This window comes from Trachypithecus francoisi, unplaced genomic scaffold (genome assembly GCF_009764315.1).
Source record: "Trachypithecus francoisi isolate TF-2019V2 unplaced genomic scaffold, Tfra_2.0 Lachesis_group6, whole genome shotgun sequence".
NCBI classification, from domain to species: domain Eukaryota; kingdom Metazoa; phylum Chordata; class Mammalia; order Primates; family Cercopithecidae; genus Trachypithecus; species Trachypithecus francoisi.
In genome coordinates, this window is record NW_022681471.1 from 46,817,290 (window position 1) to 46,889,378 (window position 72,089).

At 37.5% G+C, this 72,089-nt stretch overlaps 1 protein-coding gene across 1 annotated transcript; it reads right to left on the reverse strand.

The window, feature by feature from the left end:
- Positions 1-689: 689 nt before the first annotated feature.
- IL1RAPL2 (interleukin 1 receptor accessory protein like 2) lies at positions 690-59,543 on the reverse strand. Its single transcript, XM_033201374.1, has 6 exons — positions 59,429-59,543; positions 56,794-56,923; positions 34,291-34,436; positions 25,898-26,041; positions 13,392-13,562; positions 690-1,387 (listed from the first exon to the last, which is right to left on the reverse strand). Exons 1-6 carry the CDS (start codon positions 59,541-59,543, stop codon positions 690-692), a joined length of 1,404 nt encoding a protein of 467 aa, XP_033057265.1.
- Positions 59,544-72,089: the final 12,546 nt, after the last annotated feature.

The following is a 72,089-nucleotide window of genomic DNA, read 5'->3' on the forward strand; positions in this document are numbered from 1 at the left end:
CTGTCTGTTCATTTGCTTAAATGCACATTGTTTACCTATCTACCAATTTGCCTACAGAAGATGTGATTCCCTAATAAAACTAAAAGCTGTTATTATGAGCTGTTGATTTAGTCTATAGAAAGTGTCCATTATGTTGAAGAAGTTTTAAACATTTCAATCACATTTTTTCTCAACTGATCTTCCTCCACAAACAATCTTCCAACTGGAGTGCATCAACATTTCTTTCTTGATAATTCCTGAATTTTCAGAACTCTATAGAAGTTATTTTTCCCCTTAAACTTGGTTCAGAATTTTCAAATTCAATTAAAAATCTTTAAATTTTCTTTATTTCAAATACCATGTGAATACTGAAATCTTTTTAAATATGGGCAAGACAGCTCACCTACTAAGCATGCAGTCCATGTGCTATCATAAAACCTACTCTAAGACAACAGGATTTTAAAATTTTTGTTTTCAGGAAGAAATCAAAACTATACATTAGAACAAGGCACCATACTACAAAAGCAGGTCCTTCTTTCCCCCCACTATTCTGGAAATGTAAACAAAAATATTTAAGTATAAAAGCCATTTTTGTACCTTTTTCTTCAAACACTTTTTTAACACCTCAACGTTATTAGGTGTACTTTATGCTTGGTATAGCAGAAATTCTCTATGCTCATCTAGCTGTTCAGAGGAATTCCTATATTTCACTACCAAATATCACTGGTAAAGCTAAGCTCTTTGGAGGATAAAGGCAGCAAAGAACTGTTCCTATGAAATTCCTGGGTATCTTTCAGGGTGTTATTAAGGGGTAGCTGTCCGTTGAGTAGCGTCAGAGGCAGGTTACAATAAGTATGGTGGTTGCCTAAGGAAGGTACTGGCAAGGTCGTGGTTGGTATCTCATGTTTATAACCTCTGCAACAGTGCCTCATTTGCATTGAATCTGAATGGTGGAATTCAGGAAGACCAGCTTGAGATGACACCAGAGTGGCTGAAGTAGTGGTCATGGCAATAGAGGGTATAGGCTGGAGTTCTCCAAAAAGTCCTTGTTCTGCGGAGTCTAGAACATGGCACCGAGATAGCATTTCTTTTTTCTTGATGGGCATTTCATATACCAAGTGCTTCCAAAACTTAGAATTTAATTTGCTGCTTTTGGGTCCCTTCCACTTGATCAAGGACAGAAGTTTGATGCTGCGCTTTAGTGATTCCACTTCCTGGCAATTCACTTTCCCTTTTAATCCTGTACACTCAATCAAAATCACTTTGATTTCTCCACTGACTAGCATGTTATGGAGTCTGCTTTCCAGTTCAAAAATACTCCATCCCCGTCTGAGAATATAGTCTGGAGTTAGCACAATAATAAGTCTTCTGCTTTGTTCAACATATCTTGTGAGATCTTCCATGTATGCTACAAATCACAGAAAGAGAGAAAGAGTAAAACAAAGACATTGCCAGTCTTTAAAGCACCAGGTTTGCACACTAGTATAGCAAAGATCCAGTCTCTCACTAAAGTCCATCACATTTTCTTTTCTTGTATTGCACATTTCCTTCCCTAAAACTGAAAAATAAACTGCTTATAATCGTTATTTTCTTTCCCTTACCATTACTTACAGTGTTTTTTTGGCTAACATAAACTCTGACTTCTTCAGAGCTTATGTGTATTTCAGTGATTTCTATTAATGTATTCATTAATTAATACATTCTATTAATGTATTCATTTAATTCAAGTCAGGCTTCCAAGTTAGTGAACAACTAAAAGGACCCGATGAAAAGAGAAATGGAGCCTTTTAATAAATGCAAAGTTACCGTATTTATGGGGTTCGTTTGCTTTTCTTCTCTAATTTTCTTTATTTTTATTACTATTATTTATTGTAATTGACAAATACTAACTGTATGTATGGCCCCTAGTTCTCAACTACTAAACAAGGAGGGGGCTATGGATACTAACTACTTGAGAGATAACTGTGATATAGAGATGGTGGAAAATCTCTTCTAGAATCATAGCTTGTTTCTCCGATTATTTCTGTCATTTGCAAACTTAGGTTCGCCATTATGCCCTTCAAACCCAGAGACAGGGAAGTGGTTTGTGCCCATGACTTTAATTGGAACTAGCTGCTTTTGTTCCAAGGAAGAGTGAAGAGTAGAGTCGGAGGTGGGGGGTGGTGTGAAATGAACAGTGAAGGAGTCTACCAACTGAAAAGTAAGTATTTGCCCTACTTTGTGGAGCAATTCTGAAAGTGAGATGAATATGTTGTCTATGGCTTTTACATGGTAGAAAAACACTCAACTAACTCCGGATTTATTTATCACATGAAATCATCCCTTTGGAATCATGCTTCCCAAGTCTTATCTGCCAAAAGGGGAAACACACACGTTTTAACAAATGGAGACTTAGACACAGGTGCTACACCAGAGAGCTGTCTTTCTGAAGCAGAACACAAGGCCTTGTCTAATGTACAGTGCCCTCTAGCAGAAGCAGTGCTTAGAGAAAGAAGCATAGCAACATTTGTCACCACAAATCTGCCCAAGGTTACAGACTGCTTTCAAGGAGTCACATTCAGCACATATCGTGGGGCCACCAAACAGCTCAGTACAAGCAATTTGAAAAGAGAAACCTATTTTACAGATGCGTATTTTACAGATGATCTCTCTTTTCTAAAGTTTTATTTTCACTACTTGGCAGCAAGAAAACTTTTGCAAGTGAAAATGAACAAACTTTCTATATACCCTACAGATAAATAAGAAACTTTTAAGAATTACACATAGAATTGCCTATTTAACAATTTGTTGTTACTGTTCTTTGGGTTTTGACTTAATACATTTCAGGATCTTTCTCATGCAGTAGTTACAATGACTGTATCTGTCGGGATAAGGCAGTGTCTAAGTAGAGAGGGAACTTTTAAGAATTTTGAGTGCTTTATTTTAGCGATTATGCATTCAGGGGAAAAAATAAGCAGTGAAATCTGTAAAAACAAAATGAAACAAAAAAAACCACCACACAAATAGTAACTGGGGAGTTATCACTCTGTAATTATCACTTAGAGAACTGGTGAAATAGAAGGGAAGGAAAGGTAGAAAGTTTCAATAGAGTGGAAAAATATTTTCCCAATGTATCAACAGCTCTGACTCTTCATTTTCTTCCTTTCTTTCTGCTCCCAAAAAGAAAGAAGTTATGTGGGAAGCTTCATCATTAGAAGTTGGATCTGTAAGATACAGTAAAATAAACTATCATGCATTTTTCTCATTATTCTTTTCACCTTTTCTCCAAAACAAAACAGAACAAAATCCAAACCCAGAATCATGATATCAATGCAGGAGTCAATGAAGATACAGTTTTACCAGGTGAATTATGAATTCATAATTAATTTTATAGAATCATTCTTCACAAAATAATTTACCAAGGGGTTACTTTGAGTAGTATTGTTCCTTAATTAATTACAGCTTGTAATTTCATTTTAAAAAATTAAACCTTGTACAAACCTTGTCAGTAGCACTCTGTCACATAAAGTGTACCTCTAGGAACAACAGAATTTGTATGTGTTAGTTTGTAGTCTAAATGTACTTTTCTTTCTTTCTTCTTTCTTTCTTTCTTTCTTCTTCTTTCTTTCTTTCTTTCTTTCTTTCTCTTTCTTTCGAGATAGAGTCTTGCTGTGTTGCCTAGGCTGGAATGCAGTGGCACAAACACAGCTCTCTGCAACCTCGACCTCTTGATCTCAAGCAATCCTCCTGCCTCAGACTCCTGAGCAGCTAGGACTACAGGTGCCAGCCCCCACGCTTGGTTAATTTATTATTATTATTTTTTATAGAGGTCGTGTCTCACTATGTTGCTCAGGCTGGTCTCAAATTCCTGGCCTTAAGCAATCCTCTGTTCTCAGTCTTAAATGCACTTTTAAACTATGCTTTTAGAAACTAAAACTATATCTATACATGAGTCTGTTAACTTAAAGAAAAATAATTACAACCCAGGTATCTAAACTTATAAGAGAAACTGTATGCACATGTACTAATTGATTTGATTGGGATGTCATGGGCTTTGGCTTTGCTAGCTTCTTTTTGGGATGAGGAAAGGAACAGGGTGACATTTTCCCTCCATTAGTATGGTTCTCCCCTTTCATCCATCTATTATATTTTGCCATCTGACAGTTAAGCAGTATGCAATATTTAGGGTTCTTGGGGCTTCTTAGAGACTTACTAGACAGAATTTACATTTGCCCCCAGAAGGAATGCCTGTCAGTACAGGTCCCACTATGCTCAGCTGCACAGGGTGTGGGAGTTAAAGGGAACCTTGGAGAGAGGGAGTGGTCCCTGTCTCCTGCATACTCCACTGGCTGTGCTTATTCTGGCAAAGCCTAGTGGAGAGTTGAGGCAACCATCCAGATAATTCCGGCTGAAAACCTCCTGTAGAAGAAAAAAGGTCTGAATTATCCTGGTTTGTCCTACATATACATTAATCATATGCACTAGAGTCAGTCAGTCAGTACATCAAAATTTTCCCTGGGCAGACACAGCCCTAGTGTCCCAAAGAAAACATAAGCCATTTGCTTGGGCCTTGAATCTCGTGTTCCATTTCACTTGGTGAAAAACCAAGTGGAAGTTTTCAGATGTGAAGCCCACATTTCACTTCTTGGGATGATGATCAGTGGCTGGGCAGCAACCTCAGTGTTTGAAAGCAGCTGGGGAGGTGCCTCTAAGAGCTGACTGGCTCTAAGGAAAAGAAGGAGAGACTGTGCCCTAGCTTCCATATTCTGGCTTGCTTTCTGTTTTTCTCTCTTTTTCTCCCCCATTTCCCTCTTTCTACCACTGTCTTTATCCTTTTCTTTTTCTGTCCTTTTATCGTCTTTTCTTTTTACTTCCCTCTTTGTTTTCTTTCTTGCTCTTTCTTTTTACCTATCCCATTCTTCCTCTCTCTCGTACCTCCCTCTGCCTCCTTCTTCCTTCTCTTCTTAAGTTTTCTTTTGTTGTCTTTGAGAAAAGATAAGAACCTAGCCATCAAGGAAAATAAAAGTAAATGAGGAAGAAACCAAATAGGTAGAGTTCATAGTTTTTACTTGCTAATCTTTAGCCAGGGAATTGTTGCTGGCTTCTATGAAGCAAGTGCCCCAGTTTCCCCTTCACCTCAGAGTTGTATGTCTGCATCCAATGACTGTGATCTGCAGACTGATACATTAGGCCCATGTCCTGTTTTTGTATGGCTTGTGAGCTAAAAATGATATATATATATATATATATATATATATATATATATATATATTTTAAAGAGTTGTAAAAGAGAAGAATAAGAAGAATATGATGCAACAGAGACCATATGTAATCTACAAAACCTAAAATATTTACTATCTGGACCTTTACAAAGAAGTTTTGCAACCCCTGAATTAAAGATCAAGGAGAGCGGTTGGGTTTGGAAAAGTTCCAAATAATATAAGCAGAAACAGGTATCAAGTTAAGACATTGCCAGTCCATAGTTAGTAGTAGTCCCTGACAGGCAGTGGGGTTTGCCCTCATAGGGTTGTGGGTTTTTGGGAAGACATTTTAGAAACCTTCAAAAACCGTTTTTAAAAGTGTGTTACCACGAAGAGATAATAAAGCAATGTTTCTCATAAAAAAAAAAAAAAATCCCTAAATCCACAGCACATATGAATACTCACTAAATCTTGCCCTGACTTGTTCTGGCAAATTTAGCAACTGAGTAGCAGGAATCCCTTAAAAGACTTTCTCCGCATAAAAATATGAGATATCCCTTAAATAAAAGGTCACTAATTCATTTCTTTGCAAGTTGTGGTTTGATGTAACTACTGATGACAGCAAAGACCAAAAGGGGCTGTGTCTGATAGCCTTCTGTTTCTCTAGACAAGTCTGCGAAACCACAGCAGATTATCAGACATGAAACAAAGCCAAGTACATTTAACCTATTTATAATCTTCAACAATTAGAGAAAGAAAAAAGTGTCCTTGAACATAGTTTTGATAGGGTGCTTAAATTGATATAAATTCATTTTTTCACATTATAAGTACAAATGAAAGAAAACTTTTCCTTTTGTCTCTGCTGGGAGTTGACAGAGAGTTAGGAAAATATTCAGGAATAAAATGCCTTGCCACTAGACTCCTTGGGATATGTACTTATTAGAGAGATGAAAAAATATCTTTCCAGTAGCACCATTATTTGCAAAAAGCAAAGAAAGTTGCTACCTAAAGCCTTATTAAAAACAAAGCAAATTCAATTTTAAAATCTCTTTCAAGGGCCATTGTATAAAATAAAATTCTAGTGCATTTAGAGGAGAAATAGAATTAGATCTAGAAAAGTGACTTAAAAGCAAATTATGCCATTCATTAACAAAGGAAAAAGGCAAACTGAAGGAGGAAATAGAAGCAGGAAGAATGGCAGCCCCAAAAGAAATTGCTTCTAATGGGAGACATACACTTTTCCAAAAGAACTCAGTACTTTCTTAATTCTCAGGCCACAGAGTCTACTGCAGATGTAGACAAAAAGGACATGGGAGAAAAAACTCTATATTCATGAATTTTATGTGGTCTTACTATTGCTTACTAACCATCTGATTTCTCAAACTAATCAATTAGCTTCTTATAAATTATTTTTGTGTTGACACCTCCACTAATGTCAAGGTCATTATCAGCAGCATATAGGATATATTTTTTAAGAAGTTAAAATAAAAATACTTAGCCTGTAAACAAAAGCATAAGTTCTTACTTTCCAGATTCAAAAAATAGTAATTTGATATGCTTAAATTCACAGCTATGCACAGCAGCTATTATTAGTTAAAAAGACACATCATTAGGCTGAGACAAGATGCATCAGAAGAGATAATACTCCACTAATTTTTGGTGAACATTAGCTAATTTATAGCTATCAGCAATATTTATAAAACCTATAGGTTAATATATCAAGACCTAAAATCAAGCCTACATATGTTTCCTATATATCAAAGAAAACCATATTATTCACCACTACATAGTTGGGGAAAATATCTCACATTTGCTATAACTAGAGGCTTACAGTGGGTTACTTTATAATGTAGTCTTATTAAAAATACTATCTGAGTTTTATATAATGATGCTAAATACTAACCTATTGGCATACTTGTTGAGTCTATCTTGGCTGATGTTGCTAAAGATTTTAGGTCTTGATTCTGTCTCTGACAGATGTAAGATTCTGTGTCTGTTGTTTGCCGTGGAGATTGAGGTTATATAACGTTAATTTAGCCATGTGTCTCTGTGTGTGTGTGTGTGTGTGTGTATAGGAAACCTTTCTTATTTCTATTTTATTTTTATTTTTTGAGACGGAGTCTCACTCTGTTGCCCAAGCTGGAGTGCAGTGGCGTGATCTTGGCTCATTGCAACCTTTGTCTCCTGGGTTCAAGCAATTCTCCTACCTCAGCATCCCAAGTAGCTGGGATTACAGGCACCTGCCACCATGCCCAGTTAGTTTTTGCATTTTTAGAAGAGATGGAGTTTCACCACATTGGCCTGGCTGGTCTCGAGCTCCTGACCTTGGGCAATCCGCCCACCTCAGCCTCCCAAAGTGCTGGGATTACAGGCATGAGCCACCGTGCCTGGCTGGGAGCCTTTCTAAATACGTGTGATATTACTTGTCCTACAAAAACCTTTCCCGCCCTCTCCCCTTCCAAATTCTTGGCTTGATAATTTACAGTTAGCTGAGCTAAATTTCTTAGGCGGGAGTTTTGTTCTTTATAGTATGAGGGTCTTAATTAATTTTGATTAGTCATTGACTCAGCAGCTAACATGAATTTGCTGAGACCTGATGACTACCGGGAATTGTGTGTATTTACAGTTCTGAGTTTGGAGGCTATATTTCTAGTAATGAACCCTTTACTTTCACATTTCACCTGTGGGTGAGTGGGGAAGCATGGCAGTGTGAAGAATCCACCCTGAATGCTGTCCACATTTCTCTTTTTTTATCTTCTCTCTTCACCTCTTCACAGAGAGTAGAGGTAGGGAATGGGACACATTTAGAGACGATTGAAAGAAACATAAAGTGGAGAGTAGCAAAGAAAGCAAACCTGCAAAATACCCTTCACCTCTTTCTTTCTCCCTTCTGAAGCTCTAAAAGCTTGTAGTGTAACTATTTCTCACTGGTGCAGACTTAATGAATATGGAACAAAGCCACTTACTACTTACAGTCTTTTCTGTGTTTCCTTCAGTACTTAAGACAATCTTTTTTTTTTTTTTTTTTGAGACGGAGTCTCGCTCTGTCGCCCGGGCCCGGGCTGGAGTGCAGTGGCCGGATCTCAGCTCACTGCAAGCTCCGCCTCCCAGGTTTATGCCATTCTCCTACCTCAGCCTCCCGAGTAGCTGGGACTACAAGCACCAGCCACCTCGCCCGGCTAGCTTTTTGTATTTTTTTTAGTAGAGACGGGGTTTCACCGTGTTAGCCAGGATGGTCTCAAACGCCTGACCTCGTGATCCGCCCGTCTCGGCCTCCCAAAGTGCTGGGATTACAGGCTTGAGCCACCGCGCCCGACCCTTAAGACAATCTTATCCTGGTTTTATACTATTTTTTTTTTTTTGAGATGCCTTTTCTTTGTGCCACCCAAACAGCAGATTTCCTGAATGAAATTCTACATAATCAACTCTAACCTCTACCTCAAACTTTGATGAGAAACATTATTCTGTTGACCTCAGTACACTGCTGGACATATTGAAGTACAATTCTTTCTCTCTTGACTCTAACATGAAAGGGATGGTGGACACGTACAATTTTATTCCATGTGAGTAAAGTTCACACAATATGTTAAATTTCCATGGTTGTTCATGTCACCCCTGCCTCAAACGTTTTAGGTCACAGACATCAGATTGTCTGGAAAACGATTTTATTACTCCCCAAGGACAACTTAATTAAATGGTGTCCAATCTGTTCGGCTATCAGAGGAACTAGTGGCAATGAATACTTACAGATCCATGTACAAAAATTTTTTTTTTGCATGCCTCACTTCAGAAGTGACTAGGGATCATCTGACACCAGATGTATTCTCCAATCATTTGTCATTTCATTGTCAGCACAATCACATGGCTAGTACTAAGCATTAAAGAATTGAAGATTAGATTAGTGAGGAAAGTCTACCAAATGCAAGAATGTAATCAGACATTATACTTTTTCCCTTAAATTACTGAAAATCTTAGGATTCCTTCATGGAAAATTGAGCATAAAGACAAATGAAAAGATAATTTGACATGTGAGGCTAAATTCATAAATATAATCTTAGTAGATGTGGCCGATAAACCATAAGCATGATAATATTTTTAGTTTTCTAGTGTATTTCTTGAATGCAATCATGCATGAACAACTCACATAGGGATCCTCATAGTCTTTCTATAAATAGAAAGGGAACTTGAGGTAACAGCCTTCCATGGATTTATTTTTTCCTCTTCAAAGTCCGCTTAGACATCTGTAGCTTTTTCTAAAGCTTCATCCAAAGCTGGTTTAATTTATAATTGTTAATAAATATTGCATATGCACCTTTCAGCACCTTACCTTCTTACTTTTAAAGGGAAACACAGAGTACAGGATTGGGTTGTTTCTACTTTTAGTTTTAGAATGCTATTTTCTCCATCTGACCAGTGGCCCTCAGCCTGATTCAATAACTTTTTACATTTTTGGTTTTTATTTAATCTCTACAGAAACACTGAGATAAGATAGGCCCAAGAGCCTAAACGGTACTCATCCAAAAATGTTCCCAATCTCAGGATCTCAATTGCACAGCTGGGTTCTGTTGGTCACATGTCAGCTTCAGAGCACATCTGTTCATTCCTCAAGGATCCTCTAGGCCCCATGAACACAATGTGCTCTGTGTAGAGTAGTTTATACCACAAAACCCAGCAGCTGCATGGGTGAGAAAAATCTCTACTTCTCAAGTTTGTGTCTCTAGGCAGTTTGAATAGGGTGTTTTCTATCTGGCTTTCTTCTGGTTGCCTGTCACTTCTGACATTCAGATGCCTGTTGGCAACAAAGTTGCTTTCGCTATTCTCAGGGACAGATGTTTCTAGTCTGGGAAAAGACAGACCAAACTTTTACTGGAAAGTAAGAATTCTTGCCATATTTAGGCACCCAACCTGAGAAAACATAAGGAAGATCCTGGCCACAGGCTCAAGAATGGAAAGGTAGTCACTGCCAGGAAAATAATGTCCAGATTGGAACACTCAGTTTCAGCATTTAGGAAAAATATTTGCATCAAATCTCCCCATCTCTGCTGGTTCATAATGGCCAAAGGACAACATATCCCTGGTAGAGCATGGATGGTTCAGACACCCCCAGTTCACCTTGGAAAGTGACATCTTTGAAACCAAGATTTCTGAGAATTCTTGGTTATGTGTGTGTGTGTGTGTGTGCGTGTGTGTGTGTGTATGTGTGTGTGAGAGAGAGAGAGAGAGAGATTTTCATGTACTTTTGAAACTGTGTACATTGGAAAGGTTTGTGTGTTGATAAGGTTGAGTTGGAATACCGTGAGAGTAGTACAAAAAGACTGAAGATATATCAAAAGTGAAGACATTAAATATGAATGGATTTATGTCATAGATGTCATTAATTTGATTCATAAAAAATTATTGTTGTGGATCAAGAATGATTTTATGAAGTCTGCTTTCATAGTCCTCAAAGGCCTCATTGCTAGTTTTCAGAGGAAGGAGTAGTCTTAGGTCAACATGTTTTAAATGAGATGTGAGGGACAAACACAGCTTATAATACCGTAACTAGGTTTCCCTCCCCCCCCCACAGGAATGTGTCTATATTTATATAGTATAAGCTGTTAAATCTGTACCAATGGTTGAAAATACAGACCACAGAAGCTTCTTTAATAACACATATACACCAAGTCAAAACGTTCTACTCTGTCATTCATGTGTAAATCAAGTATATTATTCATATACTTCATTGACTTCCTGAATGCGTGCTAAAAATGCTAAGGAAAAACTCGTTAATCCTGACATGGTGACTGCTCAGCTAACTCTAAAATGTTGATGGAAAAGAAAAATTGTCAAAGGGCCTTTTTAAGAGCCTCTGCAGGTTACACTCGCAAATCGGAATTCAGAGAACATGAATTTCCTCGTTCAGGAAGGAAGGATTAAAATCAAACACCCTCCAGTGGTTGCATCTAAAAACTGCATAGTTGTCCCAAATGGTTTACTTGTAAAGGGAGTCTTCCTGAGCACCATTTAGAACCTAAGATCCAAGCCCCTACTCAGTCTGATTTTAAAACATTAAAAGAATTTTCTGTGGACTATAAAATCTCTGCCCATCCTGATGACATTTTTTCAAACAAAATCAATAAACATCTATGAAGCATGTAATGAGCTCAAGTCTTCTGCTAGATGACTATAAGGATACAAAAATAAATGAGATATAGTCCTTGTCCTCATGGAGTTTATAATCTTGCTGGCTAGAAAAGACATAAATAGATGAAAAGCTAATAAAATTATTTTAAAATGCAAAATGTCACAGGAGAACAAATTTACTGTCCAATAAGTGATTATACACCATAAATTCTAGGGCTGGAGAGATTATTATGAACCTTTCACAGAGGCAGTGATATGGAGAAGGATAAGTAGGATTTGCAAAGTCATAAAGGACTAACATTAACAAATGCATTACAGGGACATATAATGTATATTAAAGGCACAGTTTGGCTAGAGTGGAAAGTATGAGTAGAGGAAGTGGTAGGAGACAAATTTAGGAGATAAATCTGGGTTGGCAAAAGATTGTAGAAGTGTTTAGCTAAGGGTTATAAATTTTATCCTGTAATAAATAGTGAATGATTCACTTGTTGAACGCGGAAGTGACATGATCAAGGAGATGTACATGATATTAGTGGGGCTGAATGGATGGGAGGAAAGATAAGGAAGGTAGAGGGATAATTAACATTGAAGGAGTTAGATAATTAGGGCCTACACTAAGATGGAAAAGTGAGAATGAAAAAAATGCAAGGGACATTGGATTTGGGAGAAAGACACAGAAGAATGAAAAATGACTCTGAGGTACCAGGATGTTCCTTGGAGAAACAATAAATATAGGGTAGTATAGGGAAAACTGCAGAAAGAAATGAATGAAGGACCATGATAAGAAGCTTGCGGAATTCTTTCTTACATTTGTGGAGTAGGAAAAATTAAACCAGTAAATATTGCCTTCTTTATTCCTTTCTATGCATGTCTAAATGTGCATACTAATGTGCACATATCAACATATACAGACATAAATGAACCTTAAGAAAAGAGATGAACAATCAAAACCCATTTGTTTCCATTTGTCTTCTGTCAGCTTAGTGACCAAGGTAGCCTGCTGGTAATCTGAATAAATGTTATTGAGGAGCAGCATGATCTAGCAGAGTGAGAACCAAAGTCAAATAAATCTAGGTTCCACTGCCACCTCTACCATTTGCCAACTGTTTATCTTGGACGATTTGGGGGTTTTGCTTCCTCAGCATAAGGACATAAGTACCTACTCTCTCACAACACAGGGTTACTGTAAAAATGAAATGCAGTAATGTATGTGAAATTATTTTATACACTGTCAAGTACTGGAATATAAACTTTTTATTTTGTTATTATCATATGTTGAAATTAACATGTTATGATTTGTAGTTACCAGTTCAATCTTCCCTTCTCAAGGATATCAGTACTTATATGCAAATGAGTTCTAGCACTTATATTTTCCTCAATGGCATTTTAAGTTCTTCAAAAGCAGGGACAATGTCTTAGATTTCTCTGTTTTCCTTACACTTTACTGTGTATGTGTATGCACTCTGGACATTAAAGGGAGAAAAGTACATATTTTGACTTGAAACTGAATTTATTCTGAAAGCCTCAATATGGCTTTCAATGTGTAGCACAATTTAAAATGGTATTCAAGCCTAGCATACAAGTGTCTTGAAAATAATTTAAATACACAGTGAGAGTGCTGTACCCAATGGCCTAATATACCTTTTTAAGTGGATTTTTCCATAAATCTGGAAATAAGTGACAAGGCGTAATGAATAACAAGGTTGAAAGGCATAGATTCAAAGCCATTAGTGACAATAATTGTAGGTATAAGTAGAAACACAGTGACAGAAGACTAGCTTTGGAACTGAAACATATTGAAAAGGCTTTAACTAACTTTTACAGATTTTTTTTTTAAAGATCATAATGCTTTTCAGGATACTAAGGCAATATAATAAAAATGACCATTATGGCACAATTTAGAAATCATATTCAAAATATTAGTAAGAGTGCCTTTAAAAATATTCAGATGCTAGAAATTCAGAACACAGGCATATGGGAAAAATTTGGATTTAAGAAACTCTACTATGAGAAACAACTGTCTAAATACTTGGCTCTGATGTTTGAAGCCTTCACATAACATCCTAAAAGAAACAGAACGTTTTAAATACAAAATTTGAAAGTACTTACTTCCACTTGGAATCAGATCTCTTTCTGGGATGAAGAGTTTATATCCATAGTGTTTTTCCAGGACATCTGGCAGTACTTCAAGAGCAAACTGCTCTTCCTCAGGATTGTCACAGTCTAAAGTATCTTGGTCCACTTTTGTGTAAGAGAGATAGGCATCATATTCCTTGTTGTCTTAAACATAAAGAACAACAAAAGGGTTGTAACTATTAGCAGGTTCTCTTTGAATACTAAGAGGCAGGGATAGCACAATAATTAGTGACTGTCTTTAATGATTGGAAAAAAGTAAGTCACATGCCATGTTATAGGAAATCTAATCCCTTTCAAAATAACCTAGTCATATGATATGAATTGAAACTTATGCAATGGGCCACCTATAGTCTGAACAGAATAAAACAGAGAATTATTATTTGTGACTTTCAGTGACTATACGCATTTGTAATACTCAATGATGTGTGAATGATTAGCTCAGTGTGTTTGAATGCAGGACTAAGTAGACCAAAGTCATGGATTTAACCCCTTTATTTTCCAGTTGGCTTGGCTCTGTTACTTGGGCACAGACTATACCTTGTTTGCACAAATATGTGCAAAAGATCCAACAGGGGCTGGGCCCTAGAGTGTGGAAAATTGAAATAATCCAGCCTCACTCCTGGAGACACTGTTCACAGCACATGCCATAGTTCCAGTTGGTTAGTATCGTCATCTTCATATACAAAAAGCAGTTCATTACCAAATATTAGAGACAGCAGCTGGGTTTTATACAAGTGCATTGCCTGTTATTCTTGTTCAGTTCATGGCCAACTAATATGACACACGCTTCCAAAAGAAGCCTTTGTTTCAAAATATACATCCTTCCAGTATTGCCAAATTAGATTTTTCCTCCACACATTTAGTCAGGGAGTTAACTGTGCTTTGCAAGTGTATTTTTTCCTCTTTTGCTGTATTGGCTCAGAACCAGTCTCTCCAGAGAGAAAATGTGCATGTATGCATAAAGTTTTTTTCCTGCAAAATGTTAATGAGCATAGCTACTTGAGGCATTAGTTTCTGAAGGTTTTAGATGGGCCACATCCATACTGAAAAAGTTATAGTGAGATTTTCAAAATTTCCTTATTAAAAAAAGTTTTTAAGTTAATATAGTGAACACAGACTCATGTGGAACTATTAGTAAACTCAGTTACTTACAAATAATAACTGCAAAAGACCGGTAAGAATTTCAGGATTTGTTTCTCAAACACATCAATATTTTCTATTAAAACATGCCTAATTAGAACATACCTAAAACCTAACCAAAATGTAATTTATAAAATGAAGCAGCCACTCATTTACTTCCACCATAACCCACACCATGACTTCATTCTACATGCTGAAGGAGGAATAAACTATAGACATATGATGAGCTGTAGATACCCTCTTTTAGGAGTAGATGAGACCTCCCTATCTCTGAAGTAGGATTATGTTGTTCTAATTTTAGTAAGATTTTAGCCTTCACCACTCCCAAACAAAAGAAATTCTGGTTATTTATATTAAGATGGTGCCTGAAAGAAAGAGAAAGAGTTAATACTCTTTAGCATCTTTTTTGGCTGCAAAAGGCTTCCATAAACCTTGTTGGATTACTTGATTGCCTGGAAGCAGATGTACATGAAGGACTGCCCTGGGTAGTTGAAGAGATCATTTCGCTTACAAGTTGGGTGCATTCCACTGTCGTGCATAAAATTCTGCTTGGAAGTGAGAATGTTCATAAGCAATGCTAATGTAAGAACCTCCTGGTAATCCTAGCACCTCTGCCCTTGTTCCAATCACGTGCAGGATACACCTGCAGGCCCCTGACTTTCTCCAGCTATAATTACTCACCTGGGACTCAGAGCTGCCGATGACACACAGCTGGAAGAATAAAACAGGCCAAAGGACAAATAGCTCCATTCATATGAACAGAATATATTTCATTGTTCTTGATAGATAGTGTTGCTGCCTCAAACTCCATAATGTCAGACCAGACTCTGTTACTCCCTCTGACTTTGATAGCTTTCCTATTTCACAAACCTCCCTAAATTCAACCACTTATTAATTCATTCAACAATTATTTGTTGAGCATCTGCAATGGCTACTTGACTTCTTTACCCATCTGACCAGACCTTCTAGACTCCTCTCCTATTGCTTGTACTGACTATGGTTATTTGTCTTCCAAACATGCTAAACTCACATATTCTTGGTTCTGTCCTTACTGCTTCCACCTATATTCTGATATTGCAGTTCAATGCTACAAACACCCCTAGAAAGTACTTCTATACTTACATTTTCTAAGTTGTGGCAAAGAGCATGGATGTCTTTGGTACGTCTTAACACCCAACACATTGGGATTATAAATTTTACCTCGCATTCTAGAAGCACACCGTTCACTGAAAAAATGAATGCTTCTGGTGTCATTCATGTCTCTTTAAGATGAACTAAAGGTGAAGAGCTTATGGTGGCTGGCCAGAGCAGGAAGAAAGCTTTCAAAGCCACCATGTCAGATGTCCCAGACGCTCTAGGATACCAGCTAGTGAGCCAGCAGTGACACAGATGCTACAGTTTAAATAATGCACTCAACCTTATGTAGACAGCCAAGAAAACCTCATGAATAGCTGCAGCTGTTGCTCACAAAGAGGAGCAAGATAGATAAACCAAAATCAACAGCATGATGCAAATAAGGTTAACAGCAAGGCCTAAAAATTGTTTCTAAACCAAAAGGCTGTTCAGCAGCACCACTTTTCTAGGCAAGGCTAATGAGCCTTCCTCTGTGCTAAATCATGCTGACTAAGCTCATCTGAGGAACCAGAAAATAGAGCACAATGCAGACAGAACAGTGTAAGGAAGAGGGCTGGCACAGTGGTTACCATAGGTATGCTGTTCCTAATAAAGAGAGAAGTTATAAGGAAGAGAACAAATGTTTTGTAGAAGAATTTTCCTGTTGTCACTTCTGTTTTTCTGTTTTAAAATCTAATTTGAATCCTGCTCCCTATCAAGAAGCCATCCATGTTTATAACTCAGTTGTTCTGCAGCTGTGCTAAACAGAGTGCTAAACTCCTAGTTTCTACAGAGTAAAGACTGTGTAATCTTGTTGATTATTATTTTTTTTTTTTTTAATTTTTTATTTTTTATTATACTTTAAGTTCTAGGGTACATGTGCATAACGTTTATATCATGTATAACTCCCCAATGCAATCCCTCCCTCCTCCCCCCTCCCCATGATAGGCCCCAGTGTGTGATGTTCCCCTTCCCGAGTCCAAGTGATCTCATTGTTCAGTTCCCACCTATGAGTGAGAACATGCGGTGTTTGGTTTTCTCTTCTTGTGATAGTTTGCTAAGAATGATGGTTTCCAGCTGCATCCATGTCCCTACAAAGGACGCAAACTCATCCTTTTTTATGGCTGCATAGTATTCCATGGTGTATATGTGCCACATTTTCTTAATCCAGTCTGTCACAGATGGACATTTGGGTTGATTCCAACTCTTTGCTATTGTGAATAGTGCCGCAATAAACATACGTGTGCATGTGTCTTTGTAGTAGAGTAATTTATAATCCTTTGGGTATATACCCAGTAGTGGGATGGCTGGGTCATATGGTACATCTAGTTCTAGATCCTTGAGGAATCGCCATACTGTTTTCCATAATGGTTGAACTAGTTTACAATCCCACCAACAGTGTAAAAGTGTTCCTATTTCTCCACATCCTCTCCAACATCTATTGTTTCCTGACTTCTTAATGATTGCCATTCTAACTGGTGTGAGATGGTATCTCATTGTGGTTTTGATTTGCATCTCTCTGATGGCGAGTGATGACGAGCATTTTTTCATGTGTCTGTTGGCTGTATGGATGTCTTCTTTTGAGAAATGTCTGTTCATATCCTTTCCCCACTTTTGATGGGGTTGTTTTTTTCTTGTATATTTGTTTGAGTTCTTGGTAGATTCTGGATATTAGCCCTTTGTCAGATGAGTAGGTTGCAAAAATTTTCTCCCATTCTGTAGGTTGCCTGTTCACTCTGATGGTAGTTTCTTTTGCTGTGCAAAAGCTCTTTAGTTTAATGAGATCCCATTTGTCATTTTGGCTTTTGCTGCCATTGCTTTTGGTGTTTTAGACATGAAGTCCTTGCCCATGCCTATGTCCTGAATGGTACTACCTAGATTTTCTTGTAGGGTTTTTATGGTATTAGGTCTAACATTTAAGTCTCTAATCCATCTTGAATTAATTTTCGTATAAGGGGTAAGGAAAGGATCCAGTTTCAGCTTTCTACTTATGGCTAGCCAATTTTCCCAGCACCATTTATTAAATAGGGAATCCTTTCCCCATTTCTTGTTTCTCTCAGGTTGTCAAAGATCAGATGGCTGTAGATGTGTGGTATTATTTCTGAGGACTCTGTTCTGTTCCACTGGTCTATATCTCTGTTGTGGTACCAGTACCATGCTGTTTTGGTTACTGTAGCCTTGTAGTATAGTTTGAAGTCAGGTAGCGTGACGCCTCCAGCTTTGTCCTTTTGACTTAGGATTGTCTTGGCAATGCGGGCTCTTTTTTGGTTCCATATGAACTTTAAAGCAGTTTTTTCCGATTCTGTGAAGAAAATCATTGGTAGCTTGATGGGGATGGCATTGAATCTATAAATCACCTTGGCAGTATGGCCATTTTCACGATATTGATTCTTCCTATCCATGAGCATGGTATGTTCTTCCATTTGTTTGTGTCCTCTTTGATTTCACTGAGCAGTGGTTTGTAGTTCTCCTTGAAGAGGTCCTTTACACCCCTTGTAAGCTGGATTCCTAGGTATTTTATTCTCTTTGAAGCAATTGTGAATGGAAGTTGATTCCTGATTTGGCTCTCTGCTTGTCTGTTACTGGTGTATAAGAATGCTTGTGATTTTGCACATTAATTTTGTATCCTGAGACTTTGCTGAAGTTGCTTATCAGCTTAAGGAGATTTTGGGCTGAGACGATGGGGTTTTCTAAATATACAATCATGTCATCTGCAAACAGGGACAATTTGACTTCTTCTTTTCCTAACTGGATACCCTTGATTTCTTTCTCTTGCCTGATTGCCCTAGCCAGAACTTCCAAGACTATGTTGAATAGGAGTGGTGAGAGAGGGCATCCCTGTCTTGTGCCAGTTTTCAAAGGGAATTTTCCAGTTTTTGCCCATTCAGTATGATATTAGCTGTGGGTTTGTCATAAATAGCTCTTATTATTTTGAGGTACGTTCCATCAATACCGAATTTATTGAGCGTTTTTAGCATAAAGGGCTGTTGAATTTGTCAAAAGCCTTTTCTGCATCTATTGAGATAATCATGTGGTTCTTGTCTTTGGTTCTGTTTATATGCTGGATTACGTTATTGATTTGCGAATGTTGAACCAGCCTTGCATCCCAGGGATGAAGCCCACTTGATCATGGTGGATAAGCTTTTTGATGTGCTGCTGAATCCGGTTTGCCAGTATTTTATTGAGAATTTTGCATCGATGTTCATCAGGGATATTGGTCTAAAATTCTCTTTTGTTGTGTCTCTGCCAGGCTTTGGTATCAGGATGATGTTGGCCTCATAAAATGAGTTAGGGAGGATTCCCTCTTTTTCTATTGATTGGAATAGTTTCAGAAGGAATGGTACCAGCTCCTCCTTGTACCTCTGGTAGAATTCAGCTGTGAATCCATCTGGTCCTGGACTTTTTTTGGTGGGTAGGCTATTAATTGTTGCCTCAATTTCAGAGCCTGTTATTGGTCTATTCAGGGATTCAACTTCTTCCTGGTTCAGTCTTGGGAGAGTGTAAGTGTCCAGGAAATTATCCATTTCTTCTAGATTTTCTAGTTGATTTGCGTAGAGGCATTTATAGTATTCTCTGATGGTTGTTTGTATTTCTGTGGGGTCGGTGGTGATATCCCCTTTATCATTTTTTATTGCGTCTATTTGATTCCTCTCTCTTTTCTTCTTTATTAGTCTTGCAAGCGGTCTGTCAATTTTGTTGATCTTTTCAAAAAACCAACTCCTGGATTCACTGATTTTTTGGAGGGTTTTTTGTGACTCTATCTCTTCAGTTCTGCTCTGATCTTAGTTATTTCTTGCCTTCTGCTAGCTTTTGAATGTGTTTGCTCTTGCCTCTCTAGTTCTTTTAATTGTGATGTTAAAGGGTCAATTTTAGATCTTTCCTGCTTTCTCTTGTGGGCATTTAGTGCTATAAATTTCTTCTACACACTGCTTTAAATGTGTCCCAGAGATTCTGGTATGTTGTATCTTTGTTCTCATTGGTTTCAAAGAACATCTTTGATTGCGCTGTGGTCTGAGAGACAGTTTGTGATAATTTCTGTTCTTGTACATTTGCTGAGGAGTGCTTTACTTCCAATTATGTGGTCAATTTTGGAATAAGTGCGATGTGGTGCTGAGAAGAATGTATATTCTGTTGATTTGGGGTGGAGAGTTATAAGATGTCTATTAGGTCCGCTTGGTGCAGAGATGAGTTCAATTCCTGGATATCCTTGTTAACTTTCTGTCTCGTTGATCTGTCTAATGTTGACAGTGGAGTGTTGAAATCTCCCATTATATTGTATGGGAGTCTAAGTCTCTTTGTAGGTCTCTAAGGACTTGCTTGATGAATCTGGGTGCTCCTGTATTGGGTGCATATATATTTAGGAGAGTTAGCTCTTCCTGTTGAATTGATCCCTTTACCATTATGTAATGGCCTTCTTTGTCTTTTGATCTTTGATGGTTTAAAGTCTGTTTTATCAGAGACTAGGATTGCAACCCCTGCTTTTTTTGTTCTCCATTTGCTTGGTAGATCTTTCTCCATCCCTTATTTTGAGCCTATGTATGTCTCTGCATGTGAGATGGGTCTCCTGAATACAGCAGACTGATGGGTCTTGACTCTTATCCAGTTTGCCAGTCTGTGTCTTTTAATTGGACCATTTAGTCCATTTACATTTAAGGTTAATATTGTTATGTGTGAACTTGATCCTGTCATTATGATGTTAACTGGTTATTTTGCTCGTTAGTTGATGCAGTTTCTTCCTAGCCTTGATGGTCTTTACATTTTGGCATGTTTTTGCAATGGCTGGTACCGGTTGTTCCTTTCCATGTTTAGGGCTTCCTTCAGGGTCTCTTGTAAGGCAGGCCTGGTGGTGACAAAATCTCTAAGCATTTGCTTATCTGTAAAGGATTTTATTTCTCCTTCACTGATGAAACTTAGTTGGCTGGATATGAAATTCTGGGTTTAAAATTCCTTTCTTTAAGAACGTTGAATATTGGCCCCCACTCTCTTCTGGCTTGTAGAGTTTCTGCCGAGAGATCTGCTGTTAGTCTGATGGGCTTCCCTTTGTGGGTAACCCGACCTTTCTCTCTGGCTGCCCTTAAGATTTTTTCCTTCATTTCAACTTTGGTGAATCTGGCAATTATGGTCTTGGAGTTGCTCTTCTGGAGGAGTATCTTTGTGGCGTTCTCTGTATTTCCTGAATTTGAATGTTGGCCTGCCCTACTAGGTTGGGGAAGTTCTCCTGGATGATATCCTGAAGAGTGTTTTCCAACTTGGTTCCATTTTCCCTCTCACTTTCAGGCACCCCAATCAGACGTAGATTTGGTCTTTTTACATAATCCCATACTTCTTGCAGGCTTTGTTCATTTCTTTTTCTTCTTTTTTCTTTTGGTTTCTCTTCTCGCTTCATTCATTCATTTGATCCTCAATCGCTGATACTCTTTCTTCCAGTTGATCGAGTCGGTTACTGAAGCTTGTGCATTTGTCACGTATTTCTCGTGTCAGGTTTTCATCTCTGTCATTTCGTTTATGATCTTCTCTGCATTAATTAGTCTAGCTGTCAATTCTTCCACTTTTTTTCAAGATTTTTAGTTTCTTTGCGCTGGGTACGTAATTCCTCCTTTAGCTCTGAGAAGTTTGATGGACTGAAGCCTTCTTCTCTCATCTCGTCAAAGTCATTCTCTGACCAGCTTTGATCCGTTGCTGGCGATGGGCTGCGCTCCTTTGCAGGGGAGATGCGCTCTTATTTTTTGAATTTCCAGCTTTTCTGCCCTGCTTTTTCCCATCTTTGTGGTTTTATCTGTCTCTGGTCTTTGATGATGGTGACGTACTGATGGGGTTTTGGTATAGGTGTCCTTCCTGTTTGATAGTTTTCCGTCTGACAGTCAGAAGGACTGTCTGTTGGTCTGTTGGAGATTGCTTGAGGTCCACTCCAGACCCTGTTTGCTGGGTATCAGCAGCAGAGGTTGCCAAAGATAGAATATTGCTGAGCAGCGAGTGTACCTGTCTGATTCTTCCTTTGGAAGTTTTCTCTCAGGGATGACTCCACCCTGTGAGGTGTAGGGTGTCAGACTGCCCCTAGTGGGGGATGTCTCTCCAGCTAGGCTACTCAGGGGTCAGGGACCCACCTGAGCAGGCAGTCTGTCCGTTCTCGGATCTCAACCTCCGCGTTGGGAGATCCACGGCTCTCCCAAAGCTGTCAGACAGAGTCGTTCGCCTCTGCACCGCCCCCGCTGCTTTCCTATTGGACCTCAGCTGTGGGCTGTCCCCAGAGGTGGAGTCTACAGAGACAGGCAGGTTTCCTTGAGCTGCTGTGAGCTCCACCCAGTTGGAGCTTCCCAGCGGCTTGTTTACCTACTTAAGCCTCAGCAATGGCGGGCGCCCCTCCCCCAGCCTCGCTGCTACCTTGAGGATAGATCGCGGCAGACTGCTGTGTTAGCAGTGAGGGAGGCTCCGGGGCGTGGGACCCTCCCGGCCAGGTGTGGGATATATTCTCCTGGTGTGCCTGTTTCCTTAAAGCGCAGTATTGGGGTGGGAGTTACGCGATTTTCCAGGTGTTATGTGTCTCAGTTCCCCTGGCTAGGAAAACGGATTTCCTTCCCCCTTGCGCTTCCAGGTGAGGCGATGCCTCGCCCTGCTTCAGCTCACGCTGGTCAGGCTGCAGCAGCTGACCCGCACCGATTGTCCGGCACTCCCTAGTGAGATGACCCCAGTACCTCAGTTGAAAATGCAGAAATCACCGGTCTTCTGTGTTACTCGCGCTGGGAGTTGGAGACTGGAGCTGTTCCTATTCGGCCATCTTGCTCCGCCCCCGCAATCTTGTTGATTATTATATACCTACTACCTACTATAGTATATGTGTGTGTGTGTGTGTGTGTGACTGTAGTGTTGATCCAGATGAAGAATATAAGTAAATGCATCATGCATAGTCCCTGCCACTTAGTAGACACTTAAATATTTAATGACTGAAAAATTGAAAGGTTAAATAAATGAAGCAATCATTGGTGGGTTGAATTAAAATGAATTAAATTTTAAACATGGCTAAGAAGTTAAAGTTTGTTGGATGGATTTTATTTTATACAAAATCAGGCATTTTTATAAGAACTTTTAGGAAATACCATTATAGATATTGTCAGAGAGAGCATGAAGAAAAAGCATATGGTTAAAATTAAGTTATGTCTATGATATGTCAAAATATTTAAATGGTGAAATGAAAAATTTGATAGATTATCTGGCTGACATTTCACATTCTGTAACTGTAGATTTCTAAAAGGCAGTTAAAATTCATTTATTCATTTTTACCATATACATATTGACTTTTTAGTATTCCACTGAAGCTAATATAGAGGTTATATACTTAAGGTCCAAGGTTCTATGCAGAAATATAAAATATTTTAACCATCATTCCTAACGAAAACACTTGAAGTACCCTCTCCCCATATTGCATTTTCCCCCCAACACTGAATTTGGAATCAATACATACAATTATGTAATCAAAATGTTCTATATTACTGGACACCTTTGAACACATGAACCACATTGCAGATAAAGATGCAAAGTGGAATATTTAATTCCTGAAAAATTCTATCATATCAGCATAAAATTAATCTTACAAATATGTACTACAACTGAGCAGTTAGTCTAGGTTATTGGGTATCAGTGATGAAGGTAATTAATTATTGTAGATTAACATAATAAATTGTATAATCTCAGAGATTAACAAATTGCATATTATCAGGACTCAAAACATATTAATCACAGAAGCCTCTCTTTCATATTTTTATTTATTTTATTCATTTTTTTTAGAGACAGGGTCTTACTCTGTCATCCAGGCCGGAGTGCAGTGATGCGATCATAGCTCACTGCAACCTTGAGCTTCTGGGTTCAAGCGATTCTCTTGACTTGGCCCCCATGGTTATCCGGTACCATAGGCATGCACCACCATGCCCAACTAATATTTTTTAAACTATTTTTTGTAGAGATGAGGTCTCCCTATGTTGTGCAGGCTGCTCTTGAACTCCTGGGCTCAAGCAATCCTCCTGCTTAGGTCTTCCAAAGTGCTGGGATTTTGTGAGCTACTGTGCCTGGCCCCTTTTATGTTCTTTTACACAGATAATGCATCTTTTACCTTCACAATTGGCTACTTTAGCCACTTGCTGGCACCTGGGAACCAGGGACATTAACCTCAATAACACATTCTCTCTAGTTTTTTTCTGTATACAGATAAGAAGTCAAGATTTTTCAATATTAACTGTTGTTTATAGGAAGAACTGAGGGTAATTGGTCATATTTCCATATATATTGTCAGCATATATAATAATTGTTGGAATAGGCCTTAATTTTTCACTTTTAAGATATATCTAAATAAGTCTGTAGTACTTTTAAATGGGCTGCTGTAATTGCTGAGTAGATTGGAAATGTGCAAATGTGTAGATGTGTAGATTTGAAAATGAGCAAATGAGCATGCATATGTACTCATCAAAAAGCGTTTCACGCCAGGTGCAGTGGCTAACGCCTGTAATCCCCGCACTTTTGGAGGCTAAGTCCAGAGGATTGCTTGAATGCAAGAATTTGAGACCAGCCTAGGTAACAAGGCGAGGCCCTGTCTCTACAAGAAATAATAATAATAATAGTAATAATAATAAATTAGCCAGGCATGGTGGCATGCACTTGTAATCTCAGCTACTCAGGAGGCTGAGGCAGGAGGATTGCTTGAGTACAGTAGTTTGAGACTGCAGTGAGCCAGAATTGCACCACTGCACTCCAGCCTGGGTGACAGTGACTCTGTCTCAAAAAAAAAAAAAAAAAAAGGTAAAAGAAAGAACTTCTGTAATTTACTATGAAAATATGAAAGTCAATTAAAACCCACCCATATCATCATTCACATAATAGTAACAATAAGACCAAAATCAGATTCCTCAAAAATTTTGGCATTACATCTATCACTATAAAATAAAATCAAAATTGTGAATTTCTCTTTTTTGAGGTAAGACCACCAATTCAAAAAAATAAACAAAAGCTCTAACCTTACTTATTTTGGTACAATGAAAACTCAGTTTTAAGTCTATCTTTTTAAAATAATGTTTTCCAAATTGGATTTCTTTCTAAAAAAGTGTTTGGCGGCCGGGCACGGTGGCTCAAGCCTGTAATCCCAGCACTTTGGGAGGCCGAGGCGGGCGGATCACGAGGTCAGGAGACGGAGACCATCCTGGCTAACACGGTGAAACCCCGTCTCTACTAAAAAATACGAAAAGCTAGCCAGGCGAGGTGGTGGCGCCTGTAGTCCCAGCTACTCGGGAGGCTGAGACAGGAGAATGGCGTAAACCGGGAGGCGGAGCTTGCAGTGAGCTGAGATCTAGCCACTGCACTCCAGCCTGGGTGACAGAGCCAGACTCCGTCTCAAAAAAAAAAAAAAAAAGTGTTTGGCTTACCTGTGGCATTCTATACACATTTCCAAGGCTTACAGCAGTTTTGGGATGAGAACTTTATGTATAAGAAGCTACATGCCATGATTTCTTATTGATTTTGATTGGAAACATGGCAGTTTGCACTCTTGAAAAAAATTAAATCATTTTAAATGTTCAAAGAAACAAGGCTCAGTATACTGCTTTATTGATATTTCTCTCATAAGATTTTCAAAATTCATAAACAGCAAATATAAGAAAATTATGAGCTACACTCTGAATTTTTATTCTTTCAGGTCACCTTTGAGAATGGTACTATAAGCATTCAAAATATGTAAGTACATGTACTTTGAGCTTTAAAAGGATTGTCTCCATAGCTTTCAATCTGTTTCTTGCATGATTGCTTGTTTTGTAGATGGCAGCAATGGATAAAAATGATCTGTACTTAAATTTGCATTTTCTGAAAAAAATTGGAATTGATTCTTAATTTGCTTCTTACTAAGTGGGAGGGATTTGACAGCAATTGTTTTATCTCCTGAGCAACTAAAGTCTTACTGTTAAAGTTTTTATTGGAAATAAAGTCAAACGTATAGGAATATTATAAAAATAAAACTATTTCAAAAACATACATAACATTACATTTACTCAGATTTACCTATTGTTACTATATTCTCCTCTTTTCTCTCTTTCTTGGTAAATTTTCTAAACTATTTAAAGGTAAGTAACTTGCCATAGCCCTTTACCCCTAAATATTTCAGCTTGTACTTCCTAAAAATAGGGAGGTTCTCTTACATAATCACAAATGCATGCCATTTAATGGAATTTGAACAATAGGAGACAGCTTACCATCATTAGTTTCATCAGCTCCAAAGTGCTGCCTGTAGAAGAGCATTAATTCAATGTTGTAGCATTTATAAATGACCACCAGCAGTACAAGGAGGAGGAAGATTGCTCCCAGGCCCCCTGCAAGCTCAATTTTGTAGATTAAATCTGGAGCGAACAGAATAAACAGGAAAAGGTAATTAAATCAGCAACACTTGGGATCTTCCCATATTTCTAGTATATAAGATGTACTACCATTCTGTTTTCCTGTCCAGAAAATTCTTGCTTAATGCAGTAGCTTTGCTCTTGATACATTTGTATGAATCAAATTTTTCTAAAATAAACTCTTTGAAATTTGATTAATTTACTATTAAAAGTGGTAAGTCTATCTGAAAAGGAATAGTTGCTCTCAGTTTGTTTTGAACTCATCTAAGATGTCATATATATGCTTTTGCTCTAAATGTATTTCAGGGAACTATTAAAGCTACTTTATTCTGGGTCCAAGGCCAATATTTTCTTATTTCTGTTAAATTATCATATTGGTTTAGCAAGATTACCATCTAGTACTTCTCAGGCCACAGGCCCTATTCTTTTGCAGGACAGCAACATCATAAAATTACTTTCAGAATCAAATAAAATCTAATGAGTTTGCAGGATTTAACTGTTTCATTTAACCCCAGTAGAACATAATCCAATATAAGGTAAGCAGGTAAAATTAGCTTATCCATTTCCCCTACTTATTTGAATAAATGACTGTAATAATATATGTGATATAATATGCCCAATGGAACTAAAACAGAATGAGAAATCCAGGCTAATCACTTGGCCTCTTCAGCCAACACCAGCCTATCTGATAGCAGACTTAAGCTGCTCCAGTGGGGCATCCCTAGAACTCTTGAGCATTGGAACAATGAAATCAAAATATAATGGAAGAAGACATAATGTCTCCCAGGCTCAGGGAACAGTGATTTAACCTGTAGTTAATCAGTGATATTAATAAATCTAAAGAGTGTATCATCAAAAGAGGGTATGGTATCATGAAATTTAGAGAAAGGAGAAGTCGGAGGAGAATTTAGAATGTGAATTCAGCAATGTCCAGGGGAAAAATACTGAATCTGAGAGACATCAGACCAGAGACGTATTCTCCACAGGGACATTATTGGTCTCATCATAATTAGATAAAATTGCCTACAAGATAACCTAACCTTCCTTTAATGTAATTACATAATTACCAAGTGACTATTTTATTACTAATTCAGCTTACCATGTAACTCGAAACTAGAAAAGAGAGAGACAATCTAGTTTATACATCAATTCCTTGTGAGTTTAGTTGGCATCAGTCAGTCTTCCTGGATGGATCAATTATGGGGCACTGTCAAAATCAAATTGCTGACCATTGACAGGATGTCACTCTTGAAAGCCAGACTGTCAACCTTTCTCTAGGAATGTCCCTTATCTCTATACAGGATTATTGCTTAAGAGAAATTAGCCAGACTCAATATAACAATTAAGATCCATTTAGTAGTTTATATTTTAGAGAAAAGAAATATATATATATATAAAATATATAAACATAAAAATAAAATATAATATATAAAAATATATTTAAAAATATATTATACACACGCACACACACACACACACACACACAGAACAGCCAATCAGAGAGTCGTAGAATGGAAATGTAAGAAACACAAATAAATGTCACTCTTTTTGAGTATGGAGAGAGGGGGAAGGATAGAAAAAGGAAGAGAGTGGGGCTGCTGTGAAGGACAAAATATGCCAACAATGAATATTGCGAGGGCACACACAATGAATAGGGGTAGGAAATTGGAATCTGTGTCTGTCGTGCCTGCTGCAAGAGGTGGTCTTTTTAAAAAAATAAGCCACAAAATTCCAGGTTAAAAAAAAAAAATTCACCACATAATTAGCAATGCTTATTGCCCTCTATATAAAACGTGGCTGTCCAGGAACCTCTACCTTCCTCTGCCTCTGCCCATGTTGGGGACAAAACAGGCTTTCTTAAGAGATCTCTGTGGGCTGCAAATCACAGTTTTTACTTGTTTTCTCACCATCTTATATACACCATCAATCATACATTATTAAAAGCCAATTTTAAATAGAGAAACCAATACTATTTTCTTTGTTACTCTGAAAACTAACTTCTCTTTCATCTTGGGGCATTAATTGACTTGATTCAAGAGATTTTTCCTGTTTTAAGATGTTCACTTTATGCTATAAATTTTTTGGTCTTTCTGTCTGTCTCTCTCTGCGGTCAGACGAGCTTTCAAATGTTTTAAAAGTCGTGGAATGGGAAATTTTTCAGCAATTTCTATGTTATTTACAGAGCAGAGTTGCTATTAGGTAGATGGAAAACTTCAGCAGCAGGAACAATTTGTGCTCTCAAGTAGCAGACATTTTTTCAGCAGTAAATTTATGGAAGAAAACCATGGTAAAAAAAGTACCTTTGTGATTTTGGGGTCCATTTTATAAAAAATATCTTTGAAAGATATTATGTAATGATGGCTGTTTAAGTTGAAAAATGTGGACCTAGGCCCAGAGACCCAACCAGCATTCTTTGATTCAGCCCGGGCAGTCACATCAAAAGGGAAACATCTATCCTATAATCAGAGGGCACAGTTGCCATCACCCAAATGCCACCTGGATTTTCTTTTGTCTTCTATTTTCAATTGCAATTTTCAATCTCAGCAGGATCTATACTTCAAGGGACATTTACTGACTGAGAAACTGGGAGTCATTTTAGTTGGGCTGTGTCTTGTATATGCTTCACAAAGAGAGCTGTAGCAAGAACAGCAAATATTTATGGGCCTGTAACTTTTTCTAGGCACCCAAAGTACATGGGTAGTTCTTTTTTACCTTCTTAGTTTGAACCCACCTATTTCTTCACTGTGAACACAAAGATCAGATATTATAGAATGGGACAAATAGCAACTGAAGCCAAGGGACTGGAGAGAGAGAATGCAGGGAATGTTTAAGCTTGCTCCTCTGATTCACAAGATGGGAAGCAGTTTAGGAGATCCCACCTGAGGGCTTCTGTCATGGTCTGAATGTTTGTTCAAAATGCATATGTTGTAACCTAACCCCCAAGGTGTTTATATAAGAGGGAGGCCTGGCCAGGCACAGTGGCTCAAGCCTGTAATTCCAGCACTTGGGGAGGCCAGGGCAGGAGGGTCGCTTGAAGCCAGGAGTTTGTGAACAACCAGGTCAACAAAGTGAAGCCCTGTCTCTACAAAAAATTTAAACAATTAGTCGGGCATGGTGGTGTGTCTGTAGCCCCAGCTACTCTGGAGACTGCGGTGGGAGAATTACTTGGGCTCAGGAGTTTGAGGCTACAGTGCACTATGACTGAGCCACTGCATTCCAGCCTGGAAAAAAGAGTGAGACCCTGCCCTGTTTCTAAAAAAATAAAAAACGAGGGAAGCGTGTGAGAGGTGATTAGGTCATGAGGGTAGAACTTTCATAAACGGGGCCTGTTATAAGAGACGCCTGAAGAAACCTTTTTGCTGCTACTGCCATGTGAAGACACAAAGAAAGTGTCGTCTATGCGAAATGGGTCCTTACCAGATACCAAATCTGTTGTTACCTCGATCTTGGTCTTCCTAGCCTCCAGAACTGTGAACAATCCATTTCCGTTGTTTATATACTATCTAGTCTAAGGTATCTTGTTATAGCAGCCAAAATGGACTAGGACAGAAATTGGTACTGAGAGGTGGGGTGCTGCTGTAACAAATACCTAAAGTTGTAGAACCAACTTGGAACTGGGTAATGGATAGAGAGTAGAAGAGATTTGAGGTATATTGCCATGAAAAGAGCCTTAAGGGCAATTCTGGTGAGGGCTTGGAAGAAGAAGAGAGCTACAGAGAATTCCTCAGTCATCTTAGAGATTGCCTAAATGGTCGTGATCAGAATGTTAGTAGAAATATGAATGGCAAAGGCCATCTGATACCTCAGACAGAAATGAGTAATAGGCCCCTACCAGACATGAATCTGCTGGTGCCTTGATCTTGGACATCCCAGCCTCTAGGATTGTGAGCACTAAATTTATAATATTTAAAAATTACCCAGCCTAAGATGTGATCCGGAGCAGGCTCAGAAAGTTTTCTATTCAGGTATGGTGGGACAGAGTGAAGCAGCAGCACTGAGAATGAAGAGAGACAGATTCAATGATATGCCTCTGTTTTATGAGAAAGGAGGTATGTGCAGAGAAGCAGAAATAATTATCAGAATTTCTGGAACCTAAGTTCAGACTCTTGGCTCACCAAATAAAAAATTTAGGATGAACTTCTTACTGAAATGCTAGTTGCACGTACTGCAAATTATTCATCTGAGAATAAGGAAGTGGTAGGTGCAGACAGAAGATAGATAGGTAAGAAGAGGGATAGGTTACAAAACTTGATCCTGTTAATTGGATATGTTAGATTGTGAGTTTTCATTTTACAAAAACCCTTTTCACTTAATGAAAGGATTCATCATGTTTCTTCTCCATAATGATCACTTAAGGCATATTAAATATTGACTTACAACTAATCAAGAAGTTATTGTTCCATAAAACAATCCATACTAGTATTCCAAGTGGGAATACTACTGCCAATGAGGCCAGGCTATGATGTGATAAAGCTTAAAAGGTCCAACCCCAAAGGAAATATCTTAAGTTTCTCAAAACTAGCTAGAGCTTGTTCTGACTTAAAAAAAAATACGACAGGTCCCTAAGGATTCTTGCTCTTTCTTGGGCTTCCACTATATCGTCAGAAGCTCCTAAGGAGACCAAGTGAGGGAAGATTAACTGCATACTTTTGTAAAGCACAGTGAAATCATTTAACTGCTACCTAGAACAGAGAGTACAAACTGGTATATTATGGGCCAAAATTGGTTTTGTTGGATCACACAATGTTTCAAAAATGAATATTAATATTTAAAAATTAAAAGACTTTGTATCCAGTCTTTCAGCTTCACTTGAAAACTTCGAAGCTCTCATACCCCTGGGCATGCATTCCAGCAAAAACAGCAGTAATCTTATAGAACAAAATAGTTGTTGCCCTTTTAAAGCAAGGCATGTTTACTCTCGTCTATGTTTTGATTTTGTCTAATATCCAGCCCTCTTCTTAAAAAAATTCAGTATTTTCCTGGGACCTGAGGTCTTTGAGTTTGCAATCCCTGGAAAGTAAACAATACTTGAAAAGAAAAAAACGCATTTAGGTAATCTAGGGCAGACATTAGTCATGACAAAATCACAGATCAAATCTTCTTTTTATCAATCCCTGTTATTTATTGCTCACCTGATTGTGCTTGTCCTCCATGAGGAGAATTTTCATTCAAGAAATAGTTTTGAGCACTTAATATGTTCTATGCACTAGAAATACAGCAGTAAATAAGGCAAGAAAAGTTCCTGTTCTCAAGTATTCTATATTTTAGTGGGGGGAAGAAAACAAGAAGCAAACAAATATGTAATATAATATCCAATAGTAATAGACAAAACGAAAATAAGTAGAGACAGGTTAGAAGAAAAATAAATGAAAGGTAAAAGGTAATATCATTTTATATAGGATGGCCAGAAAATACCTATCAAGAAGGTAACATTTAAGTAGAAATCTGTATGAAGGGAAGGAGGGAGTCATGGAGACAGCTGGAGGCAAGAGTGTTCCAGACAGATGAAATAGCAAGTGCAAAGGACCTGACGCAGGACTGTGTTTGGTGAACATGAGAAACAGAAAGGAGGCTAGTGTGTATAATGTATGAGGAAAATTGTGGTAGAAAATGAGATCAGATGTAAGAACAGATTGTGTAGTGCCTTAAAGGACATGGTAAAGATTTGGGATTTCATTCTTGGTGGAACAGGGAAAGAACTGTGAATGCAGGGTTCTGATCAGGGGAATAACATGACCTTGCTTACGTATTTAAATGATCCTTCTGACTGTTGTGATAAGAATAGACTGTGAGAGGAAAAGGATGGAAGCAGGGAGACCAGTTAGGCTGTTACCATGATCCAAGTAATTGGTGCTGGTGGCTCAGAAGAGGATGTGGGTAGTGAAGGTGAGAAAAGTGTTCAGAGTCTGAATAGGCTTTGAAAGTTAAGCCATGGGATTTGCTGGTGGAGTAGATATAGGATGTGAGTAGAGAAAAGTAAAAGTGAAGAATAACTCCAAGGATTTTGGCATGAGCAACTAGAACAATGGTGATGGAGATGGAGAAGGAGACTGGAGGATCAGGCTCGTAGGCAGGAGAAATTAGGAATCCTGTTTGGGACAAGCTAAATTGATATGCCTACTAGATCTGTAAGAAGAATTGTTTAGTAGGCAATTGAGTATACAGGTGGGAAGTCCAGGCTAGACATAAATTTGGGAGTTGTTAGCATATAAGTGGTAAGCAAAACCATGAGATGGAGATAGAATGAAATCACCTACTGAATGAGTGAGAAGAGGGGACCTGAACCCTGGGGAACTCCAATATTTAAATATTTGGAAGATGAGAATTAACATTGTCAGTTATCATGATTTAGACCAGTTTCCTTGTAGAAGCCATGTGAGGTAGCAGAGTATTATAGTGTGTCTTAGTTTGTAGTGTCAAAGTTTTAGAAACTTTTAGGGGCTGCCCTGTGTTGCTTTACTTATTAAAGACAAATGCATTTATTTTAAAACTCAAATAAGGTTATTTCTGTCCACACAGGCTGATTGATAAGACACCCCCCCATTATTTTTCCTCATAGCAGGTTTTTAATTATAACACTATATATCTTTTGCGGAATTTTAAAAAATATTTAAAGTTGGTCTTTCTTTGCATTCTCACTCCTCCAAAAGGTATAAGCTCCAAGAAGACCTAGGTAGGTCTATCTTATTCAGCATTCTATTCCCCAACACCTATCATAGTGCTGGCTGTAGCTAAGTCTTCAATAATAAAAGAAAAAATTAACCACTTATTTGACCAGAATGGATTCTAAGTGCTTATTACTAGCTAGACACTGCTCAAGTTGATATCTCTGAGGATACAGAGGTATAATAGCAGGCTCTGATTGGAGGATCTCTAAGCCCGAAATAAGACTAAGATGAACAGAAACAAAGTGATCCTTGCCACAAGGTGTTTGGGCATGATCAATACCTGCCCTTCATGTGGTTCCTAAGTGGTTACCTAGGATAAATTATCCAAGTTCAGTATAATAATAAAGACTGGTTATGGCATATTTCACACCCATGATATCATTATTATTTGAACCTCAAAGTGACTCTGCAAGGTAAATATTATTAATCCTATTTCAAAGATAAGAAAACTAAGGTTTAGGGAGTCTAATAAGACAAGTCAGTCCTACTGAACCAGGATCTCCTGAATCTGGGTCTTCTGACTTTACTTTTTCTGTTAGACTCCTTTACCCTTAAATACGCCTTTATTTTAAGACAGAATCAAGTCTAATGGAGTACGAAGTGGTGCTAGAGATATAAATGCATTATTTTCAGAATAATGATTCCTCTCTGCTTCTTCAAGAGCTGCTGGTCATTGTCAAGTATTAGGGCTGGCTGGAAAATATAAATTCCATCCTGGCCAGGAAGTACAACTAAGTGACCTTGCTGATTGAATCTGTTCTATTATTGCTCTAAAACCTAGGCAACAAGGACACTGATTGAGAACATTTGTTCTGCTACATTTGCAAAGCCTTTGCCAGATGTACATATACAGAAGTATTTAGCCTTTTGCAGCAACCAAAAGTCATAGCAAGGTAAGAGCCAGTTCAGAAGCTACTCTAGCTGCTGAGATTGCTTGTTGTTTGTATATCTGTTTTTATCTCCTTTATATGTAAAGTTAGAGTTTCTTTTCTTTGTTCATTATATACAATTTCCACCCTGTCTGGAACCAACTTGAGAAAGGGATCTCCATAAATGCCAAAATATTTAGAAATATATGCACCTGATAAAGACCTCTTAATACCAGGTCATATCATAAAATATAGTTTATAAAATAATTTCTATGATAATTGTAAGAATATTACATGGGATTATTAATTTTTTATTTTTTAGTCAGGGAATAAAAAAGCAACTGTGTTTCTCATCCAAAAAAAATTCTCTTGAATTTCATTTAAGCAATATAAGCTATAAGAAGGCAAAATATGGAGAAAATATTGAATGTCAAATATATATCAAATTTTATGTAACACTAATAACTAAGGTACACTTTATATCACTGGATTTAACATATAACAATACTTCATTTAATTTATCCACTTCCTAATGGTATTGAAGATCATAGGTATTTTATGCTAATATCACAGCAAGAGAAGTATCTTTCCTTAAAAAGACAAAATGGTTAAAAGAAGTTTACACTACATGATAAAATAAAGCCAGGAAATATCTCTAACTTCAATAGTTGTTGATAGCTAAGCAAACCATAGTTATAGTTATAAAAATAAATACCCTTTTTACGCAGCAGAACACTGGCATGTTTCCGTCCATTTCGGTTTTCAACATGGCAGGTATAATTCGCCAGGTCAGCTTCCACAACTGAGTCAAAGATGAGTGCCAACTCAACTTCTTTTTCTCCAAGATGCTCTTTGAGAAGCCTGAAATAAAGAAAGTATTCTTGGCTGAATTGGCTTGATTTGGGCAAAAAGCAGCCATGCAAAGACTACAGATGGTCACACAGCTCACACAGGTCTCTGATGATGGGCGTAGAGAGTCCTGACTGGGTGTATGTGTGGGTGGGACCTTCAACAAGAAAACACAAAAAGTGGCTCTTGACATAAAGATAAGATGGAAAAGAAAAGAAGTGAATAATTCACTTGGCAAAAAGAAATATTAACATGCCACTAGGCTTTGATAAATAAAGTCAACATGGCTTGTATGGTGAAAAGGAGGAAACACTAGATTCCATGCTCTAAACTAAGATGATGAAAACTAATTGGATTTTTACATCATGGCATGAAGGGAAAAAATTTTTAGAAGTATAGACTTTGTGGTAGAGGTTAGAGTTTTGATAGTAGTGAGGTAAAGGTGTAAAGAAGGGGACCTTGAATGTGGTTGCCTTATGAGAAGTAAACTGAACAGTTTTAGTGGCCTTCTATCTCCATACAATAGTGATAAGCCTACTCTCTGCTTTTCTCCTGGCTTTTGTCCAATGCAGTAATGTGCTCTGAGCCCTAATCCCCCAACAATGTTAACACGCCCATGACCCTGATCTCTCCAGACACTGCTCCCCATCTGTCCCTCTGCTTTCTGCCCTCACAGGAGAAGCCCTCTGTAACATTTTCTCCTAGACTTGCTTTTTTTCAAAGCTGCAAAGGACCTTGTATGGCCAGGAACAGATGTTCTTTGCAGAGGGGCTGAATTGCTAGGGTTATTTCCTGAAGAGTGCGTCTCCTGTTTCTTTGGAGAGTTATATTCTCAACAACGACCAGCTACCTTCTGGGTGAGATGAAAGTGGGCACCCTGTCAACTTTTCTCTTCTTTTTCTTGCCTTTGGCCAAAGAAGGAGCGAATCATGAGTCTACATGGTGACAACCCTGCAGTTTAGTTCTGGAGTAGGTTCTTAAATACATGTATGTTTCAATCATGAAATATTTTAGATGGAAAATTGGAGACGCAGAAGTAATTCTCACCTTCTTTTTGGACACCTGGTTATAAATGCAGGGAATATCTCTATGACTTACTGGCACTCAGCATAAAATTGGAAACATGACTGCTCAGACAAAACTGGGCTCTAAGTACAGGACTCCCGATTACAAGCTCATGCTTTGTCTTTAGAAAATCATTAACCCAATGGTGCCTTAATTTAACTCATCTTGAAACTGGTAAAATAACTACCATACATACTTTAACTTTGTTGTAAGGGTAAAATGGGTTAAAGTGATTTGAAAAGTAAATAGCACTATGCACATGCAAAGGTATGTTACTAAACACAAACATTTCATTATCTGAAGGTAGATTGTATTTTAGCTACTCCAAAAATATTTGTATTTACATTTACTGACATTTAAGGTTGGCTTGACTTAACCTCTTCTTCTTCTCATTTGAGAGCAGGAAGGGCTTAAAGTTGGGTTGGTGGAATGGAATTTCTAAAATCTGAGTCTCTCATACTAAAATCTCAAGTCCTTTCCATTTATGTACCATCGTAGAACCAGAAGAGTATAAGAATTTTCTTAACTGCATATGGGAGAACACATCTTATGGTTAGTTTTTCTATAAATTGTTTTTATTTTTCCTGACTGAAGTTGTAGTTTCTCTTTTTCTCTTCTCTCCCAACATGTACCTAACCAAGACAAAATTGGACATTTAGTACTTTCATGGTTTATATTGACTTTTGTTCTCTGTTTTTCTCCCTGATGTTGGTAAATAACACCACACTCAATTATTTTAGCTCTGTGTAACCTGCTGTGGAAGAACCCCCTGTAGTTCCAGAAGCTGCGTAGGTACCACAACTTCAGTTTAATTTGAAGCTTCACATGGAGGGCAGCCATAGCCTCTGCCAGGCACAGGGTGGAAAGCTGATCCTGTTCTTCCCGACCAAGCCTTTCCTTCTTCTAATGCAGTTTCCAAAAACAGCTCTTCACAGGCTGCAGAAAGAATCTGGAGAGAGGATTTGAAAAATGATCCTTGGTTCATCTATTAATATATATGAGGTGTCTTAATTATCAGCTCCTGAAAAACCTAGGTGACTTGTGTTTTCTGGAATTAAAGATCAAAATGGTGTTTATGACTACAAATCACTCAACGGAGCAGTCATAATTTTCTAGCAAATATATTATTTTTAATTTTAATTTTAGGTTCAGGGGTACATGTGCAGGTTTGTTTTATAAATTGCCTGTCACAGGGGTTTGGTGTACAGATTATTTTATTACACTAGGTAATAAGCATAGTACCCTCCTGCCACCCTCCAAGACTTTCAAGTAGGCCCTGGTGTCTGTTGTTTCCTTCTTTGGCTTCAAATGTACTCAACATTTAGCTCCCACTTATAAGTGAGAACATGTGGTATTTGGTTTTCTGTTCCTGTGTTAGTTCACTTAGGATAATGGCTTCCAGCTCCATTCATGTTGTTTCAAAGAACATTATCTCATTCTTTTTTATCGCTGTGTACTATTCCATGGTGTATGTGTATCACATTTTCTTTATCCAGTCTACTACTGATGGGCATTTAAGTTGATTCCATGTCTTTGCTCTTGTGATTATTGCTGTGGTGAACATACCCATGCATGCATCTTTATGGTAGAACAATTTATATTCCCTTGGGTATATACCCAATAATGAGATTGCCGAGTTGAATGATAATTCTCTTTTAAGTTGTTTGAGAAATCGCCAAACTGCTTTCCACAGTGACTGAACTAATTTACATTCCCACCAGCAGTGTAGAAGCACTCTCCTTTCTCTGCGACCTCACCAACATCTGCTATTTTTTGACTTTTTAATAGTGGCCATTCTGACTGGTGTGAGATGGTATCTTGTTGTGGTTTTGATGATCATTTCTCTAATGATTAGTGATGTTGAGCATTTTTACATATGTTTGTTTGGCTGCATGTATGTCTCCTTTTGAAAAGTGTTCATGTTCTTTGCCCACTTTTTTATGGAGTTTTTTTAAAATTTTTGTTAAGTTCCTTATGGATTCTGGATATTAGTCTTTTGTCAGATACATAGTTTGCAAATATTTTCTCCCATTCTGTATGTTGTCTGTTTACTCTGTTGATAGTTTTTATTTTTATTTATTTATTTTTTGCTGTGCAGAAGCTCCTTTGTTGAATTAGTCCAAATTTTCGAATTTTGTTTTTGTTGCAATTGCTTTTGGCATCTTTGTCATGAAATAATTGCCAGATTCTATGTCCGTAATGGTATTTCCTAGGTTATCTTTCAGGATTTTTATAGTTTTTGGTTTTACACTTAAGTATTTAATTCATCTTGAGTTGATCTTTGTATATGGTATAAGGAGTCCAGTTTCAATCTTCTGTGTATGGCTACCCAGTAATCCCAGCACCACTTATTTAATAGGGAGTCCTTTCCTCATTGCTTGTTTTTGTCAACTTTGTCAAAGATCAGATGGTTGTTGATTGGTGGCATTGCTTATGTTCCACTGATCTATGTGTCTGTTTTCGTACCAGTACCATGCTATTTTGGCTACTATATTCTTGTAGTATAGTTTGAAGTCAGGTAATGTGATGTATCAGGCTTTGTCCTTTTTGCTTAGGATTGCCTTGGCTATTCGGGCTCTTTTTTGATTCCATATATATTTTTAAATAGTTTTTTCTAATTCTGTGAAGAATATAACAGTCCATCAATGATTCTTTTCCAATCTTTAATAAGTGCCTGGCTCTGGGCTGTATATTTGGCATACAAGAAATAGGAACATTAAAAGATGTGGTCCCTTCTTCCATTAAACTTTAAAATTTAAATGAGGAGACACAGTGTACACAGTTGCAGAAAATTATAGAAAGAATAAGGCAAAGCAGGGTGGTACACTCACGCTTATGACAGTATGTCATAGAATGGAGAGACTACTGTTGACTAAGTTATCTAAAAAATGCCTAAGAAAAGTCTTGCTAAATGAAAAGAAGGGAGGGTTTTCCAGAATAGAAGACAAGAGTAGGTTTTTGCAGAATGTGTGAAAGAGAGGTATTAAAGAGACTGGTTTCAGAGTAGAGGTTATAAGTGAGGGAATCCTGGGATATATTTCAAATGACCTTAGAAGTATCTCATTCCAAGTATTGATATTATATGGGAGGGTAAGAACCACATGCATTTTAAATTGGTTATTGAAACATAATAGATGTGCAAAAAACTCACCTATTTAATGTATACAATTTGATGAGTTTGTATATATGCATGCATCCATGGCAGGTGAGGGAGGGGTAGTAACCAGAGGGGTCTAAATATTAACATTAAAGGCAAGTTATAGTAGCAGTGAATACTGGTACAATAAAAAGTAACCAGTTCAGGTGATAGACATCACTATGTTCCAAAATTTTATTTAGATTTGTACTATTACAAATTAATACTATAAAGAGTTTGGAAATTGTCCCTCTCATTCTCACAAAAAGAAAAAAGGTGAACAAACTGAAAATTATCAACTTTTCTTAAATCCCTCAGGTAACAAGTCACAGGGCAAACTTCTGCCCCAGAAAGTTGAGAGAAAGGCAAATACAGAGAATCACAGTATACTGGAATGAGATCCCCAGGAGCAAGGCCAGTACCAGCACAAACACTTAAAATGTAATAGATAAATTCCTGGAGACCCACCATGAACTATCTTGAGAGTTAAAAACAGCATGAGACCTATATTTAGGGGGACCCCACAATTTTGTGAGTTTTGCCTACATAAGCGCCACTAAGTTCTTACTGTGAAGATTGGAAAAAAGGTTCCCTTATGCTTCTGGCAGGGGGAAAGGGAAAATTGACCATTTTAAAATGAGCCCAGAGCACTTTGTTCTCCTTTTAAAAGTGCTTGTTGATTGAGTGTAGTGGTTCATGCCTATAATTCTAGGCCTTAGGAGGCCAAGGCTAGAGGATAACTTGAGCCCAGGAGTTCAAGACCAGCCTGGGAAACATAGCAAGACCCCATATCTACAAATAATAATTTTTAAACATAATTTTTAAACATTAGCTTGATGGTGTGCACCTGTATTCCCAGTGAGGCTGAGGTGGGAGAATCACTTGAACCTTGGAGTTAGAATTTTCAGTGAGCTATGACTGTACTACTGTACACCAGCCTGGGTGACAGAGCAAGATCCTGTTTCTTTTCTTTTCTGAGATGGAGTCTTGCTCTGTCGCCCAGGCTGGAGTGCAGTGGCACGATCTCAGCTCACTGACAGCTCCGCCTCCTAAGTTCACGCCATTCTCCTGCCTCAGCCTCCCGAGTAGCTGGGACTACAGGCTCCCGCCACCACGCCCAGCTAACTTTTTGTATTTTTAGTAGAGACGGGATTTCACCATGTTAGCTAGGATGGTCTCGATCTCCTGACCTCGTGATCCGCCCGCCTCAGCCTCCCAAATTGCTGGGATTGCAGGTGTGAGCCACCGCGCCCGGCTCTTTTTCTTTTTCTTTTCAAAGGCTTGCTGTCAAGGGAAACCACTTTATCGTGACCTAAACTTCTTCAATTTTACCAAAGCCTAGCCCACCTGGGAGAAGGGAAATGACTACTCTAGTCTTCCTCTCACCTAAAGGGATGGGGAATCTAAGAAACACTTATGAAGGTAATATACCAGGGGCACAAGGTCACTAAAGGATGCGACATCACAGAATTTTGAAATATGTACCACAACATCAATCCGGCTCCTGTATAATAATAAGGGATTTTATTTGGGGAGAAAAAAAAAAAAAAAAAAACCTGCAAAGCTCAGACCCTATTTAAGAAGTAATCTCGAAGAAGAATCAAACAAAACAGTGGAGACAAGAACAAAAACACTAGAGGCAATTTCAGCCTCTGACACCTATAGCTATATCAAAGAGTAAACACAGTCTAACTTTTAGTCAGATAAACATGAAATCTCACATTAAAGGCCTATTTACTTCAGTTACTTTTACCCAATACACCATATCTGGCTTTCAACAAAAAAGTCACAAGGCATATTAAAAAGCAAAGCAAAACAAAATAAAGCAAAAAATCCCCACAGTTTGAAGACATAAAGCAAACATTCAGAACCAGACTCAGATATGGCAGAGATTTTGAAATGACCAAACTGGAAAGGTAAGATAACTATGATTAATATGTTAAGGGCTCCAATGAAAAAAGTGGACAACGTATATCAACAAATTAGTAAGGTAACCAGAGATGGAAACTCTAAGAAAAAATCAAAAGGAAACTCTAGAAATCAAAATATGTTGACAGTCAAAGAAAGAATCAATGCCTTCGAAGATATGTCAATAGAAACCTCCTAAACTGAAATTCAAAGAGAAAAAAAGGACAAAAAAATGTAAAAAATGCCCAATAATTTAGGAACAATTACAAAAGAAGTAATATGCATATAATAAATACCAGAAAGAGAAGAAAGGAACGTAGAAATATTTAGTTAATAATCTTGGAAAATTTTCTAAAATTAATAACAGACACCAAACCACAAATCAAGGAAGCTCAAAGAACACAAAGAAGAATAAATACCAAAAAAACTACACCTAGGCATATCATTTTCTAACTGCATAAAATTAAAGACAAAGAAAATCTTGAAAGAAGCCAGAGGGGTAAAAAGAATACCCATCACAACTATAGATAAACAAGAATAGGAAATTCATCAGACTTCTCCGTGAAAATCATGCAAGCAAGAAGAGAGTGAAATATTTAAAGTGTTGAAATAAAACAATTACAAACCTAGAATGCGATATTCAGTTAAATTTTCCTTCAAAGGTGATGGATAAATAAAGACTTTCTCAGACAAACTAAAACAGGGAATTTGTCACCAGTCAACCTGTGTTGGAAAAACTGTTAAAGGATTTTCAGAGAAAATGAAAGTGAAATATATCAGAAATTTGGATCCACATAAAGAATAGTGTTAGAGCAGGGATAAATCAAAATAAAATAAAATATTTTATTATTCTTATTCCGTGTCTAACAGGCAACAGTTTGTTCAAAATAATAGCAATAATGTATTTGGTGATTATAGCTTATAAATAGGCAAATTAATGACAGAAATGTTACAAAATGGTGGAATTGGAAATACTCCGTTATCATGCACCAGCACTACTTGCGACGTGGTAGAGTGTTATTTGGAAATGGACTTAGTTAGAAATGTATTTTGCAAACTGTAGAGATAAAATTAAAAATTTAAAAATATAATTGATATACTGTTTGAGTTCATTCTCACATTGTTATGAAGAAATATCGGAGACTGGGTAATTAATAAGAAAAGAAGTTTGATTGGCTCACAGTTCCACAGGGTGTACAGAAGCATCTGCTTCTGGGGAGCCCTCAGGCAGCTTTTACTAACAGGGAATGGCAAATGCAGAGTAAGGCATCTTCACATACCAAGAGTAGGAGGAAGAGAGAGGGGTGGGGAGGTGTACACTACACACTTTAAACAACCAGATCTCACAATAACTCACTATCACGAGAACAGCACCAAGGGGATGGTGCTAAGCCATTCATGAAGGACCACTCCCATGATCCAATCACCTCCCACCAGCCTCACCTCCAACACTGGGGATTAAAATTCCACATGAGATTTGGTGAGTACACAGAATCAAACCATATAACATGCTAAGAGAGAAGAAAAAATAGAATAATATAAAATGCTCAATTAAAACAAGAGAAGGCAGAAAAAGCATGGAAAACAAAAAAGGAAACAAAGAATAAGAGCAATGAACAAAAAAACTGTTACAGTAGATGTTTAACCAGCTATATCAATAATCACTTTATTTTCTATTAATACATAATATTTTTAATTTATGGTGTACATTTAATATTTTGGTACATATACAGAATGTGTAATAATCAACTGAGGGTGTTTAGGATATCCATCACCTTGAGCATTTATGATTTCAATGTGTTGAGAATATTTCAAGTCCTCACTTTTAGCTATTTTGAAATATATAATTCATTGTTGTTAATTATAGTCACCATTCCCTACTATTGAACATCAGAACTTATTCCTTCTATCTAACTATATATTTGTTTCCATTAACCAACCTCTCTTCCTCACCCCAGCCCCACACTCACATCCTTCCCAGATTCTAGTAATCATCATTCTACTCTCTACCTTCATGAAATCATTTTTTTTTTAACCTCCTACATATGAGTGAGTACAGGGCTTATTTCACTTAACATAATGACCTCGAGTTCCATCCATGTTGCTGCAAATGACATAATTTCATTCTTTTTACAGAAGAATAGGATTCCACTGTGAAAATATACTACATTTTCTTTATCCATTCGCCGACTGATGGACACTTAGGTTGATTCCATATTAATGCTATTGTCAATAGTGCTTCAATAAACATGGGGGTTCAGGTATGCCTTTGAGATGCTAATTTCATTTTCTTTAGATAAATACCTGGTAGTGGGATTGCTGGGTCATATGGTACTTCTCTCTCTCTCTTTTTTTTTTTTTTTTTTTTTAGAAAAAGAAACTGTTTTTATACTGTTTTCTTTGTTGGGAAACATTACTGATTCAATCTCATTACTTGTTATCGGTCTGTTCAGGATCTCTTTTCTTTTTATTCAATCTTGGCAGGTTATATTTATCCATGAGTTTAACCATTTCCCTTAGGTTTTCGAGTTTGTTAGTGCATAGTTGTTCATAGTAGTTTCTGATAATCTTTTCTATTTCTGTGGTATCAGTTGTAGTGTCTCCTTTTTCATTTCTAATTTTGTTTATTTGGGTACTCTCTCTTTTATTCTTGGTTAGTCTAGCTAGTGGTTTATCAAATTTGTTTATTTTTTTCAAAATAACTTTTCATTTTGTTGAACCTTTGTAGTTTTTTAGTGTCTATTTTGTTTAGTTCTGCTCTGATCTCTATTCTTTCTTTCTACTAATTTGGGGTGTGGTTTGTTCTTGCTTTTCCAATTCCTTGAGGTGCATTGTTAGGTGGTTTGTTTCAAATCTTTCTACTTTTTGATGTAAGCATAAACTTTTAACTGTATTTACTACAAATTTATACCTATAAACAAGTAATGCTTTTGCTCTATTCCATAGGTTTTGGTATGTTTTGTTTCAATTTTCATTTGTATCTAGACATTTTTTATTTATTTCTTAATTTCTTCATTGACTCAGTCATTGTGCAGGAGCATGTTGATTAATTTCCATGTAACCCACAGGTTTCAAAGCTCCTCTTGTTATTAATTTCTAGTTTTAGTCCATTATGGTCTGAGAAGATACTTGATATGATTTCAATTTTAAAAAATTTGTTGAGACTTGTTTTGTGTCCTAACATACAGTCTGTTCTTGAGAATGTTGCATGTGCTGATGAGAAGAATGTATATTCTGCAGCTGCTGGATGAAACATTCTGCAATTGTCTATTAGATCCACTAGGTCTACAGTACAGTTTAAATCTAATGTTTCTTTGTTGTTTTCTGTCAGATAATTTATTTATTTCTGAGAGTGGAGTGTTGAAGTCCCCAAATATTATTGTATTGATGTCTATCTCTCCTTTTAGATCTAAAAATATTTGCTTTATATACCTGGGTGCTCTTGTGTTAGGTGTACAAATGTTTGCCATTGCTATAGCCCTTGCCAAATTGATCACTTTATCATTATATAATGAACTTCTTTGTCTCTTTCTCCTGTTTTTGACTTAAAGTCTGTTTTATCTGACATATGTATAGCTACTTTTGCTTACCGTTCATTTCCTTTTCCATGGAATATTTTTTCCATCCCTTTACTTTTAGTCTATATTTGTCTCTACAGGTGAAATGAGTTTCTTTTAGGCAGAATATATTTAGGTTACTTTTAACATTCATTCAGCCAATCTATATCTTTTAAGTGGGAGATTTAATTTGTTTACATTCAAGGTTATTATTAATATGTAAGGATTTATTCCTGTCATCTTGTAATTACTTTCTGATTATTTTGTATTTCCTTCCTTCCTTCCTTCCTTCCTTCCTTCCTTCCTTCCTTCCTTCCTTCCTTTGTCTATATTGTGGTTTCGTGGTTTTCTGCTTTCTTTACTGGTAATATTTCTGTTCTTTCTCTTCCTCATTTGTGTGTTTGGTGATAAAATATTAGACACAACAACAAAAATGTAGTCCATGAAAGAAACGATTGATAAGTTGGACTTTATTAAAATTGTAAACATCTGTTTTGTGAAAAACAGTTAAAAGAATAAATAGATAAGCCATAAAATGGGAGAAAATATATGCAAAACATATACCAATTAAGAAAATTCTATATGGAATTCGCAAAAACCTCTTAAAACTCAACCATAAAAAAACTAACAACCCAATTTAAAAATGGTCAAAAGTTCTCAACAGACACCTAATCAAAGAAGATACACAGATAACAAATAAGCATCTGAATATATGCTCAATGCCATATGTCATTAGGGAATTTTAAATTTAGACAATTACATATACTACACACCTATTAGAATGACTGAAACCCGATATTACTGACAACATCAAATTTTGGCAAGGATATGAAGCAATAGAAATTCTCATCCATTGCTGGTGGGAATGCAAAATGTTACAGCCACTTTGAAAGATATTTTGGCAGTTACTTAAAAAGCTAAACATTGTCTTACGATGCATTAGTCATACTTTTTATATCTATGCAAAAACTTGCACACAAGTGTTTATAGCAGCTTCATTCATAACTGCCAAAACTTGGAAATAACCAATATGTCAATCAACAGGTGAATAGGTAAACAACTGTGGTACATCCAGACAATAAAATATTATTCACTGGTAAAAAGAAATTAACCATCAAGCCACAGAACTACATGGAAAAACCTTAAAAGCATATACTAAGTGAAAGAAGTTAGACTGAAAAGGCTACATACTGTAGGATTCCAAACGTATGACATTTCGGAAAAGGCAAAACTATAAAGACAGTAAAAAGATCATTGGTTACCAAGAGTTTTAGAGGTGAAAGGGAGAGATGAATAGGCAGAGCTCTGGGATATCTAGGACAGTGACACTATTCTGTATGATACAGTAATGGTGGATACATGATATTTTACACTTGTCAAAAGCCATAGAACTGTATAACACAAAGAATGAACTCTACTGTAAACTATGGACTTTAATAATAATGTATAGTTTCATTGATTGTAATAAATGTGCCGCAGTAAGTCAAGACATTAACAAAATGGGAAACTGGGAGGAGGGGCAAAGGGGCTATATGAGAGTTCTCTGTACTTTCTGCTCAACTCTTCAAAAAAAAGTATCCTCTTATCTGTTAACTTCTTTGTAACCCTAAAGCTGTTGTGAAAAATAAAGCTTATTAAATAAATAAATCTCCTTTGCCTCTTCAAAAGGTGTTTTACTGGAAATACTTGTTTAGGGTGTGCTGGAGCCTTAATTTTTGTATCCTCAGCAACTAGCACGGTGCTGGTAGCATCAAGAAAACTCAATAAAGGCACATTGAATAAATGATTGCATTTTTTAAAGTAATATGTCATGAAAAGACATGTAGGAACCTTAAATGTATATTACTAAGTGAAAGAAGCCACTCTGAAAAGGCTATATACTGTGTGGTTTCAACTATATGAAATTTTGGAAAAGACAACATTTCAGAGACAGTAAAAAGATAAGGAGTTGCCAGGAGTTTTGGGAGTGGGAAAGATAAATAAAGTGGAACACAGAAGATTTTTAGGGCAGTGAAATTCATCTGTATGATACTGTAATGGTGGATACATGTCATCATACTTCCGTTGAAACCCATGGATTGTACAACACTAGGAGTGAACTCTAAATGTAAACCACAGACGTTGGGTGATCAGGATGTGTCAACGTAGGTTCATAGAATACAACAAATGCACCACTGTGGTGCTGGATATTGATAGTGGGGGGAGTTTTAGGGGTAATATGGGAACTCTGTACTTTCCACTCAATTTTACTGTGAACTTAAATCTGCTCTAAAAATTACAGTGTGTGTGTATAATGCTAGAAAGACACTATATTAATGCATTTTAGTACAATTCAATGCCATTAAACAGATGTTTTAAAAGTTATATGTGACTGGCATTGTGGTAAGCTGGGAAGTATTAATAAACAAATACTGTCTCAAACTATTGTGCATTATTTCTCATTACTGACTTCCTCTAATAAATTTAACTAAGGCAGTGAAAGGAGAAAGTAAAAAAGTAAAGATTTTATTAGCAGGGAGATTCCAAATTACTGTCCAGTTTCTTTCAGGGGACTTGGTACTTTGAATGTTTTATAAAGATGTTGAACTGCCACCAGAGAGTTTACATACTCTTCTGTGTCTGCCCATATCATCAATATCACTACTCGTACTTCTGCTGTCCTCATTATCAAAAAGTACTTATTTGTAAGCAGCAATCTGCTCTACCAGACATTGTACTAATATTTACATGTAGGTGTTGCCTGCTGTCCTAAAGATCATAAGTAAACTAAGCAATGCTGAAGGGAATGATAACATAACATTCAGATAAAAAACATAAATGCAATGAAATTTTAGTGAAATCTTGGTTAATGGAATTGTTCAGGGATGGAAATTCTGGCTAAATGAATTTTCTGTTCACCTGAAATTTAAATAGAAAGTCCTGTTGGTTTCTTAATTGAGGTAAATAATTATAAAATGTCTAAGACCAATTTCTATTCATCGTAAATGGTCCCTTGAACTATTCTGAGTCTTCTTTTGATGGCTAGGTATCTTGCAGAGTTTCTGGGTCATTATCCTGAGTATGAGTAATCATTGTCCAGGAATGACGATTGATAAAATTAAGGATGGGAGGTATGTTTTAAAAAATTAAAATGTTCAATTAAACAAGATCTCTTTCTTGGTGTTATTTGTTTCCCCACCCCCCCATTAAAGCATTATTAGTCGAAGTCCAGCATCATGCCCAGAGTCTGACAAAATCAGATTTATTGGCTCAATGCATTGAGGGAGGGGCATTCTAGAGGAACTATGGATTAATCCTTGATTGAAGGAAGGAAGAAAGTTTTGTAATGTTTACATTTACACTGAAAGATTCTGATGAGGTCTTAGGGAAGCAGGGGTAAATCCTGAATTGGTTGGAGTTTCTGAGGCAGGATTGGAAGAAATGGTGGTTAACTATGGACTGGGTTCTCTTATGGGGCAAGGATAGCTTAGCAGTTGGGTTTCCCTGGTAATAAATGTAAGCAGCAAAGCAGGTTTGGGGCATCACTGGTAAGAAAGCAGTAGTCACTCAAAGGAGAAGGGGGTCATTATGGCATTTTATAACTGCTGCATGACCTTGGGAGAAACAGTGTTTTCTGCTAACTTTGCAGCTGGCTTTATCTGTCTGTCCTCCAAGCCTGATTAATAGCAGGGCTGCTTATTCTCAGTCCACAACGATTTTCACTCTTTCAGTCCCAGACAGATTTTGACTTTTTATAATCTAAATGTGGAGTACAACAAAACATTCTGGACAATTGAGGATTCTTGCTAGCTTTGGTGAATTCAGTCTAGCCCCACAGGAACTCTCAATCACTAAAGGGTAGCAGCTCTTCCTCAGCCTCTAAACCTCAGTTTCTTTATCTGCAAAATAAAGCTAATACTATGTATCTCAGATGGTTATTATGGGTATCCAATATGTTTTAAGATGTGAAATGCTTTTGCAATATGCAGTGTACTATAAAAGGATGAACTGGGATTATTATTATTTACTAATTATAGGTTTTTGTCTAGAGTAGCTTACAACCCAACACAACATAGTTGAGACTGAGCATCTAAAGTCTGCTCAATAAACGAAGAGAAACAACAAACATGTTTTAGGTAGACTTGTAGTATTTTATGCATAGATCAAGGCTAAGACCAACCCTGAAATTATGAATAGTATTCACCACTCCTTCAAAAACGTACCTTTAGTTAACTAGAAATTAAGGGCGGCCCTAGGTAAAACTATGCTGTTTATAATGTATACATTCATATACAGGTGTGATGAGATTTGAAATCTATTTAAATTAAAGCAAGGTGATTGGTCTGTATTTCTTCTTCCAGTGGGATGAGCTGAGAGTGGAAGAAAGGAAAATACTTTTTGAACCTCGACTTTGGGAACACCAAGGACATGTGGGGTCCTTCAAGACATTAAAAATTGTGTGAGAAGTTGCCAAAATACACCTCATCATTTTCACTAGGCTGCCTGGGACTCCAATTATTTCCTCTGTATTTTAGGGACAAACATAATATTCACAGCTTCATATTGCTTTTTAAAAAGCTTTTTAAAAATTGAATCATAGCTCTTGTGTCTTGTGGGTCATTACTAGGTTAGTTTTGGTCTTTAAGATAGACTCATCTTATTTTAAGAATAAAACTTTTCATGCCTATATCATATTCTCTCCTTTATTAGAGCATTTCACTCATGCAAGGAGAGGATGTTAAGGTAAAGGAATGAAACAGAAGACCAGAAAGTGGTAAAAAGCAGCAGTGAAGAAACCAAAACTAAAACAAACAAGCAAAGACCATATTCATCTCGCAGTCTTTCAGGAACTGAAGGTAAATAAAATTATTTGCATTTTAATAAGCTTTCCTGAAAACATTAAGATAAATTGAATACATTTTTCAGGCCAAGAATTAGAAAAGATTTGGTAAACTGTTTTATAGTATTGCCTGAGGAAGAAAACATTAGGTATTGATAGGGCTATTTGTAAAGTGAGATTTATAATTGAAAATGACTCTCTGTTGGGACAAAGCAATTGTCTTGAAATTCATGTAGTCCTTTTTGACAATCAGATGCAATGCGTAACCCTGTAGGCAATCTAAAATACTATTATTTCTTGTTTAATAGGACTGGTTCAATTTTTCTGACTTTTTAAATTAGATATGTAGAATACATGCCTCACTAGCAAATTCTTTAAAACAAAATTCTCAAGCCTCTTGTAAGATTGATAAGAAGGAAATTCTGTAGTGGTACAGGACTGAGGTGGCCTTCCTAGAATCATTATCCCCAAAGAACACTTTGCGGGTACTCTCTGATTCTCCTTTGCAGCAGTTCCCATTAAGCTTTAACAGAAGGACAGAAAGTAAGAAGTCTTCCCCTTATGATTCCTACTAGGTTTCCTCAAAATAATTATTTGACTTATCTGAATAAGCATGGTAGAGCTTGGCAGAGAGCAGATTGTTGGAATGATTTTAAAATCGTAGAAATAAATAACCAAACTTGTACAATTATATCTTATGTTATTGCACACATAAAATTATTTTACCATCTCTATAAATTATATCTTCTGGAGTTAGTGAAAGGGTTGTGATGCAGTTGTGTGGGATAGACTAGCAGTTGTGAATGGTTACCACATTTGGGTTCAGATTTCCTTGTGGCTTAGTCTCTTAGCAACATCAGAGGCATAGGAGAACTGTGCCAATCTCTGCTTAAAGGGAGATAAAGGAGAATCTGTATGCCCAAAGTGGGGTCTAAGTGCTTTGGCAATGGGCTGAAAATCAGGAGAGGCTAGGGACCACAGTGGTGAAACTGACCCAGAGAGCAAACAAATGAGAACTCCAAAATCTTAGACAGGATTTGATCTAAAATGCTATTCAAGCTGCAGGGAAAATGCTGAGTACAGACGTTATACTTACTGAAGTCCTAGTGACATTATCTCATCAAGCCCTCAGTAAATATCTAAACTTTTTTCTACTAGGTATCGTTTTAAGTCCTCTATTCCTCTGTGGCAAACTAAGAAATGAAAAGTTGTAACACATATTTCTAGGATCAAGCTGCTGCACAGGAAATTGAGAACCTAGGCAGAGGGGCTAGTCCTCCTGACAGATCCAGTGCCTCTGGGGAAACTTCTCCATAAGTCAACTGCCTGAGAGCTATTTATTTACATCATCACTGCTTGGTTATATTAGACAATGCAATTTTGAAATGTGCGCACAACACAAGAGCTATGATTCAATTTTTAAATGGGCCCAAAGCATTGCCCTTGCTATGGTCTAGATGTTTGTGATCTCCCAAAAATCATATGCTGTCACCTAATATCCATTGTGATAGCAGTAAGAGGTGGGGCCTTTGAGAAGTGATTAAATCATGAAGGCTCCCCTCCTCATGAATGGGATTAGTGCCCTTATAAAAGAAGCATGAATGAGTTCCCTTGCCCTTGTTGCCATGTGAGAACACACAAAAGGCTCCATTCACGAGGAACAGGCCCTCACCAGACAGTTCATCTGCCGGCATATTGATCTTGGACTTCCCAGCCTCCAGAACTGTGGGCAACAAATTTTTGTTGTTTATAAATTACCCATTTAAGGTATCTTGTTATAGAATCCCAAATGGACTAGACAAAAATTGGTGCTGACAGTGGGGTGCTCTGGTTAAAAAAAAAATGTGGAATGGCTTTGGAACTTCGTGATGAACAGAGGCTGGAATAATTTGGGGGAGCAGGCTAGGAAAAGCCTATATCAACATGAATTAACTGTAAGGAGCAATTCTGGTGAGGGTTCAATAGAAGAGGAGAACTGTAGAGAAAGTTTCAATCTCCTTAGTGATTACTTAAGTGGTCATGATCAGAATATTGATAGAAATATGGACAGTAAAGGTCATTTTATATGGGCTCAGACTTACAGAAGAAACAAGTTATTAAAAACTGAAGTGAAAGCCATCCTTGTTATAAAGTGGCAAAGAACTTGTATGAATTTTCTTCATGTCCTAGTGCTTTGTGGAAGGTAGAACTTGTGAGTGGTGCGATAGGATATTTAGTGAAAGAAATCACTAAGCAAAGTATGAGGGTGTGGCATGACTTCTCTTGATTGCCTACAGTAAAATGAGAGAAGAAAATGAATTAAAGATGAAATTTATAATCAAAAGGGAAGCAAAATTTAAAAATTTGGGACATTCTCAGCCCAGCCATGTTGCAAAGAATGAAAAAGTATGTTAAATAGAGAACACCAAGAGTGTGGCCAAGAAAACATTTGATAAGATTAGTAGAGATATAAGGAAGCCAGAGGCTATTCATCAAGAAAATAGAAGAAGGAATTCTAGAGATTTTCAGGGCTACCCCAGCCATCACAGGCCCTTTCCAGACATTGGATCTGCAGGCATCTTGATCTTGACTTCCCAGCCTCCAGAACTTTGACTAATACATTTCTGTTGTTTATAAATTACCTAGTCTAAAGTATTTTTTAACAGTGTCCTGTACAGACAGAGACAGCACTGAATAAGGGCCATGCATCCAGAAATAAATTTTGTTTCCAGAAATGCCTTTGAGAGGAATCCCCTAATTAAAAATTCTCAGTATTCTGCCATCAGAACTCTTCCTTATAGAGAAAGTATATGGGTTATGAAAAAATGTGAATCTTCTCTTGTTTCACCTTAATAGTATGCTTAGCAATTTTTTTTCTATTAAAATGCTGAATTTGTTCCAATTTGCTGTGCTGTATAAAATCTGTATGCTTTGTTTCAAGGACTTTGGAGGCTAGAAGACATAATTAATTAGTTCCTGTATTAGCATAAATGGCTATAAACTGAAAGAATTCTAGAAACCACACAAGCTTCCAAATAGATCACAGTTCACACAAGACATGTGAAAGTGGAATGATGACATTTTAGTCAATGATGTCTTGCATATACAAAGGTAGCCCCGTAAGATTATAACACTGTATTTTTACTGTACCTTTTCTTTGTTTAGATATGTTTAGATACACAAATACTTACCATTGTATTACAGTTGCTTACAGTATTCAGTACAATAATATGCTGTACAGGTTTGTAGCCTAGGAGCAATAGGCTATACCATATAGATTAGGTGTGTAGTAGGCTATAATCTAGGTTTGTATATGTACACGCAATGTTTGCACAATAATGAAATCACCTAATAATGTATTACATACAACATCATCCCCATCATTAGGCTACTCGTGACTATATTACAAAATGAGTGACTGTATATTTACATTGGCTGGGAATTTCTGCCTTTTTGTTGGCACTTCTGTGAAGGTGACTTTAGTTAGCTAGTGGGGTCTTGTAAAATTTTCAAAATAAATGTCCTGTAACTTTCCATCACTGCTAATATAGTTATTTTCCTGGGGGAGTTGGTGGAGAAAGAGGATGTAACAAAATCAGTTAAACAATGTCATTGTGCAAGTTCTGAAAGGTTGTCTTACTATATAGCATTTCCTAGCTGGTTGACTCATTCGGCCACTGATATGGTGGCTTGTTCAGGATTTATCCAATTCATGTATATATGTTTTGTCTCCCATCAACTCTAATCATATGCTGCCGGAGACAGCAGCAGCATCTCCCTTTTCTTTTGTAAAATGGTATAACCAGTTTGGAATACAGTTAGGTGGATTCTTAAAAAGTTAAATAATCCTGCAGAACAAAAAGGACAGTAGACAAAAACTAAAGAAAGATGTGGAAAGAAATGTCTTTAGTTAATAACAATGTATTAATTTTGATTCTTTTTTTTTTTTGAGATGGAGTTGCACTCTTGTCACCCGGGCTGTAGTGCAATGGCATGATCTCAGCTCACTGCAACCCCTGCCTCTTGGGTTCAAGCAATTATCCTCTTAGCCTCCCGAGTAGCTGGGATTACAGATGCCTGCCACCACTGCCACCATGCCCAGCTAATTTTTGTAGTTTTAGCAGAGATGGGGTTTCACCATGTTGGCCAGGCTGGTCTCAAACTCCTGACCTCATGACCCACCCACTTCGGCCTCCCAAAGTGCTGGGATTACAGACGTGAGCTACTGCTCCTGGCCCATTCCTTTTTTATTGCCAAGTATATTCCATTATATGACTATACAACAATTTGCTCATCTATTCACCTGTTGATGGACATTGGATTGTTTCCAATTTGGACTATTATGAAGAAAGCTGCTATGACCATTCGTATACATGTCTTCGTATACACATATATTTCCTTTTCTCCTGCCTGGATACCTAGACATGGAGCAGTCCCCAATGTCGATAATTGGGGAAACGGGGTATGGGGTATATAGGAACTCTATATACTATCCTCATGATTTTCCTATAAATCAAAAATTACTCTAAAAAATAAAATTTGTTTAAAAATGATTTAAATTTTATTTAAAGAGTAAACTAAAAATTAAACATATGTCTACTATACGATTCAAGCAAGCCATGTCTAGCTATTCAGGCAAGAGAAAAGAAAGTATATGTGCATACAAAGATATATATATGAACGTTCCTAGCAGATTTTTTCATAATAGTTCTAATTGGAAACAACTTGAATGTCCATCAACAGGTGAAGAGGAGAACAATTTCTGTATAATCATATAATGGAATACTATTTGGCAATAAAAATGCTATGAACTATTGACACATATAACAAGCTGGGATAAATCTCAAAATAATTTTGCTACATGAAATAATCCAGAAAAAAACAAGCGCCTATTGTATGATTCTGCTTATATAAAATTCTAGACAAGGCAGACTGATTTATAGTGATAGGAAGATCCCTGTTGTTGGAGAAGGGCAGGAGGGAGGGATTTTAAAGGAACACCAGGAAACATGGGGGTGATTAATATGTTATCTTCATTGTGGTGATGGTTTCACAGGTGTATACATATATCAATCTGCCCTTACAAATTGCATACTTTAAACTGTGTGATTTATTATATGTCAATTATACTCTGATAAAGCTGTTTATTTTAAAAGTTATATGCAGCCACACATACAAAAAGGGAGATTATTATCTTAGGCTCATGTACCCTTGATCACAAAACATATGTCTGAGCTTTTTGGTGATGGAACTTCTGCTACTAACTATGTACTAGTGTACCTATCACACATCCATTTTGGGACCAGTTTCTTATTCTGTAGAATGAAAAGTGACCCTTAAGGTCTTTTATACATAGATAGATTGACAGTAATCCTAAACATGTATCTTCTATAACAATTTGAAATGAATTCAGTTGTATTGATTTCAAATAAATATTAAGTTAAAATTGCCTAATAAAGTGTTACTAATTAGAAACTTCAAAGTATAAATGGCAATTAATACTTTAGAATCATTTGCAATATACCCATTATTTATTTCTGAAAATCTGTTCTGTATCAGGCAATTAATTTCAAGGGTTTTTTTTTAAGAAAAACAGCTTTATTGAGATAAAATTTATATGCCATATAATCTACCCATTAAAAGTAAACAATTCCTCGTTTTCTAGAATATTCACAGACATGAAACTATCATTATGGTCAATTTTATAATATTTTCATTATCTTATAAAGAAGCCCCGGACTGCTTAATGGGTATAACGTTTCCTTTTAGAGTGATGAAAATGTTCTGGAACTAGAAAGTGGTGGTGGTTGTATGAATTCTGAATGTACTGAATGCCATTAAATTGTAAATTTTAAAATGATGAATTTTATGTTATGTTGTATTCTATCACACATACAAAAACACACCCATAGACTTTATCTATCACATCTATATTCCATTCCTCCCCACTGACCCTAAGCACCCAGTAATCTACTTTCTGTTTCTATAAAGTTGCTTATTGTGGATATTTTATATAAATTGAATCATATAGTATGTGTTTTTTTTTTGTTTGTTTGTTTCTGGCTTCTTACACTGAGAACATTTTCAAGGTTCATTCATGTTGCAGTATATGCCAGTATTTCATTTTTTATGGTTAAATAATATTCAACTGTATGAATGTATCACATTTTATTTATTCATTCCTTAGTTGATAGACATTTAGGTTGTTTTCATTTTTATCTATTATGAGCAATGCTGCTATGAACATTCATGGACAAGTTTTTTGTAGACACATGTTTTGATTTATTTTGTTTATATCCCTAGGAGGGCTATTCCTACCAGCAGTGTATGAGGTTTCCCATTTCTTCATATCCTTACCAACATTTGTTATAATCTGACTTTTTTTTCTGAGACAAGGTCTAGCTCTGTCACCCAGGCTGGAGTGTAGTAGAGCAATCATGACTCACTGCAACCTCAACATCCTGGGATCAAGTGATCCGCCTACCTCAGCCTCCCAGGTAGCAAGTAGCTGGGACTACAGGCACATACCACCATGCCTGGCTAAGATTTGTACATATATATATATATATATATATTTTTTTTTTTTTTTTTTTTTTTTTTTTCCTTGGCGGGGAATGGGGGAGAGACAGGGTTTTGTCATGTTGCTCAGGCTAGTCTCGAACTCTTGAGCTCAAGCAATCCACCCACCTTGGCCTCCCAAAGTGCTGGGACTATAGGCCCGAGTCACTGTGCTCAGCCTATAATCTGACTTTTTAAATTACAGCCATTCTAGTGCATCCTAGTGAGTATAAAGTGGTATCATGTGGTTTTGGTTTGCATTTCCTTGATTACTAAACATGTCAAACACCTTTTCATGTGTATTTTGCCTAGAAATATGCTCCTATAGTCAATATTTTGCATAGACTTTTAAGGGGTTCACAGACCTTCAAAGTTATGAACCCCTAGAGAAGAGTTATTGGGCAGACACATAGAGATAAATTGTCATGAGAGTAATTATAAATAATATTTAAACATAGTAAATAATACAAAGTGTACTTGTCTCATTTGTGCTGTTGCATATTCAATAAGAAAACTGAAGGAATAAATTTTAACATTAGTTGTACTAAAATTTTAGATTAATTTCCACTGCATGATTCTTAATGGGAGTGAAGAGGGAAGAATCCCAATTCCTATCAGAATCAGGAACATACACTACACATCATCATCTCTGAAACCAAAGAGAAACCTCATAAACTAAGTGAGTCAGGAAAGGTTACCTATATTTTTATATCTTTCTTGTACAAATGAGAAAGTACTAAATAGAATTAGAAAACCAATAGAATTGATATCTGTAAACCAGAGAGGTACTTGCATAACAGGAGAGTGAAAAGAGGTCTAAACATGTACTAAATTGAAGGATCAGTATTTTCAAGATAAGTATTAGATGTTGGGAAAAAAATAAACACTATTCAACAAGAGTCAACAGTTATTTTGGCTGAGCACCAGCTTACCATTGCCACTGCATCTTTACACTTATGACATATGAAGTTGTCTGTTCCCAGGTAGAAAATGAACAATTTGCACAGTGGTCTGGGGAGTCACCTTCAAAGACTGGACCTTTGCTGTGACTATTGGAGTACCAGTGGTTTTAGCTTTAGAAACTCAAAGAAATTTGCTTAGGTAGCTTTTGGAGGGGCATTATACCCTGATAACATAATCTTAAATGGGAGAAAAATCTACTTATGTTAGAAGCTTGCACATTGGCATTTCTTAAGGCAGTCATCCTTGGTTTCTCCATAACATCAGCTTTTAGAGAATAGAATGATTTGGAGTTGCAATTAAAATCCTGAGCAGAATCCCTTGTAGGATGTTTCATTACATAACTGCAAAGACAGCAAAAAAAGATAAGCAATTCAAGCTCTCTACCTTATTTCACCTTCTCTAATATGACCTGCCAGTTCTTCAATAAACTTTTCTCCTTTCATCCAGTAGATCATTGGCCCAGACTCTCCACTGAATCCGAAGAATGCTTTGCAGGGAATGTTCAGAGGCTTACCTGAGAATGAGAGAAAAAGAAATGAGCAAATGACTCTTGATTATCAGTGGGAGACAGGAAGCGACCATTTAACATCCAAAGGAAAACTCAGGTGACCCAATTTTCAACTATTTTTCTAGTCATCTTATCATTGTACCTGAGAAAAATTTTAAATAGTTATGAGAGTTTCTAGAAAAATCTTAAATTCAAAGTATAATCAAAAGTGAGAAAATAAAGTTACTCAGTTTTCTGTTTGTTTGTTTGTTTTTGAGACGGGGTCTGGCTCTGTCACCCAGGCTGGAGTGCAGTGGCGCAACCACAGCTCACTGCAGCCTTGACCTCCCTGGCTCAAGTGATCCTCCCACCTCAGCCTCCCAAGTAGCTGGGACCACACAGGGTCTGCCTGTGTTTCCAAAGCTGTTTGTTACTCAGGTTTTAAAACTGTTTATTTTTACTGCCTCCTTCTTATGAAATAATGTGAAAAAAAACAAATGAAAAGACTATCTTTTTTCTTTATTTTTGAGAATATAAGCACTGCTAACTTGAACTTACCCTTGAAGCTAATATTAATCAAAAGTATAAATTAATTTTTGGTTGGTGAGAAGACATATCATAATATACTCTCCACTGTTATTAAGATTACATGGAAATTTGTTTATTCTGATTTTTACATGTTTTAAGAAAAATTAGGTAATATAAACTATAATGGTTATTTTTAGACATCAAATTGACTGGATTATGAAATATTAATATCTAGATAGCTGGTAATGCATTATTTCTGGGTATGTCTGTCTGGGGTTACGAGAAAAGAGTGGTATTTGAGTTTGGTGACTGAGTGGGAAGATTCACTTCAGTGTGAGTGGGAAGCATCCAAGTGGCTGGGAGCCTGGATAGAACAAGAAGTCAGAATGAAGGCACTGTGTAAAATGGGGCCTCCTTGAGGTGGTCTATCAAAAAATGACTGCTCATTTCTTGGCACTACACCTAGGTACTGACTATTGCTGCAATTTCTCCTGGAAGGAATGTTTTTACTCTCCCATTAAACAGATTTTTGTTAAATAAACACAAGAGACAGATGTTTCAGCACTCTAGTTTCTACAAATGCTGAATAAATATCCTGAAGCCTCTTGTCAATGGCTGAAAACAGGAAAACCATCCAAACATCATATGTAATACTCTGAGGAGAGTCCCAAAGTGATCAGCTCTTATGCCAGATACAGGGACTCAATGTGTGCCAGGAGATGGGCACCTCCTCTTCTAAAAGGCATGAAAGGGATCTCTGCATTTATTGGGCAGATAACCTGAAACATAATGTTTCAAGGGATTTCTAAAATCTGGCTTAGGCACAAACTCTTATCTAACATTTTATCTATTTGCTGCTGTACTGTTTTGCCTCCAGGCATTTTCAGAGTAATTCCTGTGTTACTATGTGACCTGTTAGTAGAGATAGCCAACTTACGTTTGCATCTAAAGTAGGTTGAAGACTATCAAAATAAAGAGAACTTTGTGAGGTGCTGCCTCAGTGCTATGTAATAAAGTAAGTGAAGCTTCTTGCAAAGTGGCGTACATGCAGTGGATTGGCTCTCATTGTGCTATAATTCCCCAATCTCCCTTATCAGAGAGCTCTGTGAACATCTGCATTGTGAGAAGGCTGCTCAGAGATCTTAAAAATCTAGAAATCTCAACAGTCTTAAATTTTACAGCCCTGTATTTGTTGGACACATCTTGAAATGAATAAACTCAAATTATCAATGTGTTCAGCAGAGTCTCTGGGGAAAGAGTTCAAACATCTATGTATCATTGAGTTTTATTGGGTTTTAGAGCCAAAACTTTTCCAAACAAAATTGCAAGGTAAATCAAAATGTGATGACGTTGTGATGGTAGTAGAGTTTGTGTGCCTCTGTGTGTCTGTGTCTGGTGGGTAGATGGGGGGGATTTAAGAAGGAAGTGGGAATTGGAGAGGAGTAGGAGCCACATCTTATAAGTCCTACTTATAAATAATGAAGATATACATCAGTGGTATATTGGTAATATTTAAAACTGACTTTCTAGAAATAGTATGCATGTCAATACATAAGTTTACAAATTTTATGGATATAAAGGATGTCACAGCATTTATAAAATACATAAATAATAACAAAACACAATATTTTGTGGTAAATTCCATGTACTCAATTGATTCTCACAGAGTGCTTCCACTGATTTTTGTGGAACCTATATTTGCAAATGAAAAACAAGTGTAGTTCCAATATGCATATTAGTCAATATGTTCATGAATATTAATGACAAAAGTGGAAATAAACCAATAGACGAATATCAGAATTTCACTCATTCTTCAGTTATATGAGTGACTTCTTTTGATGAATTGGATAACAGATTATATTTGCATTTCAAATCCATACCATTGCTGTTAGAAACACTTTAAAAGAAACAGACCAAAGAATCTGATGTGAAAGAATTGTAGGTGAGGGTGAAAAGATAAAATCTTTTTTTATTTTCACCACTTATCTTAATCTCTTCTTCTACCAGGATTTTCTAAAAATTTCTCAAAGGCAACAATTTGATCTTCAATACTTTCATCTAACTCTGCACCCCACCCTTTAATGGGCTGCATATTTTTGTAAAGGCCACAGATAGCCATCACTGTCCTTTTCTTGACAAACAATTTTTTTTCCATTCTGTTTTTCTCTTTAAACAATTTTCAACCTCTTTTAAAGTCTCCTTTAAATTGTCCTATTATCTCTACTTCTTGGTATGCAGTTTTTTCCCATTGTGTCAAGGGAAGCACCATCAAGGTGGTTAATTTTCTTATGAGGTTTATAATTTCATTTCTGTATTTTCATTTACAGCAGGGATTGTTTTCTGTGGTAGTCCCAGACGCTGAGGGTTATAGAGGAATTCCCTTAGAGAAGTTCCAAGGTTGCCTCTACCAAGGCCCTACAAGTTTCACTGGTTTGGAACCAGTTTTTCTGTCAATTTCTTTGCTTGGGGGTTTGTGCCATTTATGAGTTATGTGAATTTAGAGTCCACACCCATGCTCGGTACAGGTTTAGAGTTCCAGTTTCTCTTAAATGTTTCCTTGGATTCATAGATATGGCCCTGGACTGAATGTGAATTTTCTGTACACTTTCCTGAATCAATAAGCATAGTTTTCTAGGCCCCATTTCATAGATTTCAGGGTTTATAAATCATTTAGTTTTCTAGATTTTTGCTGGGATCTATTCTAACTCCATACTTCACATAGATCCTGAACTCAAGCCCTTATACCCTGAATGTCCACATTTGGTTTTGAGATCTTCAATTTCAATTTATACTCCTTTCTCTTACTTTGAGCTCCCTATTTATCACTAAGGCCTGAGAAGTTCCCTTACTTGCTTTCCAGTTGGGCTAAGCATGTAAATTCTTTGCCTTATTTTGACCAGCATTTCTCTGTAGTTAGAACAAGAGGTGATCTTTACCATATCAATTCATTCTACCTTATTGACTAGGTGCCTGAAATTCTATCACAAAAATCTATAAATTGTGTATCTTTGTCTTATGTAATCAGGTTAATTTTAATTTCACCAGTCTTACCAAGGAGTTAAACATAGAGTTTATGTTAATGTTACTGTTAACGTATCCTTTCTTCCCTGGGCCCACATTTTGATTTGGCCTTTCAAAATAAGATAAAAAGAAGAATGAATAGTTGTGATGCCAATGTGAAAACCAATCACCTTCCTGCTGTGCTTTATGTATTTAACTTTGTAGCTTCACCTTTCAAGAAGTTTATTTCTTCCTTAAGATAATTCACAATTAGGGCACAAATCTTTCATCTGTATTTGTGAGAATGCCCTGAACCACATGCTGCAGTCTAGCAGGCCAGTGTCAGAACACATGGAACACTGGAGCATGTTACTTTCAGTTGTAAGACATATTTTAAGAAGACTGTTGCTAATAATGCAGTTTATGAATTAGTTATTTAAAAATTTACAGGAGAGCTGAAGTCATCATTATATTAGTGTCACTCTTACACATATGCAATCCAGTATACTTCTTTTTGAATGAGAGTTAAGGGGTAAAGTCATAACTTGTATATGAGGCATGTTTAATTGTTACGGTTTGAATGTCCCCTCCAAGACTCATACTGAAGTCCAATTGACAATGTAACAGCGTTGAGAAGTAAGACCTTTGGAAGATAATTAGGTCATGAGGCTTTGCCCTTATGAATGGAGTAATGTTATTGTGGAACTGGGTTAGTTTTTGTGAGAGTGGGCTTCTGAGAAAAGGATGAATTGAGTTGAATTTCCTCTCTCTGTTTCATATGTGTGCCTTCTGCCATGGGATGACCCTCACCTAATGCCAACAGGTGCTGATGCTCTTGGACTTCTCAGCGTCTAGAACTGAGAGCCAAATAAATCTCTTTTCCTTACAAATTGCACCATCTGTGGTCTTCTGTTACAGCAGCAGAAAATGGACTAAGATAGAAAAATTGGTACTGAGAGTGGGGTTGTTGCTATAACAAATATCTGAAGATGTGGGAGTGGCTTTGGAACTGGGTAATGAGCAGAGGCTAAAGGAATTTGGAGGAAAAGGCTAGAAAAATCCTGTACTGATGTGGACAGACCATAAAGAGAATTCTGGCAAGGGCTCAGGAGAAGAGAAGAGCTGTAGGGAAAGTTTGATCTTCTTAGAGATTACTTAAGGGGTTATGACCAGAATGCTGGTAGGAACATGGACAGTAAAGGCAACTGTGATGAGGTATCAGAAAGGAATGAGAAACAAGGTACTGAAAACTGGAGTAAAGGCCATCCTTGTTATAAAGTGGCAAACAAGGTGATGAAATTGTGTCTGTGTCCAGGGCTTATGGAATACATAGCTTTAAAGTGATAAACTAGGGCATCTGGTACAAGAAATATCAAAGCAGCAAGGTATTCAGGCTACTGTATGGCTACTTTTCATTGTATATAGGGACATGTGAGAGCAAAGAGATGGCTTAAAGATGGAATTAATACTTAAAAGGGAAGCAGAATAGAAACATTTTGAAAATTTGCAAGCTGGCAAGGTAAAGAGTGAAAAGGCATCTTTAGAAGAGAATACCAAAGGTGTGGCCAAGCAACCATTTGTTAAAGAAATTAATATGCATAGAAACAAGCCAGGTGCTATCCGTCAAGAGAAGGGACAAAAGACCCCAAAGGTATTTTGAAGATCTTTGAGACAGCCTCTCCCATCACAAGCTCAGGGACTCTAGCAGGGCAGAATGGTTTGAGGTAAGAGGCCTGGGGTATCCTCCATGGGCTCTGATATGGTTTCGCTGTGTCTCCACCCAAATATTATCACAAATTGTAATTGCCATGTGTCCAGGGATGCACCTGGTAGAGGATGATTGGATCATGGGGGCACTTTCCCCCATGCTGTTCTCATGACAGTGAAGGATGTCTCATGAGATCTGATGGTTTTAAAATGCATCAGACTGTGCAAGCCCCAAGCCTTGGCAGCTTCCACATGGTGTTGGGCCTGCAAGAGCACGGAATACAAGAATTGAGCTTTGGGACCCTCCACCTAGATTTCACAGGATGTATGGAAATGCCTGGATGTCCAGGCAGAAGTCTGATGTAGGAGTGGAACCCTCATGGAGAACCTCTGCTAGGGCAATGTGGAAGGAAACTGTGGGGTCAGAACCTGGACAGAGAGTCCCCAGTGGGCCACTACCTAGTGGATCTGTGAGAAGAGGACCACCATCCTCCAGACCCCAGAAATGTAGATCCACTGGCATCTTGCATCATGAACCTGAAAAGCCACAAGCACTCAACACCAGCCCATGCAAACAGCAACAGGGGCTGTACCTTGCAGATCCACAGGGGCAGAGCTGCCAAGGCCATGGGAGCCCACCCCTTATAATAGCATGCTCTGGATATGAGACATGGAGTCAAAGGAGATTTTGGAGCTTTAAGGTTTAATGATGGCCTGGCCAGGTTTCAGACTTGCCTGGGGCCTGTGACTTCTTTGTTTTGGCCAACTTCTCTCATTTGGAATGGAAACATTTACCCAATGCCTGTACCCCCATTGTATCTTGGAAGTAACTAACTTGCTTTTGATTTTACAGGCTCATAGGTGGAACAGGGTTGACTTGTCTCAGATGAGACTTTGGACTTGAACTTTTGAGTTAATGCTGGAATGAGTTAAGACTTTGGGGGACTGTTGGGAAGGCATCACCACATGTTGAAAGGGAGGGACCAGGTGGGAGGTGATTGGATCATGGGGGCAGTTTTCCCCATGCTATTCTCATGATAATGAGGGAGTTTTCATGAGATCTGATGGTTTTAAAAGTGGCAGTTTCCACTGTGCACTCTCTATCTCCTGCCAACATGTAAGACGTGCCTTGCTTTCCCTTCACCTTCCATCGTAATTGTTAGTTTCCTGAGGCCTCCCCAGCCATGCAGAACTGTGAGTCAATTAAACCTCTTTCCATTATAAATAACCCAGTCTCAGGTAGTGTCTTTATAGCAGTGTGAGAATGAACTGACACAGGTTCATTACTCAGGGCCACCTTAGAACTCTTCTCCCTGAATCCCAGTGTAGCACCCCTCAGCCACCCAGTCACGGCTCAAGAGGACCCAGATGCAGCTAGACTTGCCAAAATGGAAGATACAATCTATAAGCCTTGGTGGAATTAAGTCTGCAGGCTTGCAAAATGCAAGAGTTGTGTGTGCACGGATGCTGTTGATAGCCTTGGGCCCTAGGGTAAAACGAACCACAGGGCTAGAGCTACCATAGACAGTTTGCACTGGGGGAATGCCTAGTGCGGTTGTAGGAGTGGGGTCACCTCAGAGACCCCAGAACTGTAGGGCCACAAGCATATAACACCAGCCTCAGAAAGCTATAGGTATGAGACTACAATCTGTGAGAATTGCTGAGTAGACTGAATCCAGCAAAGCCACAGGGTTAGGGCTGCCACAGGGTTTGGGCATCTAACCACATACCCCAGTGTACCCAGCATATGAGACAGGGAGGCAAAGCAAATTATTCTCCAGCTTTAGGATTTAATGTTGTATTCCATTTTGGGTTTTGGACTTACTTGAAACCAGTTATTCATTTTGGTATGGGAATGTCTATTTTATACCTGTCCCACTATTTATTTTGGAAGCAGATACCTTCTTTAGTTTCACAGGTTCACATATAGAGGAATTTGCCCCAGGATGCATCATAGCTTAAGTCTCATCTATGTCTGATTTAGATAAGACTTCAGACTTTAGACTTTTGAGATTATGTTGTAATGAGTTAAGACTTTGGGGCTATTGGTATGGAAGGAATGTATTTTGCATTGTGAGAAGGATATAAGTTTTGAGCCACCAAGAGCAGAATGTCTCCTCTAAAGCTCATGTTGAAATTCAATTGCCAATGTAACAGTGTTGAGAGGCAGGATCTTTAAGAGGTGATTAGGTCATGAGGGCTCTGCTGTCATGAATCAATTAATGCCATTGTCACAGGATTAGCACCATTATTGAGAGAGAGAGAGAGAGATAGTGTGTGTACTCCTAGTAAAAGGAAGAATTCAGCTGGATTTCATCTCTCTGACTTGCACACTCATGTTCTTGCTATGTGATGCCTTCTATGACAGGATGACCCTCACTAGATGTTCACACCAAATTTTTCCGTTTCCTCACTATTCTTCATCTTAACTTAACTGACTTTTCCCTCACAAACCCCATAGATACCCTCCTCCCTGACCCATCCCCCAACCAGTGCGTCTCCCGACTTTTTACTCTCATAGAAGATCTAGCTTGGCAGGGTGCCCTTTGTGATTTCAGCAATGTTGAACTTACTCTCTACACTTTCGCCACCATTATTATGGTTCACTCTAATCCCCCTAGTTACTCCTACTAATCCTAACTTTGTATGGAAATTTTCTATAACTGAAACCTGGTCTACAGACAACCAGGTACACTCAGTCATGCAGGGCACTGCAGAATGTCCCCCCCAGGGCTGTCAATCTGCCCTCTCCCTAAACTTTTCCCTAAGTCCCATCACTGGAGGCCTCCTGGCCATATGTTTCTTATATGACCAAACAGAATATAATGGTAAAAACTACTGGCAAGAAACCAACCTAGGGTGTCCATACAATTACTGCAAAATCCATCCTTTGTGTGACTTCAATGCACAATCCCAACATAAGAATATGTTTCAAAGCCCTTCGCCAGGAACATACAGTCTTATTATTAATGATCCTTGGGACCCTCGGTGGGCCCAGGGAGTAAAAGGTGGACTACATGCATCATCTTCTTCCTCATATCCCACCACAACCATCCAGGTAAAGAGAATATACGTTCAGCAAGTACAACTCCCTAAGGGTGTACAGACCCTACAAAATTTAACCTCAGCCATAAAATCTCATGAACAAAAAATACAGAAGTTGTTAAGACCCCCAAGCCCCCCTAACAATGAGGACCCATTCTCATGGCTAACACTTATTCGCCAGGGACTTAACTTAACCCAGGCTGCCGGAGTAAGAAACCTCTCCCACTGCTTCCTTTGCGTTGCACTCGGAAAAGCTCCCTTAGTGGCAGTCCCTCTACCAGCCGCTTTCAATATCACCACCGACTATACCAGCTCCTCTCAAGCATCATACTTGCCTCAAGTCCCATTATACCATAATCCACAGAGTCAAACCCTTCCTGTTTGCTACTCTACTCCCAATTCTTCATGGTGTAATCACACCCAAGCTCCCAAGGGAACCCAGACGGCCCCCATTGGTGGCTACTTCTGGTGTAACCAAACTTTATCTAAAACTCTTAACCCCACCTCCATCACCCAATCCCTTTGCATTCCGGTGTCTTTAGTGCCTAGTTTAACCCTATATGGCGAAGTAGAATTGTCCGAGCTAGCTTCACAGCTTACCACTTCCAGCAATAAAATTCAAAAACGGGCCGTTTTTCTTCCCTTAGTTATTGGGGTTTCCCTAGCATCATCCCTATTAGCCTCAGGACTTGGAACAGGGGCCCTCACCCGCTTGATTCAATCCACACAGACCCTCTCCACTCAGGTCCAAGCAGCCATAGAGGCTTCAGCTGAAAGCCTAGCCTCTTTACAAGGTCAAATCACCTCAGTAGCCCAGGTAGCGGCACAAAATAGGCAGGCATTAGATCTTCTTACAGCTGAGAAAGGAGGAACATGCCTCTTCCTAGGAGAGGAGTGTTGCTACTACATAAATGAATCAGGCCTGGTTGACACCAACATCCAAATATTAAACAAAATCAAAAAGGAGCTTCAACAATTTAATGCCCCCTTAACCCCCAGACCACCGGTATGGCTGCTGCCTGTAGTACAGCAGATGCTTCCATTCCTAATTCCCATATTAATCCTCTGTCTTATGTTATGTCTTGCTCCCATTCTAATAAAATTTCTTTGAGCCAGGGTCCAAGAAATCACCTGAGTCACCTTCAACCAAATGCTCTTGCATCCCTACGTCCAACTGCCAACCTCAGACCCTAACTACGCCCCTTAACAGCAGGAAGCAGCCAGACAGACAACGGTGCCACAAATTCTTATAAGCAATAAGAGGTTGGACTGTTTGGGTGAGGGAGAGGGGACAAAATGGAGGAAGGTGAACAAGATGGCACAGTCCCGATTGCTTCCGGGTTCTTCATCACCAACTTTCCCACACCCGGGAAAGTGCAGGACAACCGAGCATGCTCCAGGTGACGTCAATCTGAACAGATCAAAACTTACCCGGCCACGCCTATGGAGATGCCTCTATCATGCCCTTATCCTGCCCACTGCCCTCTCCCTTCCAGTACCAATGCATAAAAGTCCACCGCCGGCAGAGGCTGGCGCGACTTCCCTGGCCCCACACCTGAGGACTGGAGAACCTCGCCCGAGAGTGTGTGCATATTTGCAATAAAAGGCTGCCACTTTCTTATGTACTTTGGCCTCATGTTTAATTATTTAGCTCTCCTAAATTAAATTAAATTAAGACAGGTGCCATCTCAGATTTCTCAGTCTCCAGAACTGTGAGCCAAGTAAATCTTTTTCTTTATTGCCCACTCTGTTGTATTCTGTTAACAGCAGTAGAAAATAGACTAAGAGACCCATTAATAGTTTTTTCTTACAGTACATATCATCTGTTCCATATGTTAAGAAGGAAGAAGCTGAAAACCAGTGATCCCCAGGTATAGCTTGACTGAGAGGGAAAGAAACATATATTATCTTATTTTGAAAATAAAATTCCTATATATTTACATATATCTATATATGTATATGTATGTGTGTGTATATATATACACATGCATATGTATATAAATATATATTTCTATGTATATCTCCGTGTAATTTAATCACGAGGTAGTTCATCATTCCTCACATTGGCCTTTTCTATCAGTCATCCAATATGTCAAGTGCCCACTTGCAGCCAATGTTGTACTGGTAAAAATACCAAGGTCCTTTCTTTCTCTGAGATTATTATCTCAAACTGAATGAATCACTGAGATTTAGAAACAGGCTCAGATAGGAATTAACTGACTTTTCTGAAGTCAAATTATGAACCAACTTTGATGTTGTTTTTCAGAAATTAATGTCTTCCAATATGTAGTACAGTGTTTACTAAAAAAAAAAAAAAAAAAGCAGTTCGACATTTCAGAGTGATTTTATAAAGCCATTTTTAATTCTTTATTCTAAAGAAGAGCCCTCTCCCCATCATTTCTAAATTAAATGAAACAGTCACAGAGGTAAATTCTAAATTATAGTTGAGATAAAGCTATTATGAAGCTAAAGGAAGGAAGAAAGAATTTATTTCTTCCAGTAAGATACAAGGAGATGAAAAGTTGACCGGGAGAAAATACTTGAGTAACCTTAGAATAGAATAATGATTTGGGAGAGAGAAAGAGAGATAGACAAAGAGAGACCGAGACCTGTAAACTTTCTACTATTTCTGGTTTCAAAGAATGTGTGTGTGAAGCCAGGTAATGTTTCTCGGGGATGGTGGGGAATATGTTCATAGTTATTTGCCTATGCTAGAGGGAAGTAACACAGCAGCAGACTTCAAAGTAAGATGAGACAGAGCACTGTTTTCTTGGTTAAATGAGTATTGTTGTTGTTGTTATTGTTGTTGTTGTTTTGGTGTACAATTGACTCAATCAGATAAGAGGTACAAAGTCCACTGGATGAGGACTTGTTTAGAGTTATAGGACTTACACAGTTGTGTCACTAAGTTGTCCCAATCCCAGTAGAAGTTTTTGTTACTGAATTTTATATAGGTTGAATGAATAAAACCCCCATTGTTACTACATATTCCACCCATTAACCTTGCTTATTTTTTTCCTTTTTCATTTCCTTAGGACAAGGAGTGTGGCTCAGAGTCATAAGATCCTAGTTTTCTCAGTCGTATCTCACATTTAAGGGTACCAAATGTAGCCAAGGCAAACACATTTAATGGAAAGAGTACTAGTGTCAGGACATCAAGGTTATAGCCCCAGCCCTTCCACTACATTGCTTTGATTTTTTTTGACAAGTCCATTCCTCTAATAAGCCACTGTTTCTTCTTCTAAAAATTACAGGGTCAACTGAGAGAATCTTTAAGGAGTCTTTCAGGTCTGATATTCTCATATTTTGTAGCTGGCCTAGAGTGTTAGAATTTTCCAAGTGGGATGAACTGTGTCACTTTTAGTCCTAGCTCTCAAGGTGCCAGTCATTAGTTTCTTCTGCAAAATACAAAGCATGTAAGTCTCTGTGCCTCAGGCAGCTTTTAACTTTAGCGTCAAAGTCCCTTGGCCGTTTGGTTTTTGGCCTGAATCAGCTTGCTTTCTGTGCCTGGAATCCCAGTTCCTGTGTATCCCTTAACCTCTCTGTTTACTTCACAGTGGGTTTCCTGCCTATGAACCCTACCTTGCCTTGAACCCTAGGTTCTCTCCACCTAACCTGACCCTGGCTGCTTCTGTTGGCTCAGCTGATCTTGGCTTATGATCCTGCTTTCTTTGACCCAGTGTTTTTCATATCTCAGCTTGACAAAGGAATTTTTAAAAGCTCCCTATGGAAAAGACAAAATCCTTGGAATATTAACTCACTATACTAGCAAGTCCAAATTATACTCAGCAAATTGAGATGTCAGGAGAGTTGAAGCAAGCAAATATGCTGTATGTGTGTATTCAAATGTGCATATAGTTGCAAAATAACTCATTTGGAATGAATTAGTAGTTCAAAATTAAATACACATGATTCTTTATATTGTGTTAGGTGAAGGAAAAAACCTAAAAATTCGCACATTGATTTAGAAATCTAGGTTTGTAGAGTAGCCAACCTATACGATCATATCAACTGCAAAATGGTTTAAGTCCATATTAAATTCATATTTAAAGTTGTTATTTTCATTTGTTTCAAAAGTTATTTACTTGGCTCTACACTACATGGAATTAAGTGTTAAAGCTTACAAAGTTAGGTCTATTCTAGCAGCTAGACAAGAGAGTAGTAAAACTAGAACACACAGTAACCATTACTTCCTGAAAAAAAGAGGTCACCTTTGTCATTTGAGAACATCTGATTGGAAACAGAAATCTTTCTCACTTTCTCAATTTCTGTATCGTCAAAAGTACTTATGAATCCCTTACTAATAAGATCACAACTTTTGGTACTAGGAATGACTTGCTAGTTAAATCCTGCTGTACAAGTTTGGAAAAAAAATGAATCAACACAAACATGGCAATTCTTATTGTATACCTGAAGATTGATCCAGGTATTATATGGTGACTGAAGAAAATACTGATGTGTTTTCTGGACATTATACTGAGATTTAAAACACAGCTGTGGAAAGTTTTTAAAAATATCTTCAAAAAATAAACAAATATGTGTCTGTGGTTTTAATGTAGGTCCCACTCACTTTAATAAGTCTTGTTGGCTGTCTGCACACCGTGACTCCAGAAATGATGTTCAAAATAATCCCACAAGGATCCTTTAATCCTTTAGAAAATGGAAATATCAAGGTTTAACGCCTAGTTGAGAAAATGAAACCCAAAGCTGTCTACATATTACTGATCAGATTCATGTCACATATTGATTTCTGAAGTATTATAAGGGTTCTTTTAGACTATTAATTTCCTTTGACGACAAATCCCTCTGGTCTTGCAATTCATTATACTCTATTTTGTAGCCTATATGATTTGCATGCCTTTACCCTCCACTTTTGTTCACTTAAAGCCTCGTCCATCAAAATATAGCTCAAGTGCCACCTATACCATGAAGCCATCCCTGACTTCCTTAATGCACACTCTGCTTTCTCTGAATCCCATTTTTATATATGTCATAGAAAGTTAAAAGTTTAGCTGTGCTCTGCTTTATATAATTATTACAACAAAATAAGCTAAGTACTTAATATATTCTGACCAAATTAATCATCACAGAAACCCAGGGAGTAAGGTATTATTGTTCTCAGTTTACAAGTGAGCAAAGAAAAGTAGAAAGAAGTTAACTTGTTTGAAGCCACAAACATTGTTAGTGGGAGAGATTTAAAACCAGACAGCTAGACTCTAGAGTCAAAGATCCTAACCACTCTTCCATACTGCATTTCACAGGTGTTTGCCTCCTCTTCCCAAATAAATATTACAGTCTTTAAGGATGGAAACCATATCTTATACTTCACTTTCATTTCCTTAGAGCAACTAGTGTGCTGCAAGGCACATGATTGTGCTCAGTAGTACTTGTTTGATTCTCAAAAGATTAGTTCAAGTTCCCTAATTTTTCTTATTTTTAAATTGGTTTTCTCTTGCAGCATTAAATGTATCTTTGCCAGTCTTCACCAATCCATTTTGGAATGAACCAGGGTACAAATAATAAATAATTGCCTTGAATTTCAAGTTTTCCCTTCATTTGCTAACCCTTTTAAAGAGGGAGGAGGGAGACAGGAAAGGGAAGAGGAGCCAAACTGATCTGAGTTGCCTTTTCAAAAATTCTTGCAAGGCAGACTCAACAACAAAATGGGAGAAAGGAACCTCAATGTTTATATGCCTGTGGAAATCAGTCAGAGTGCTGTGGTCAGGTGATACCAATCTACGATTGTCACCATCTCTTTTTGCTTGAAATTTAGATTTTGTCTTGAATTGTATGTAATCTTTCTTTCTCCATGTCCATAAGTTCCTGAAGAGAGAAGGAAATGAGTTCAATGTATCCACTATGGGAGAGTGTAGCAGTTATATGCCATTTATAAGTTCGAATATTTTGTTCTGTTATTTGAAGATAGAAGGTTACATAAATGACAGAAAGTAAAGGATATTGAAGCTAATTATTGTAGCTAGCAATATCATAATAAAGAAGTCATCTCTTTATTATGATATGCTGCCTCTGCTGAAGGGCATGATAATTTAAAAAAGTAAAGACCCATCATTGCTCACAAGAAAGGTCAGAAGCCAGCTTCTGAGTCTTATGCAGGAATGGCTTGAATGTAATTCACAAAGTTGGTGAGGTTTCTTGTATACTCCAGGGCTTTATCCCCATTGCTTGAGCCATGTACTCTTCGCTCTGGGTCTTTACATTACTACTCCTGTAAAACTGAGCCAGCCATCCTTCTAGGAATGGATTCCTAACTCCACCATTATTCTTGCCTTTCCTGTGAGTGTCCTTGACTGCTCTGTACTCTAGTCACTCTTGCTAGCTTACACAACTCTTCCTCACTGTAACTTTCTACTACTCTTTGTTCCTTCCTTGGTAAAACAACTGGCTAGTCTCATCAAATAATGCCCAATCATTTGCCAGTATGGGATAAAGCTAATAAAGAAGTTCTCCATTCTTACCACGTAATATGCATTTTTTTTCTTGGAAAATCAATGTGTATCTTTAGCAGTTTCTCAAATAGTGGGACAATGTTAAGCAATAGGAATTGCTTAACACAGCAGAGCTTTCTAAAATTCCTCACTACTCATCTACTGACTCAAAGTCCTCAAAGCAGTTGCTCAACAATCCTTTCTCTCTCTCCTTCAAAATTATCTTCCAAATTCACAGGGAACTATCCTGTTTCCTCAGTCATCCCTACTCTTCCTCTCCTCTGGATCTAGTTCTATCTTCAATAAGTTGTTCTCTGCTTTTTCCTTTATAAGCTTCTATAAAGGTATAATTTTTTAAATATGAAAATACTAAATGCTATAAAATTAAATAACACCCTACAATCTTCCAGTCACACTATTAATTACTTCATAAGTATCTTGCATATAGGCTTCTGAAAACAGTCATC

Bases quoted from the DNA above. Each gene is read 5' to 3' on its own strand.
- IL1RAPL2 (XM_033201374.1), bottom strand. From the start codon at position 59,543: ATGGCTATCTGTGGCCTTTACAAAAATATGCAGCCCATTAAAGGGTGG. The intron at 56,924-59,428 runs GTAGAAGAAGAG...TCTCATTCTCAG, and splicing joins GAAATTTTTAGAAAATCCTG to GTAAGCCTCTGAACATTCCC. The intron at 1,388-13,391 runs GTAAGTACTTTC...TGTGATTTGTAG, and splicing joins AGATCTGATTCCAAGTGGAA to CATACATGGAAGATCTCACA.